Raw genomic sequence first — 66,016 nt, forward strand, 5'->3', positions numbered from 1 at the left:
GGACTTGGCCTTGTTTCCTGCTGTGTGTCCCGCACCAGATCAAGACCCTGCACCAGCCCACAGAGTGCGATCAATTAGTGGACGCTGAATGAATGATCGAACAGCAGCCCCGAGTGTAGAATTGAACGGTGTTCATATTCACAACTCTCAAGAATCCACGTCTGGTCCCTCTGAAGGAGGGGCTCTCTTACCTGGAGAAGAAGCAAGTCTCCCAGAGGGCAACAGGAGCCTGGCCCCATAGGGGGTGTGAGGGGCGAAGTGGGGGGCTGCGGAATGGGGGTAAGCCCTCCCTTCTTGCCCCTGTTTCCTCCAACACAAAATTCTCCTCCATGGACTGCTAGGAGAACTCCTCTTTATCCTGCAAAACCCTTCAGGGCACTGCTCTTTTTCTGAATAGCATTACCCATTATGAGTGGGATTCCCCTGGGTGACCTTGGAGGTTAGCTGGCCCACTCCCAAAGAGGGTTTGGAATGTGGACCAGAGTTGAAGGCGCAGCTGGTACTGAGGTTTTATTCCCTGATCTGCCTGCCATGTTGAAAGGGCTTTGAGACCTCTGCCAGAAGGGAGAGGGGTACTGCAGAGTGCTCCAAGGGGGACAGAAGTCCAGGCCCTGCCCTCAGGGAGCGTGCAGTGCAACAGGATCAGGAGAGTGAAAACTTATCTTGTGGAAGAGGAGGCAGTGTAGAGGTGGGGATAGTACCTGGGGCAGGCCATCTGCCATGTGGGCTCCAGCCTGTGGCTCAGTGTTGGTCCCAGGCCTGCCCATTGGCATAATCAAAGTAATGACTAACAATTGAGCACTTGCTATGTGCCAGACAAGGATCCAAGCACTTCATAAGGATTGATAATCCAGAGATGGGTGCCATTATTCTGATCCCCACTTTACAGATGAGTAAACTGAGCCCTGAAGAGGCCAAGAGCCTGGCTGAAGGTCACACACCTGGTGAGGAGTGGAACCAGGATTCAAACAATCCCCGAGTGGCACCAGAGATCACCTCCCTTAACCCCACCCGCGTGGATCCAAAATAGAAGGCTGGTTAGAAAGAATCTAGCAAGTTCTCCATAAATACTTTTTGATGAATGAATTCAATAAATCATGCCTGTCCAGAAATCCCTCTTCCACCTGCCTCAGTGCCCACAATTCTATCGCTAAGAAATGCTACAATTATGCTTCTAGAATCAGCGCCACCACCTCCCAGTGTACTTCCCGTCTCCAGGCTCAGTTAACGATTACAACCGCCAGTGCTGCAAGGCAGACATCATCACCTCATTTTACAGAGGAGAAAACTGAGCTAAGAGCAAGCTAGGAACCAGAACCCAGGTCTGACTGCACCACTCCAGGCTGCCTGCAGAGCCTTCTGCCTTTTGAAAATGCCAGCACTCCTGGGGAGGGTAGCACATAGAACATCATTGTCATTTACACCAGTTGGTAAGGGCATCTCCGAGCTGCTGAGCTAATGGGAAAGGATGGGTAGGAGGATAAAGAAGGGAAAGGGCGGGGGGTCCGGCCCGTGGCTCACTCGGGAGAGCTTCGTGCTGATAACACCAAGTCAAGTGTTAAGATCCCCTTACCGGTCATCTTTTTTTTAAAAAAAAAAAAAAAAAAAGAAGGGAAAGGGGGCCATGATTTTGGAACACTGGGGATTGGGGGCCAGCTGGGTGGGGTGGGTGCCAGGAGAGGGTGATGGGTGTGGAAAGGGAGGTGGGGAGGGGATGGAAGAGAGGCCTTCAGCACTTCCTAGATTTTTCTGCAGTGTCTGTAGCTCGAGAGGGAAGAGCTGGCTCTTCCCTAGAGCTGCTGTGTGACCTCTGGGAGCCTTTGCCCTTTCTGGAACCACTAGTGCCCGGAGCTCTCTGTGCTTGGACAGCTCCCCATCTATGCCCTTGATTCAGATGGAGAGAAGTTGCCGTCCCTGGCAGGACCAGGGCACCCTGTACCTGCAGTCCCCATATAATCTTTGTGCAGCCTTACATTGGGGGCTGGGGACAGGTGGATGCTAGTTGAACCCTTAAAAGGAGTCAGACGTTGAAGTCCCCTGGAACCCCCCTCGCCCACACACCAAGGTGCAGAGGCAGCAGCCCCATGCTCTCTCAGGCCAGACTGGTCACAGGGTCCCAGATGCTCAGGCCAGGTGACGGCTCTCCCACCTGCCGCCTCCCATCCTTCCTCAGCTCCTGTATGCCAATGAGAGAAGAGAACATCTATCTGGTCTCTGAGCCCCTACTGTGTGCCAGGCTCTTGTTGGGCCCCTTACACGCTTTCTCATCTAATCCTCACAACAAGCTGAGAAGGTAAAGTAGTGCTTTGCTGAGGGAGGTTCTGCTCCCGGCCTCACTGTCCCCTGGGGGCGGGGGCTGGTGGAGAAGGCGTGGCCATGCCAGGCCAGCTTGTGGGCCACTAGGGCCTCAGGCTCCTGCTTGGGGCTGCTGGCTCCTGGAAGCCTCTGTTCTCTGCAGGGACTTTTATTTGGTCTTTGTGTGTCCAGGCTGGAGGACAGGACAGGGAGAAGGAAGGGAGGGAAGGATCAAAGGTCAGATCAAGCCCAGGGGGACGTCCCCCTGCTGTCTTCCTCCAGCAGGACCGAGGCACAGAGGGAAACTGTGTCACTGGGCTCTGGGGGTGTGGGAGGGCAGAACCCTGTGGGACCCCGTCAGCTGTGGCTCAGGGGGCTGTTGGGCAACTGTGCGTTGGAGGCAATCATGGAAGAGTGTGGTGGGACCGGGCGAGGGGACGCTCACACAAACTGTGTGGGACTTTTGGCTGCTTTGTTCACTTCCACCAAGTCCTCCTTCAGGCCTGAGGGACCCGGTGGGCTTTTCAACAATGACTTCCTCCATGGTGCCCCGCCTCTCTGACTGGCTGTTTCCTGTGGCTCTTCCGCTGTCCTGGCGGGCCTGGGCTGTGCTGGACCCTCATGCGGGGCCTGTGCTGGGGGACTCCTCTGCCGGGGCACTGCTGGGGCTTTGTCCCTCAGAGGCAGCAGGCATGGCTGGGTTCTCAGGGGCTCCTGGAGTGGGATTTGACGATGGGGCAGGGGAGGCTTCATCACAGGGGCTGGGGGCTGAGCTGGCAGCAGGTCCAGGGCTCTGGGCCTTAGTGTTTGACTGGGGCTGGGCCACAGAATCTGACTGTGGCTGGGCTGGGGGGTTCAGCTGTGGCTGGGCCGCGGGTTCTGACTGTAGCTGGGCCGTGGGGTTCAGCCGAGGCTGGGCCACGGGTTCTGACTGTGGCTGGGCCGCGGGTTCTGACTGTAGCTGGGCCGCGGGTTCTGACTGTGGCTGGGCCGTGGGGTTCAGCTGGGGCTGGGCCTCAGCTATTAGCCCCGGCAGAATCAGATCCTCAGAGGCCACTTGGGTCTGTGGCTCGGCTGGCATGAGGCTGCCCGGCCGCTCCTCGCAGAGAGCTGCAGCAAAGGAGGAGAGCACCGTGTGCAGAAGGGCCCGGAGGTCAGCGCTGGCCATGACACAGAGGAAGGGACTGAGGCAGCTGTCGAGCAGGGTCAGGTAGTCGGAGTAGACCAGGGCCTCCCAGAGCAGGTAGCCAGGGTAGATGTCCCACAGGAAGGCCAGGTAGAGCAGCTGTGCCAGCTGATAGGGCAGCCGCAGGACCACATAGGCCGACAAAATGGTCTTGGCCACTCGGGCAAAGCCCTGGCGGGCCGTGGGCCGAGGCTGGTGGCGGCAGCAGGTGCAGGCCCGGCAGGCAGCGGCCTGGGTGAGCACGTGGCAGATGAGCAGCAGCAGGAAAGGCAGGAAGCCCCCCAGGATCTCGAGCATCCGCAGGGGCAGCTCCTCGCTGTCCCAGAAGTCCAGGCAGATGACCAGGTCATACCACCAGACAGCGGCCTCAGGGAAGACCAGCCACGGCACGCTGAAGAGCGTGGCCAGCACCCAGACCGCGGCGCAGACCCAGAGGGGCAGGCGGGCCGGGCGGCGCCCAGGGTACCAGTGCGGGCACAGCGTCAGCAGGCAGCGGTCCAGGCTGAGGGCGGCCAGCAGGAAGAGGCCAGAGGAGTAGGACACCCCCCAGAGGAAGTAGTAGAAGCGGCAGGCGGCCGTCCCCAGCGGCCAGTGCCCTCCATGCTGGATCTCCAGGATCTGGAAGGCCGCTGCTGACAGGAACAGAAAGTCTGAGAGGGCCAGGCTGAGCAGGAGCGGGGCCAGCCGCGTGCCCGCTCCGTGCCGGGCCTGCGAGCCAGCCAGCCACGCCATCAGCCCGTTGGCCGGCAGCCCCAGGAGCAGCAGGGCCACCAGGAAGACTGTGTCCCAGCCACCCTGGGGGTAGGAGTCCTCATCATCCAGGTCTGTGCGGGGCCCGCGGCCGGTGGCGCCCAGGCTGGCTTCCATAGCAGTGTCCATGTGGGGTCCCCCGTGTACTGCTGGACACAGCATGGGTGCCTGGTGAATGAATGAACGCGTGAATGACTGTGTAGGAGAGAGAGGGTGCTGCGCATCTCCAGGCGAGTCACTGTCACTGTCCCTCTCTGGGCCATCATCATCACCTTTTGGGTAGTTAGTCTATGCCAACCACTTTAAATAGATGATCTCATGTAATCCTCAAACAATCTGTTTTACAGGTGGGGAAAAGGAGGTTCAGAGAGTCAGTGACTTGCCAAAGGTCAGGTGGGAAGTGAGGTGCCAGGACTCAAACCTAGACTTAACTGTTCTGCCTCATGGGATCCTAGTGTGTCCAAGTAGACTAAACCAGAGGCTTTTAAGCATACTAGTAAAGCTGTTGAATCTTGTCTTTAAGTAAAGTATTATAATAGAACTCCTATATGTATTAAAAGGACACCCCCTTTTAAAGGAGGGGAAAGCACCCTTGGGGTTCCAGGGGACATAGTTTTTTTTCTTTTTTTAAAGATGACCGGTAAGGGGATCTTAACCCTTGGTGTTGTCAGCACCACGCTCACTCAGTGAGGCAACCGGCCATCCCTATATGGGATCCGAACCCGTTGCCTTGGTGTTATCAGCACCACATTCTCCTGAGTGAGCCACGGCCAGCCCTAGGGAACACAGTTTGAAAACCACTTGGTCAGCTCATCACAAAGCCCCTTTATGCCTGGTAACCTGGGGTTCAATTGTTTAAGATTCCAAGAGGAGAGGGCTCTGGGTCTCATGGGTCCATAGGAGTCCAGGGCAGACAGAGAGTCTGAGACAGTAGGAGGCCCCTACCCCCAGGAAGTGCCACTCATGAAAGCAGGTTGAGGTCTGAGCCTCCAGGCCCTGTCAGCTGGGCCTCTTCAGCATCCTCCAGCCCCACCCAAGTCTTCTCCCGCTTCCCACAATCAGGCAGAAGGTGGCCCCCATGTGTCCCCTGAGACTACTAAAAAGAGAAGGGGCAAAAGACTCCACAGTGTGATGAGGGTGAGGTAGCTGGGAGCACCCTGGCCTGTGATCCAAGAGGCCTGCTGTCCTCAACCCACAATCCCCAGCTGGCAGAGGGGAGGGAGTTTCCCTGCGAGGGTGGAAAAAGTCCTGGTGGCAGCACAGTTAGGGGACGGTCCAGATGCCCCAGAGGACCGGATCCTGCCTGCAGCCTTTAGCCTGGTGGCCTCCCCACCCTTAGGGCTCTTCTTCAAGCAGACCCTGCTCTGAAGCTCTAGTCCCTGTTGGATCAGAGCCCTGGGCACCCCTCTGGGCCCCCCTCCGGGCCCTGGCCGGTGTGGCCTGGCTTACCTGTGAGGCGCAGGCTGATGGCTGGAAGGAGCGGGGCGTGCCTGCCTGCCCCAGGTCCAGCTGTCCCCACAGCCCGACACCAGGGCCTGCTGCATGGTGGCCGGCGGCAGTAAGGCGGGCGGATAGGAAACCCAAGCTGAGAGGACATCAATCATTCATGGGGCTGCTCTCCGGGAAACCCTAACCCTGGTCCAGTAAGGCCAAGTGACCAGCCAGGCCCCCCATCCCTGATAGCTGAACCCCCCTCACCCCGGGCCTCTCCAGCCCAGGGCAGGCTCTAGGCCTCCCACGGATCCACCTCCTCTCATATCACCCCAGTGCCCCTCAGTCTGGCATTCGAGGCCTCTGTGATCTGGCCTCTCTTCCTCGATTTCACATACCCTCTGCTCCAGCCAGGATGTCACCCCACCAGGCATCCCCAGTGGGCAGCTCGTCCTATCCTTTCACACCTCCCAGACTTTGCCACACCCTCCCTCCTGGCTGCACTGCCTTCCCTGGGCCTCTACTCAGCTAAAGCCTGCCATGTGACACAGCTGGGCTGAGTCCTCAGCTCATCAGCAGTATTCCCCCATCTTATGGATGAGGAAACTGAGGCTCGGAGGGGCTGCTCATGGCAGCCACTCTGTCCTGGTACCCCTAGCTGCCAGCTGAAGACAGTTCTCTTGACTCATCTGGCTCTGCCCTGGCCACCCCCGGGGCAGAGGGCTGGGATTAGGGCCTGGGCTGCCTACCTCACTTACCCTAATCCCCCTCAGGGCCAGATCTCAGGCCATCGGCTCTAAGAGGGGAGGTGCGTAAGCAGCTTTATAGGGCCTGAGAGTCCAGGGTGCTCAGGGTGCTGCATCTCTGAGCCCTGTTGTCCTTCCCCACATGGCCACAGAGCAGGCAAGGGGGCAGCATGACCTGGACCCCAGTTGTCAGGAGCCTCCTGTGGGGGATGTGACTCCCAAGAGGGATGCTGGGGGCGCCCCCTTGACTAGGAAGAAGAGCAAGAGGGAGCGGGGCCTCCGAGGGTCCCAGAAGGGCCCTGGCAACTCTGGGGAGCAGGCCCCTGTCCAGGGCCCTGAGGCTTCAGGGAGCAGCAAGAACCCCTCTAGGACCAAAGAGGGGCAGGGAGAGCCACCCCCTACAGCCCCAGGGCCGGCCTCTCGTCGCCAGTCTCACCGGCATCATCCTGACCCCCAGCACGATGCCGCTCAGAGGACATACGGGCCCCTGCTGAACCGCGTCTTTGGAAAGGTCAGTCGGGGCCTGGGCAGGGCTGGGTCCTGGGCAGGAGTGCGGGGAGCCTCACGCCTCTCAGGCTCAGCCCACCCTGCGCGGAAGCACTCAGGCCTCCTGCCTCCGGGCTGAGGAGCAGGGTTTCTGCAGAGTGGGGAACGGTGGGTCTCAGGCCGGCCTGAGCAGTGGGCAGAGCTCACACCCAGGGCTCCGGGGGAGCTCGAGGCCCCAGGAGCACGAAGGGGGACATCCTCCTTCTGGAGCCCACGGGACTTCAGCTGCCTTCTCCTGCCCTGGTGGGGCTGGCCCTTCCCAGGCCAGTGTGGGCAGGGGTGGAGGAGGAAGGATGGACAGAGATGTGGCTGGCCCTGGGGACATGGCGGACTATCCCCCTGCAGGACCGTGAGCTGGGCCCGGAGGAGCTGGATGGTGAGTGGCTCGTGCTGCTGTTGGGGGGCGGTAGGTGTCCCTGAGCCTGGGCCCTTGGGCCTGACCTCCCTCCCCCGCAGAGCTTCAGGCTGCCTTCGAGGAATTTGACACTGACCGTGACGGCTACATCAGCTACCGGGACCTGGGCGACTGCATGCGGACCCTGGGCTACATGCCCACTGAGATGGAGCTCATCGAGGTGTCACAGCACGTCAAGCTGCGCTGTCAGTGACTGAGGGCCGTCTGCTGGGGTGGGGGTGGGGTGGGGGGAAACCTGGCCTTGCCCGGGGACTGGGTGGCCCTGGTCTTCTTGGAGCCTCAAGGTTCAGGGGAATGATGAGGGCGTGGTGGGAGGTGGCTTCTGGGAGTCCATCAGGGGTGATGTGGGAGTGGGGGAGGGTGACAGTTTCCAGTGGAGGAGGGGTAGGAGCACAGTGGCCCCATCAGAAGTGGGGACACTGGGCCCAAGCCCTTGCCCCTTGGTGTGACGAGGTGGGCAAGCAGGGCATCTTGGTGACCCAAGGGAGGCCCCTGGGGCTCAGGTTGGGGGACCTGGCCTTGGGACACTGTGTGGCTGCTCTGCACTTTCATCCTCCCACCCCAGCCCCTCCTGCCTCTCTGGCCCAGGTGCCTCTGGCTGGGTGGTAAAGTGCTCTCTGCTGGGACTAGCCACCTGGCGCCCTCTCTCTCTCTCTCTGTGACCCTGCCCCAGACCTGTGTCCTGGTGGCAGCCGCCTGAATCTGGGTCACCCTGGAAGGAGGAATACAGCCCCTCCGGAGGCTCTGTGAGGCCTGGCATGACAGAACCCAGCTGCTCCTTGTGAACAAGTGTCCAACAGGCGGGCACTTGTGTGTCATCCTTCGCTGGTTTGTCCTTGGGCAAATACATTCTCTCCATTCCAGGACACCTGCATTTTTTCCTTACAATTTCCAGAGCGGAGATGTGACCTAGAACCATGTGGGTATTTAGTGGCCCATTTCTTTCTTTCCCCCAAAGCTGCTGTTTTGACCACTGGTGCTTTATATGGTTGAAGGCATCTCAGAACGGGGGTCGAGTGCACGGGGCTGCTTCCGAAGTGGCATTTATTGCCACCGACTGGGCTCCAGCGCTTTATGGCCATGAACTCTACCCCCACAGCTCCCCGTGGAGGATTCTCCCAGCCCCACCCCAGGACGAGGACGGGAGGGTCAGTGAGCCGCCCGATGACTTGCACACAGTGGCAGAGCCAGGATTTGAGCCCAGGCTGTCCTGCCTCGTGGTCCTGAGCTGTGTGGGATGTCCCGGCCCCTCAGCACCCACGGAACCAGCCTCCTGCCCCCCACTGTGGACGGGGTGCTCCTTCCTGGATGCAGAGCCCGGGGGTGGGGGGCACCTGGCCCTCGGGACGTTCCTCCTTGGGCACCGGCCCTCACCGTTGTGACACTCTGCCTGGGTCCGCAGTGGGTGGCTGTGTGGACTTCGACGAGTTTGTGGAACTGATAGGCCCAAAGCTGAGGGAGGAGACGGCGCACATGCTGGGCGTGCGAGAGCTGCGCTGCGCCTTCCGCGAGGTGTGGAGCCTGATCGGGGGCCGTGGTGGCGGGCTGGACGGCGTCCTTGCTGGCCTGTCACTCAGGCCAGGGCAGACAGGGGCCAGAGCCCGGCAGGCAGTGGGATGAAGGCCCAGGGATGGGTCAAAGAGGGTTTGGCTCACTCCCAGCTGGGGGATCCATCCAGGGAGGCTTCCTGGAGCAGGAGGCACTCCATCTTGGCCTGGGAGGACGGCAGAGGTTTGGACGGGTGAAGACGATGGGTAGGGGAGCATCTTGTACCCAGGAAATGGCAAGAGTGGAGCCGGGTGCAGGCAGAGGCAGCTTTGGGTGGGAGCGGCTGAGCCCTGCCTGGACCCTAGTTTGACAGGGACAGGGATGGACGAATCACGATTGCTGAGCTGCGGCAGGCAGCACCGGCTCTGCTGGGGGAGCCATTGGAGGGTACTGAGCTGGATGAGATGCTCCGGGAAGTGGACCTCAACGGGGACGGCACCGTAGACTTTGATGGTGAGTCTCCCTCCAGACAAGCCTCCCGTCCCTCCAGCATCCAGGCTGAGCTGCGGCACCTCTGGGGATCCCCGACTTGGACCCTCCCAAGCCCTGCCCTTCTATCCCGCAGAGTTTGTGATGATGCTGTTCACCCCCTGAGGCTCCAGGAGGGAGAATCTGTTGCCCCTAGGACCCCAGACACCAGCGGGACCCAGGCTGCACACTCTCCCCCAAGATGGAAGAGACCCAACAGCCCTCAGACGTCTCCTACCCCTGATAACACCTGGCCTGAGAATCTGCTTGTTATGTCCCCCACCCACCCCCACCCTTACCCCCGCCTACTTGAGTCACCTGGAGAAAATCTGCTCTCAACTGCCCACAATTCCCCAATGTGAGCAAAGATTTGGATCTCTCCAGACTCTTGGGAGGAAGGGAGTTTACCAGCACTGGCAGCATTCAAAAATTGGTCAATGTTGGAGGAGATCCCTAGTGACGTGGTGAATTGAGAGGATGGCAGGACCCCTTCCACTGCTTATGTGTGTAAAATGTTGGGCGGGGAAGGGCTGGCCGGTTGCTCACTTGGTAGGAGGGTGGTGCTGATAACAACAATGCCCAGGTTTTGATCCCTGTACCAGCCAGCTGCCAAAAAAAAAAAAAAAGGGAACTTAAAGAAAGAAAGGGATGACCCCAACTACCAAAGACAAAGAATCGAAGCTGGGGCTGCAGGAGGGAGCTGACCCTGTGAGGGTTTCAGACCTGGATAGAGGCTTGGGAGCCTGGGCTGTAACACCCACGAGAGACAGAAAACCTGTATGAGTCTGTGGAGCAAGAAATGAACCTCTTGGGTATGTTCCAGGGTCTCAAAGAGCTACCATGGTCCTGAAAAAGGGACTAAAATATATCTCCACCGACTGGCCTGAGAAAGTGGCCTAAGATACAGAGGCTCAGTCAGGGCCTTGAGTGGAAACATGTTACTCTTGAGAACCTGGAACTCCAGGGCCTGCAGCTTAAGCAGGAGTGTGGTCTATCTCCAGAGTGTGAAAAGCTGAAAAAACTTAAAAAAATACTGCTGAGAAGGGGCTCTCTTTTCAATCCAGGGCACATGGAACTTCTAAAACCAAAACCAAAACCAAAAAACCCTGTTGCTCCAAAAGATGAACTCATGACAAAAATTACAGATTACATAAGGAAACAAACCACCACAAGGATTGACTAGGCAGGTTCAAAAATGGAGAATTAGTATCTCAAAGTGTGAATACTAGAACAATCTAAGAGACCATAATATAAATGGAGAAAAAAAGCAAAGGAGAGGTGCATATGCAGTAACAGGCTAGTACGTGAACAGAACAGGAAGATTTAAAAAATAACCCACCAGAACTTCTAGAAATGAAAAAATATTGGTGGTGGAATGAAAAAAATCAGTGAGTGAGCTAAACAACAGATGAGACATAACTTAAAATTAAATTAATGAACTGAAAGCTGTATCTGAGAAATCACCCATAATGTAGCACTGAGAGATAAAAAGATGAAAAATATTAAAGGGTAGTGGTAAGTCATTAGAAGTCTCAGACAGAGAAGGTATCGAGCACAGACCTGAGGCAATATTCAGAGGTGGTGGTCAAATGTTTTCCATAGAAACTTCCACAGACCTTAAGCCTCCAGATTGAAGGAGCAAATTGAAGCCAAAGCAGGATAAATAAAAATAAGTGTGTATTTAGATACATCCCAGCGTAACTGCAGAATACAAAAAGAAAATCTTACAAACAACTTGAGAGAAAAGTCAGCTTAACAAAGATTTTTCATTGGCAATAATAGATGCCAGAAAACAACAGAGTAAATTGTTCAGTTTATTCTGATATAGACCCACAGTACAGAGAACCACCACTTCCAGAATAACTTTCTGTTTAGTTAAAAAGTGTAGTAGTGACTCTCTGTGCTGCCTGTTTGCTCACTTTCAATGAATGGCATTTGTAATTGTCTTTTTTCTGGCTGGCATATGTAATTTTTCTTTTTTCCTGTTTTGATTATATTTATTGAAACGTAATTTTATGTCTGATTAATCTGATAATATAAACTGTGGGCTTGTATTCTATATGTCTGTTTTTTATTTCATTTTTCTAGTTTTTGTTTTTATTTTTGGCAGCTGGCCAGTTTGGGGATCCTAACCCTTGACCTTGGTGTTACCAACTCTGTATTCTAACCAAGTGAGCTAACCGGCCAGCTTTTATTTTATCTTACAAAAGTATTGGGTCACGATGGATTAGAAATGAAAACTGGTCCTTTACTGCAGCTAGTTTGGGAACCATTGGTTTAGGAGTTTCTGCATCCAACGGGTGCCCCCAAAAGTGCCTTGATGTGGGGCTGAGGGTGGGGGGTCCAGGTGGGCCCGGAGAGCAGGGGACACTTAACAGTCACAGAGCTCTAAAGGCACCCACCCTGCTGGCTGCGGCAGTCACAGTGGAAAGTCCCTTCTTAACGGCACTCATGTTCTTGTGGGGGAGACAGACCGTAAACATGTTAAGTATATGAACAGCCCACACTCATTTGGCTAGTCCCTGGGTTGGCTGGCAGGGGAACCACACCAGCTCAGTTCCCCTGTCTCTCAGTGTCCCGGAAAGGGGTGTGGGCCGGGGAGCCAGAGCCCTGGGTTATGTTCCTAACTTTGCCTACAACCCACTGGCTGTCCTTGGGCCAGTCAATCCTCATCTGTAAGATGGGGCTGAGGTAATGAGGATTACAAGACCTAACCTGGCTTAAGTGCTTAGCACAGGCCTGGCGCCTTACAAGTCTGGTGAATGGTAGCTATTATGATCTCAGATTTCAGGGTTCTCAAAGATTCTGTTTTTTAGTTCCTAAGATTCTGAGATACCCAGATTTTCCAAAATTCTGAGATGGTTTATTTGTAATGTTCTGTGATTCTGAGTGTCTCTGATCACTAAGGCTCTCTGTCATGCCAGCCCGACTTCTTAGGCCCTCTGCTCCCTGGTTCTCCCAACCCCTGGGCCTGGGAAGTAGGGCAGTGGGTGGGAGGGCTGGGCCGCTGCTTCGTCGTGGCCACATTCAGGGCTGGCTGTGGCAGCCTAGGGCCCCAGAGCCAGGCTGGAAGCAGGATAGCAGCTTCCAGGCCCCAGACCTGCATCATCTCTGAGTGCCCTTGGCCAGGGCCACCAAACAATGGGGGCAGGCCACATCTGCTAAGGGCTGCAGGTGGAGGAAACAGCCTCCTCCAGGCTCACAGGGCAAAACCGCCAAGGCCCAGCTCTGCTCCTAACATGCCTCTTGACATTGGGTGACTTTCAGAGCATTGGGGCTGTCATGTGTACCATGGGGACGGTCCTAGAGGCCCTTCAGCTCCAGGGTCAGTCCTTGTCACAGCCTTTGAGGGAGGGAGCTATGGTCAGGATGGTGGGCTGGACCAGGGGTGGCAGGACAGGAGAGAGCGATTATCTCTGTACTCTTTTATTAGTACAAAACACCACCCACCCAGCAGCCCCAGAGCCCGAGAATAAGTTAAGGCACAGAGGCAGAAAGGGGCGACTTTCCCAGGCCCAGGCCTGGGTGCCCCAAACTTCCTGAGCAAACTCCCGGCGGAGCTGGGGGTTTCGAGGGTCCTGCGATGAGGGCCCGGCCGTCGCGGCGGCAGCTCACTTCTCGAAGTAGGGCAGGTAGAAGAAGTGGAAGCCCCGGCGGCCCTTGACGGCGCAGTAGATGAAGATCACGTGGTAGACTGCGGGGCGGGGCCTGTTAGCGCCGAGGCCCCGCCCCCGCCCCGCCCCGCCCGCCCCGGCGCCCGCTCGCACCTCCCGGGACCAGCAACAGGAAGCCCGGCACGAAGAAGACGGCGCTGGAGACACCTGCGGGACGGAGGGAGGGAGGCTCAGGGGCGAGGGGGTCACGGCCCGGGCGAGCCTCACTCAGCTGTAAAAGGGGCCGTTTCCTGCTGGGAGGAGGATGGGCTGGCCAAGGACCCACCGGAACGAGAGGGGTGCCGCGGCCAGGCTAGGAGGGGCGCTCACCTGGAGAGGGGGCCACTTCCAGTCCCACGCCGACCAGGATCAGTACTGCACACAGATGGAGCCGCGGGGGTTGGGGGGGACTTCCACCCCCAACCCCCAACACGGCTCAGGCCGGAGGAATGGTGTTCCCACCTGAGCTGAAGGTCCCCTGGGCAGAGACCCTCCCCAGGAAGCTCTCCAAGCTCTGTGTTTTCAGAGCAGGGCACGTGGCAGGCCCTGGGAAATGTCTGTGAAAGGAGATTTTTGTCTGCTCCTTGGTGTGGCCCCTCAGTCATTCAACAAACATTTATGGAACACCTACTGCGTGCCTTGTAGTGGGAATCCGAGATAAAAGGCAGATAAGTTCCCTGCCCTCATGGCCCTTCCTTAGTGGAGAGACCCACAAGAACCTGACATCAGGATATGGGAGGGAAGAACAGGGCAGTGTGGGAGCCCAGGGAAGCTGCTGAATCGGCCCCGGGGACCAGGGAGGGGCTTCTTGGAGACAGTGACATCTCGCTGGGCAGGGGTAGCTGTAGCGGTAGCAATAGCAGTTAATATTTATTGACCACTTACCAGGTGCTGCCAGGCACTGGGCAAAGCGTGTTACATGCATTGCCTTATTTGTCACCTTAACCAAATGAGACAGGTATTATCATAGTCCCCACTTCACCGAAGATGAAACTGAGGCACAGAAAGGGAAAGGAACTTGCCCACGGCTGCAGTTGGAAAGTGGAGGCTATCTGACTAGTGGCTTTCCTTTGGGCATCGTGCAGGCAGAAAGAGAATTCCACACAGAGGGAACCCGGAGTCTGGAGGGAACTTGAGGCTTTCTAAGAGCTTCCAGCATTTGACAAGACCAGAGAGGCAAGTGCCCAGGCCGGAGGAGTTTGGTAGGGCCTGTAACCCCGGGAAGGGATGTGGACGTTGGCAGAGGACAGTGGGTGCTGGGGAAGGTGGAGAGGTCGTGGCTGAATCCACCTTTCAGATCCAGAGTCCTGGGTCCCCAGTTAGAGGGGGGAGGTGGGAAGCTGGACTTTAGGTTCTGTGGCAAGGGGGAAGTACAGCCTGGGGGCTGGAGGGGATACCATGGACTGTGTGTTTGTGCACGACACAGAATACTTCGAAAAGGGTATGATGGGGGCCAAAACTCATTCTCTGCACCCTGGCTTAGGGCTGCCAGCTCTGCAGTCTCAGAGGAGGCATCTTTTTTGAATTCCTACAAAGGCCCTTTATGGGCCTCTGGTGGCCCCCAGACCTGACAGATGTGGGTTTAAATCCCAGCTCATCTATTTCCCAGCTGCAACCTGAGCAAGTCCCTTCATCTGCCTGAGCATGCGTCCTTGTTTCTGAAACTGGGATGGGAACAATGCTTGCCTTGCTGGGTTACTGAGAGAGAGGATGAAATGAGACAAAGCTGGTGGCCAGCACCGCCAGCCCTAGCACGCAGTGGTGCTGGGAAGTGGTAGCTCCAACCTCTGCACACAAACACCCAGAGCTGAGGCTGGGCTTTCTGGCAGAAGGCCTGCCTGGCTGAGGGGCTCTGGCCTTCCTGAAGAAGGGAGGGAGGGGGAGCCAGAGCAGCAACCACAGTTGGTCGCTTACTATGGGCCCCTGTGGACCCCAACCCTGGATCCTTTCTGGGGACTCCTCAGCCCCATAGGAGGAGGAGCCTGGGAGTCAGAAAACATCTGGCTGTGAGATCTGCCTGCTCTGGGCCTCAGTTTCCCCATCTGAGCCATGGGGGTGGGATAGAGGTCCTCATCAGCTCTTCAACTTCAGAGAAGGGGAAGTGACAGGTGCCTTGTGGATCAGGCTAGCAGGGCACTCAGCACCCCTGGCCACAGGGACAGGCATAGCCCTGAGCTCTGCTCCTGCACACAGATTCTGGGTCCTACCTCTTACTTGCTTCGTGACCTCTGTAAGGTCGGGAAAATAAATCTGCCTGCACCTGGCCTGAAGTAGACACAGAATAAGTGGTAGCGGTTACTCTTCTGTCCCCTGGTGGATTAAACAGTCTAAGTTAAAAAAAGAGGGAAAATCTTTGGAGACTTGAGCCAGGTTCCATTTTCAGCTATGTGTGATTTCCTGACTGTGTGACCAGGAACCTGGGCCTCCCCTCTCAAGGCTTCAATTCTGTCACCTGTAAAATGGGGGAGGGGTGATGGCAGCCAGCTGCCTCCTCAGGATGCTGGGAGGCTAAGTGTGCCAAGGGGGATGCAGAGCTGCACAGAAGAAGGGCAGACCCACTCATGGGCGAAGGCGGGGGGCCCTTGGGAGCACTCACCCAGCCCCAGCAGCAGAAGCAGGAAGGAGGCCAGCACTACCCGGCAGTTCTTCTGGATCAAAGGGTGTTGGGTCCAGCTGGGTGGCAGGAGAGCAGGGTGAGCATGAAAGAGGTGAAGGGAGGGGGTGAAGGAAGGCTGCGGGGGGTTAGAGCCAGGGCTGATTGTGCTGGGGCAGGGGCCACAGGCAACGTGGAGGCTGGGGGCTCAAGCAGAGCAGGGGCTCACCTGCAACAGGCATTGTAGGAGCGCTGGGTGTTGCTGCTGATGGTGCTAAAGGACCACTGGGAGCTGCGCATGGATGTTCGGCTAGAATCTCTGCAGGACAGGTGGTCCAGTGAGGGGCAGTAGGGAGGCAAAAAGTCCCTTCCAGACAGGAGTCATGATGAAGTGCATGGAATGGTGCAGGGACGATGCCTGGCCCCTGCAGGATAGTGAGCCCTGAGAGGGGACTGGGGGTGAAGATGAATTCAAGGGCTGGGGGTTTCTGCAGGATGGGGAGTGGGGAAAGCCTGGGGATGAGAGTTGGGGTTCTTGAAGGACAGATGACCTGTGGGAAGGTGGGGGCAGACCAGGTTGGGGGTGGGGAGAGGCTGGGCACTAGGGTAGGGTGGCCTTGCAAAACAGGGGACCCCATGAGGTGAGCAGGGGTCAGGCTAGGACTCCTTACAGGACAGCACATGAGACAGCTGATGAAGCCAGGTGGGGGACTGGGCAGGGTCCGTTGGGACAGGAGCCAGAGGAATGGGGCTGGGGGTACAAGGGTGGGTCCCCACCTGGCCCTAACCTGGTGCTGACTCCCCCATCTGGTTCCGGAGAGGTCTGGGCTCCATCCTCATCGTTCTCCAGGTTCTGTTCCAGAACACAGAGCTCAGAGGGATTTCTGGGCTCAGGCCCTTCCTCATTTCCCGCTCTCGGGGACAGGAGAAAAGCAGGCCCACACACAGCTGTTGCCTGGCGCCTGGCAGCTGCTCACCTGGCCCTCCTCCCTTCCCGCAGAACGGGTTTGATGATTCACAGAAACCGAAACCCAAGTAGGAAGTGGGTGGATGCTGGGGACTTGGGAGGCAGGAGTGAGCACGGGTCCCAGGGCCAGGAGATGTCCCAAGTCTAGGAATCAGGGTGGAGCTCACAGGATATTTCAGGGGCCCAGCTTGGGGGCTGTGGATTTGGGGTACCAGGAAAGGACAGACGCGGGGTTCTCAGGTTTGGGGCATAGGAATGAGGTCCAGGTCTCCAAGAAAAGGAACCTACAGTTGGTGGCAGTTCTCTAGGAAAATGGGCATTTCCGGTTTAGTGGGAATCAAGGGGTGGGCAAGGACTAGTCATGTAAGTGGGGACTTCCAGGTCTAGGGGGGAGACTGGGGTGGGGACTTCCAGAACAGAGAAAGGGGCGCAGGTTCCCTTAAGATCGTCAGGCCTGGGGCTCCGGAGAGTGTTCCCGCGTATGGGCCAGGTCTGGTTCGGATACAGAAGAGCTCCCCAAACCCTGCGGGAGCGAGGGATCAGTGCTCAGGACGGGTGGGGACTCCAGGGGGGCTCTCCAGGCGGAGCTGAGGGATGAGCTCCCGGGTGCGGGCTCTGGGCTCTGCGGCGCCGGTTGGGGACCGACATCAGAGCTGGGAGGGTCTGGGCAGGGCTCTGGACCAGGGGTCACGCGCGGGGGGCAGTCTCCTGCTCCGGCTGGGGCCTCTAGGCAGATTCTCCCCGAACTTGGGGTTCTCCAGGGCCCGGACCGCGGTCCCGCCCGGACCGGGGTGAGGTGGACCGGACCGTTCACCTGGTAGCGCAGCCGGGACTGCTTGTCCTCGTCAGCCCCCTCGAACCGGGCCCGGCGCTCGAAGTGCAGCGGCCCGAAGCGGGCGACCCCGCTGGACTCCGGCCCAGGGCCCGCGTCTTCCAGGGACAGCTCGAAGGCGTCATCGATGCTGAACTGAGGCCGGGCGGCGCTCATGACCCCAGCCCGCTCCGGAGCCCAGCGCCGCCGCGACCCCGCCCCCGCGCTGTCGTCAGGGGAGCGCAACCCGCCCGCACCCCGGCCGAGGCCCCGCCCCCACGTAACGGCCACGCCCACAACAGGCCCGCGCTGCCGAGCGCCGAGCGCACTGCTGGGCGGGGCCTCTTCCCGCTCGGAGCGCGCCAGGCTCGTGGCGCCACCCAGCGGCCGCCTGGGCGAACGACAGCCGGGCCGCGCTCGGACGCAAGGCAGGGTGGGGTGTGTCCGCGGGCGTGCAGCGGCTTCCAAGCCCCACGCTCCCAGGCCCGAGATGGGCCTCCCTCGGCAGCCCGCTCCTCGAGTGCCAAGGCGACTCTGGGCATGGCCTGTTTCTACCCCTTCTTCACCACCGCTCGTCGTGGGAGGGTTATTCTCGACCATTTTGCAGATGTAGAAACTGAGGTTTACGTGGCTGCCCTTTCTTCCAATCCGGTCTCCACGCAGCACTGAGTTTTCAAACCTATCCTTTTCTCTGTATGTTATTCTTAAATAAAATGTTTTTTAGAAGTATGCTGTTAAATCTCTCCTGTGCTTAAACCCTTGCGTTGGTGTTGCATTGTAGTCAGAATAAAATCTGTACCCACGAAGCTCTGAATGCTCTGGTGCCTGTCTGCCTTTCCAACATCATCGGGTCCCTCTCTGCCCCTTTCTCACCCCGCTCAGCCACCTTCGCCTTCTTCCGGTCTTCACAGACCAAGCTCGTTACCACCTGAGGACTTTGCACATGCTGTTCCTTATGCCTGGAACGCACTTAACCTTGCTCCTCTCACAGCTGGCTCCTGTCGTCATCTGCGTCCCTGGTCAAATGTCACTTCTCAAAGAGGCCATCCCTGAGTCTGCAATCTAAAGCCAGTTTTGCATCAAACAGTATTTACCTGAAATTATCCTATTTTACACTATTTTTATTCACCACCGTTATCTACAGTGCTCAGAACAGTGTGTGGCACTAAGTAGATGATCAATAAATATTTGTGGCAGGAATGAAGGAGTGGTTTGCTACAGTCCCTAATGCTTGCAAGTGGTGGGATTTGCACCCAGGTCCACTCAGCTCCAGAGTACTGTCCTCCTCCACCCCCACCCCCTCCACACTTCATTTCATGACCTCATGTAGAGTTGAGTCGATTCTACTTCTCAGTTTGTGACACATCATCACGGTGAACAAGGCCCCTCTCGAGATATATTAATTCATTTTCCCTCCTTCACTTTCCATCTTCCCTCCTCTTCCCTCCCTTCCATCAGACCCCATGTCAGTGTGCTTAGCCGCTTTCCTTGAATCCTGCCTGGCCTTGTATCGCACATGGCATTGTCTCCTATGTGGATGTATTTGCAATTTACAAACATGATGTCATGTACAAACTTATTTTGTAGTTTACATTTTGACATTTTTCCATTTGACACTAATGTTCCCACAGCATCTCGTTTGTTGCTTCCACTGGCTACATGCATGTTTTAACACGTTGAGCTTCCAGCAGTTTTATTATCCACCTCACTCCAGTGATGCACACTCAGGTTGACCTCAGTGCCCCCAACACATACATCACTGCCGTGAACATCCTCCTTATGGACTGTGGAGAATCTTTCCTGGAGTAGGACTTCCAGGCTATAGAGCACGTGTACCTGTGGTCTTGCAAAGTACCACAGATGCTCTCCTGAGTGGCTGTAAGACTTGACATGCCCACCTCGGGGCTTCTGATTTTCTCTCAGCACGTGGTATCATCCAGCTTTCTAACAGCTTGCCAATCTGATGAATCTGAAGTGGTGCCTCATTTTCATCTGGGTTCTGTGATGACTGGAGAGTCTGAAAAGCTCTTCAGGCACTTTTCAGCCACTGGGGTTCCCTCTTCTGTGAATTGCTATGTTTATTAGTAAAATAGCTGTATACTTTTCTTACCTTGTGGTGTACTTATCTGGTTCAAAAATCAAGATTAAACTAGCCTCATGTTGGTCAGCTTTCCTTTTTTTTCTATTTTCTGGAACAATCTTTATAAGATACAGACTATTGTTGCTTCAAAATTTGGTAGAACTTGCCTGCAAACTTGCCTGTGTTGCTAAAAAACAAAAACAAACAAGCACCTTTCTCCTTAACTCAGAGGTCCTGTGCCTCTCAGAGGACTTCTTGTTGGAAAATTAACCAGAAGGGCCCGGCCCGTGGCTCACTTGGGAGAGTGTGGTGCTGATAACACCAAGGCCACGGGTTCGGATCCCATATAGGGATGGCCGGTTGGCTCACTTGGGAGACCGTGGGGCTGACAACACCAAGTCAAGGGTTAAGGTCCCCTTACCGGTCATCTTCTAAAAAAAAAGAAAAGAAAATTAACCAGAATAAATATGTGAAGCACTTGGCACCTGGGTCACGTGAGAAGGACAACAATCCTTCACAGTTACTAGGATGGGATCAGGACAATGCAGAGGTCCCATGAAACTTCCCTTACTGGAACCTTGAAAGTGGGAGAAGACTCTTAAAGCTGTAGTTTGCAGCTAGTTTCCAGAGGCGAAGAGAAAGGTTTTGGTCCCCAGAGTACCTCATTTGTAACAATCACCTACTTCCTAATATTAATTAGGAACCTACTGTGTGCCACACACCGTGTATTCGGTGGTGATGACAGGCTCATGCCCGACTCCACACGGGGTTCTCGGTCTCCTGGGGAGCTTATGGTTCCCACAGCGACACTGACACCCTCCCTCTCCTCCTCCTCCTCGGGACTCCTTTTTTTTAAGAGAAAAACCCAGGATACAAAAGTCCCTACAATTATACTAGATACGAAAAAGAAAGAAGCCAGAAGGGAATACAAAAAAAGAACAGTTTTGGGGTGTGGCACTGCGTGTGGGCTTTTTTTTACTCTCATTTTCCTAACTGTAATGCTGTTACATCTACAGCTTTTTTTAGTTTTTGGCGGCTGGCCAGTACGGGGATCCGACCCTTGACCTTGGTGTCACATCTACAACTTTAAGGGCCGCGGTCCGGATTACTTCAATGACAACTGCTGGGGACGGTCCCGCCCGCCTTCCTGGCAGACCCAGGCCCCGCCCCTCTGGCAGATTCGGGTCCCGCCCCCAGACGTCCTCAGACCCCGCCTCTCTGACAGGCTCGGGTCCCGCCCCCAGACATTCTCAGGCCCCGCCCCCGGGCAGACCTATGCGATGGGCCTTACGCAGAGAACCAATCACCATCCACTTCCACGTCCCGTCCCTTTTCGGCTTCTGCCCTCAGGCAAAATGGCGCTAGCTCGGAAGCGGCCGAGGCGCTAGGAGTTGCCGAAGCAGGTCCGGAAGCTACCGAGCGAGTCCGGAAGTTGCCGAAAGAGAGCAGCGGAGAAAGAGGATGGCGGATACCATCGCAAGACTACGGGAGGACGGGATCCAAAAGCGTGTGATACAGGAGGGCCGAGGAGAGCTCCCTGGCTTTCAGGATGGGACCAAGGTTCGTGTCCCCTCCTGCCCTTTCCCCTCCTGCGGCGTGGTGCGCATGCGAGGCGGGAGGAGGCCTTAGGCGAGAGGTTGCGCATGCCCAGGTCGCAGCGGCCAGTGACCCCACCGCTCCCATGCGGAGCTCGACGCTGATTGGTCTGAATTTAAGTGGGGGACATTTGGGTGCATCTGCCCCGCCTCCTGGGTTGACCTCCGGGTTGTCCCGAGCAGGTTGCGGGTGGGGTGGTGGTGTCTGAGCTCAGGGCTTGGGCGGACCTGGCGCTGGAGGAAATCTGGGACCCGGGAGTGGCCCCGCAGCACGTGGTTTTCAAGGTTCCTGATCTTTTATGGATGGAAAGGCCTTCTGAAGACTCTTAGGCCAACCCCGATCGTTTAGATGGGAAACTGAGGCCTCGGATCGCGCAAACCCAGAGAACTGACCCAGAGACCAGGTCTGCCAGACCAGAACACTTTGGCAGCTTTCCGACTGCTCTAGGCCTCGCTTGGGACAGATGAGGGCTGGGAAGTAAAGAACGTCCTGCCTTCCTCCTTTCCATATATCCATGTCCCCAGCTCCAGCCTCTCCGACCCCCTCCCTCAGACATCTCCAGGCTTCCCTGCTTCTGCTCCTGGAGTGCCTCTCCCAGTTGCCACTTGTCTGTAGAGTAGGGAGCTTCCCAGGGCCACCCCCCATGCCCAGTAGAGTAGTCAGGCAGAACAAGCATATTGAACGAATGAAGATCCTGGCTGGTGTCAGGGACACCGAAAGTAAGAGCTACTGTGAGTGAGCGCCTGCTCCGCGGCCAGCCCTGTGCCGAGTGTGAGAGCAGAGGGGAGCTGCATGGCTCTAGTGACCATTTGTAACACAGGAAGAGAGGGTGTGTGGTGTAGGTGCATGCCCCTTGGGCTGGGGGGTTGGTGGCCTTGGAAGAAGGGCCTTGCAAGGGAGATCCTGGACAAAACAGACACCAGAATGAGACAGTATCATAAATGTAGTGAAGATCTGTGAGCAATGGCACCCAAGGAACAGGAACAGGTAATGTTAAATAACCAATCACCGGCGTTGATTGAGTGCTTACTATGTGAGCATTGTACTACCTGCTTCACAAGTTCGTTTCCTTCATTTCCTACAACGTGAGATAGGTACTATTCTTGATTGCATTTTACTGATGTGGAAACCAAGCTCAGAGGATCAGCATAGTGCGGCAGTTAAGAGTGTGGGCTCCTCTAACCATATCCTGTTGAGGTGGAGTCTTAGGTCCTCTTCTCTCTGCACTTACCCCAAGATGATCTCATCCAATCTCATCTCTTTAAAACTCTCCATGCTGGGATTACTCCCAAATACATATCTCTGGCCTTTACCTCTCCCTTAACTTGGCATCCAGCTCCCTACTCCCCATCTCCACCTGGATGTCTGGCTGGCAAGTGAAACTCAACCTGTTCCACCCGAGCCTTCTCTATCTCAGTTAAGGGCACCTCCAATCTTCTGGTTGCTCAGTCCAAAAACCCTGGCGTGTTTGTGGTCCTGCCATTCTCTCACATCCCGCAGCAAATCCTCCAAATCCAGCCTGGAGCTGGACACTTCTACCATTTCTGCCATCACCATTCCGCTCCAGGCCACCCTCATCTGTGCCCTAGTTTTTTGCAGGAACCTCCTAACTCTGCTTCCTGTCTCTATCCTTGCCCCTGTATAATCTGTTCTCATCCCAGCAGCAGAACCCACATCAGAGCATGTCCCTCTTCTGGTTGGAGCCATCCAGAGGGTCCCATCTCAGTCCTCACCACAGCCTACAGGCCCTGCGAGGCCCATCCCTGCTGGCCCTGTGACCCCATAGCTCACCCTTCTGCCATGCTGGCCTTGCTGCTTCTTTAACATACCACATGCTGCCCCACTGCAATGCTTTTGCACTTGCTGTTCTTTTGGCCTAGAAAGTTCCTACCCCAGTATCTGCCTGGCTTGCTCTCTTCCTTAGTCACTTCCAATCTCTGCTTAAGTCTTGCCTCCTTAGAGAGTCCCCCTCACCACTGTTTAAACTAAGCCTCCTTAGCAAAGCACTCACCTGACAGCACATTGTTTTGTTTGAGGCCCATCTCCCTCCTCTGGAAGTTCCACATGAGCTCCACGGGGCCTGGGACTTTTGTCTGTTTTTGTTCACTCTGATGTCTAGCACAGAGCTTGGGCACAGTAGGTACTCAGTAAGTATTTGTTGAAGGAACGATTGGAGTCAGACTGCTTGGGCTCTTGTCCCTGCCTAGACACCCACTAGCCAGCCATGTGACTTAGACCCCTTACTTCCCACTGGGGTGGTAGGGTAAAGCCAGGTGTAAGATCAAGTGGTGACCCCTGCAGGAGCCCTGTCCCTTGTGCCAACTGTAGGCTGGGGGTTGGACTTGTCCTTGGGGGTCAGGTGACAGTATGAGCCCTTGTCTGATCTCACATGTGGCCTGCAGGCCACGTTCCACTACCGGACGCTGCACAGTGACGATGAGGGCACCGTGCTGGATGACAGCCGGGCACGCGGCAAGCCCATGGAGCTCATCATCGGCAAGAAGTTCAAGCTGCCTATTTGGGAGACCATCGTGTGCACCATGCGTGAAGGGGAGATCGCCCAATTCCTCTGTGACATCAAGGTCTCTGTCCTGCACCTGTTTGCAGTGTCTGTCCAACCATGCCTCATTACCCATCTCTAAGGCCCTTGCCCTGACTAGGCCACCACCAACTCCAGACCGCCACGTCAGTCTCCTGATTGGCGTCGTGGCCTCTGTTCCACCTTCTTCTGTCCATTAGCCAGATTGCAGACAGGGAGCTCATTCTTAAATGCGAATGACCTGACACCCGTTTGCTTCAGACCTCTGTGGCTCCACGGGCTGGCTGGGTAGCTCAGGTGGTCAGAGTGTGGTGTTATAACACCAAGGTCAAGGGTTCCAAAGCAAAACAAAACAAAAACCTCTATGGCTGCTGGTCACCATCAAGATAGAGCATAAGCAATGGCTGCTTGCTTCGCCCTTCAGCGTCTGGCCCCTGCTAGTCTCCCCTTCTCGTCAGCCTCTCTGTCTTTCCTTCCCATTCTCGTTTTTAGTCAAGATCCTTTCTCATGCTTCAAAGCTAATTCCTGGGTCCCCCCCCACCAGGAAGCTGTCCCTGACTGCTAGTGGTTGGCTTGAACCCCTCCTGTGGGTCCTCCAACCCTCATGCCCTGCATGGCCAGGATCTTGTTTTCTGCCTGGTCCTATCTACTGCAGAGCAGGGATCTGGCCTGTTGACCTCTAGCTTCAAAGTGCCCCCATGGGCCAGCCCAGAGCCAAGACTTAGGAAATGTGTGCCGGACGATGTTACCAGCAGTCAGCCCCCGTGCACACAACGGGAGAGTGGGAGGAGTTATAGACTGGGGTGGGAGTAGACTGATTCCCACCGTCCCAGAAGCTTTTCCAAGTGAAAGTTTAGACACTAGGTCCCCTATTCCCATCTCCCTTAAGGTTTTTTTTTTTTTTAAATTTATTTTTTAATTAATTAATTATTTATTTATTTTAAAAGGTGACCAGTAAGGGGATCTTAACCCTTGGCTTGGTGTTGTCAGCACCACGCTCAGCCAGTGAGCCAGCCGGCCATCCCTATATGGGATCCGAACCCATGGCCTTGGTGTTATCAGCACCGCACTCTCCCGAGTGAGCCACAGGCCGGCCCTCCCTTAAGGGTTTTGAAGTTGCTGCTGTGGGCCCAACTCTGAGATAGGCCCTGAATGGGGTGGGAGTGGGGAGCAGGAGAAGGAAGAGGTGCTGGGAATAGAATGTGGGAGGCCCCAGTAATGGTAAGGAGTCCAGCTTGTGGCCTGCATCCCTGGGAGGAGAGGAGGAGGCAGAAGTAAGAATTCCACTGGACCTGTAAGGACGGGGAGGACAGAGATTGATGGTAGGAGTGTGTGTGTGCGCGAGGTGGGAGGTGGGGTGGGGGCTTGGTCTGGTGGCCAGAGAGTATGGCAGAAGCTGGGGACTTCACTGGGAGAGAGGGCTGAGAGGCTGGAGTCCTCCTCCTGTGTTTCAATGGGCTGGGGGGCCCTGGGCCAGTTGCTGCCCCACTCTGGGCCTTGGTGTCGTTTCTCAGATGGTGGTGGGAGAGGGGGCTAGGCCTCTTGGACCCAGTGACCAGCCAGCCCACACTGATAGAGCCTCTGGCGCCCACTTGCCCTCCTGCAGCACGTGGTCCTGTATCCACTGGTGGCCAAGAGTCTCCGCAACATTGCTGCGGGAAAGGACCCCCTGGAGGGCCAGCGACACTGCTGCGGCATCGCACAGATGCATGAGCACAGCTCTCTGGGCCATGCCGACCTGGATGCGCTGCAGCAGAATCCCCAGCCTCTCATCTTCCACATTGAGATGCTTAAGGTGAGAGGCCGCTGAGCCCCGGGCACCTCCCCAGGCCACCACTGCCCAGCCTCAGAGCAGGTACCGGCTCTGCCTGCCTGCCTGCCCGGGGGTGGTGGTGTGATCATTGGCTGGACTGTTGGGGCATGGGGGACAGGTACAAGAACATCTCAGCGGGATCCTGGCAGTCCCCCTGGGTCTCCCTCCTGTGGCTCCTCTTCCTCCTCCAGGTCTCAAATACACCTCCTCCAAGAGGCCTACCCAGCCCAGCCCACCTCCTTTCTTCTCTGCCCCTGAGCTGACCATTTCCTTCCCAGCCCTGCCATGCTTTGAAGTCACCAAGGAGTTTATGTGTTGCCTCGTCCATCTGGGGCATCTTCCCATGGAACATGAGCTCTGTGAGGCAGGGATTTTCACCATCTTGTCCACTGTTCTGTTCTTAGTACCTGGCACAGTGCTGTGCATGTAGGAGGTGCCACAGAAATGTTTGCTGACTGGTCAGTGCATGAACTAGTGACTGCTTCTGGCATGTGATGTCTGGGGGCCCGGCCAGCCTGGATGCTGTCGGCCCTGCCCCGGGCCCGCTGTGATCTGGCCTGTGCCCCGGCAGGTGGAGAACCCTGGCACGTACCAGCAGGATCCGTGGGCAATGACGGATGAGGAGAAGGCAAAGGCAGTGCCGCTCATACACCAGGAGGGCAACCGTCTGTACCGTGAGGGGCATGTGAGGGAGGCTGCCAGCAAGTACTACGACGCCATCGCCTGCCTCAAGAACCTGCAGATGAAGGTGCTGCCCGCAGCTGGCGGTGGGCAGTAGAGGGGTGAGGTGGAGCCAGGGGTCTCGGTCTCAACCTCTTTTCCCCAGGAGCAGCCTGGGTCCCCTGACTGGATCCAGCTGGACCAGCAGATCACCCCGCTGCTGCTCAACTACTGTCAGTGCAAGCTGGTGGCCGAGGAGTATTACGAAGTGCTGGACCACTGCTCCTCCATCCTCAACAAGTATGACGGTGAGCGCCAGGTACTGGGCAGCCAGGACAGCGGCCTTCTCCCCCCCGTCACCACTGGGCTCTGGGGCTCAAGACCCAACCTTTGACATCACCCATTCTGAGCTCCCACAGGAGCCCAATCAAATGTCCCCCACCCAGGCAGGGCCATGCCTCTGTTGTGCCAGTGAGTGAAGCGTGAAGGGTATCATTGGGGTGGGGGCAGGTGGCATCCCCAGGTCAGGAAGACCTCTCCCCTGTGATGGGCCCATGGTGCCAGGAGATGAGGTGCTGGTTGACACCCCCTCATGCCCTTGCATGTCTGCTGTCCACTGCCCTCCCCTGCAGACAACGTCAAGGCCTACTTCAAGCGGGGCAAGGCCCACGCGGCGGTGTGGAATGCCCAGGAGGCCCAGGCTGACTTTGCCAAGGTGCTAGAACTGGATCCAGCTCTGGCACCCTTGGTGAGCCGAGAGCTGCGGGCCCTGGAGGCACGGATCCGGCAGAAGGATGAGGAGGACAAGGCCCGCTTCCGGGGCATCTTCTCCCACTGATATGGCCATGTGGCCCTGCCCTACCCCGCCAAGGCCACTGCTGCCGCTGCCCGCTTGGCTGCTCCTGCTGGCCTGTGCTTCTCTGTATATAAAGGCCTTATTTATCTCTTGGGTTTGCCGAGCTGGTCTCTTTGGAGTGCCAGGTCATCACCTGCATTTCCTGGCACTTGGGTGACCCTTGGGAGGAAAACGGTCAGGGTTCTCATCCTTGCCCCCCTTCACCAGCTCTGAGACCTGTGGGCCTTGGCATCCCTGATGGAGAAATGAGGATGACGAGCTGTCACAAAGGAAGTGTCTCTCGCCAGTAGGGCTGGGGTGCCCCATGAACCTCTCATCTTAAGCGGGACATAAAACGGGTACAAGCCAGGTAGCTTTGTGCCTAAGTGAGGGGGTCCCCCAGTGCAGCCCTTCCCCTCTAGCCGCTGGCCCCATGGTCCCTCAGTGAGAAGCTGTCTGGGCTGAGGGTGGCTCCTGCCAACTCAAAGCCTGGCTGAGGCGGGAGGGGTCGGGATGGGGTGGGCAGACAATCTGGGAAGAGGCCTTGGGAAGAGCAAAGGACAGAGCCCCCACCCTGGCCCTGCCCCGACCTGCTGCATGACTCTAGGCAGGTCCTGGCCCATCCCTGCACTTGTGTCCCTGGCTGCCCTGTGACACCAGGCAGTAAGCAGTCGGGTGGGATGCCGGTGGTGTTTATTTTCATGGGTTTACACATACTGGAAAAGCCTCTGGGCCCTTGCCCGTGCCATCCTCCCTTTGCCGGGCTGGTCCCCCACATGAAAGAAGTAACGCTTCAAAAGGCAGAGCGTGGGGACGGAGCCAAAGACCCCAGCCTCCCACACGCTGCTGCCTGGGCCCCCAGGTGTGTCAATAAATAACCCAGGTCCAGCCACAGTGTGGGCCTCACTCTTCGCTGTCCAACTTGAGGCTGACGCTGCGGGCCTTGCCCCGTGCCAGGGTGGTGGGCGGCGTCCCCGGGGCCTCACGCTCCACCTGGCTGGGGCCCCTTGAGCGAAGCAGCTGGCTCTGTTTGCGGAGGAAGTCCACAGGGGCCGCCACGCCATAGCTGCTCTTGGCCAAGGCAGCCCTTGCAGGTCCTGAGGGGGCATGAGAGTGGGAGCCCGCCTCCAGCTGGCCCAGGTGGGCCACGTAGCCATCTGACAGGAACTGTGGGCAGAGGTGGGCAGGGCTGAGGGGACAGCTGGCCTAAGGCCTACGTGCTACCCTCTCCTGCCTTCCTGAGGCAGGGCGGGGGAACTGGGTAGTGCTGGCTGGATGACAGGCCAGCTGCAGCCCAGCCTGAAGCCTTCTCAATAGATAGGAACCCCAGGCTGGAGCCCCTTGGCTCTACTACCCCCACCCATCTGAACCTCAATCTCCTCATCTGTAAAGTGGGATCTTGGAGGGAAGATAGCAGCTAACATTTACCTAGCACTTGCTTTGTACCCAGCCCTGTGCCTGTTGATGTGTAGTAAATGATGTGATCTTCGTGATAATCTGATGAGGTCAGTGCCATTATCATTTCTATCTTACAGACAGGAAACTGAGCCTCAGAAAGGTCAAGGCCATGGTGGAGTGGAACCAGCACTGGAGGTCTCGAACACACTCCAGCCTGGCTTATCACCTCTGGTTTGCTGGGCGGCCCAGCAGTTCCAAGCTGCTCATGACTCCTGTCCTAGGAGGAGCCCCGCTTCCCTGAGGCCGGTGAGGCCTCCTCACATCTGCCCCTGCCCCCCGTTAACCCCCGGGGCGTCTTAACACATGGCTGGTCCTCATGGCCTCAGACCCAGGCTCCTGCTCCCTGGTGGGTCCTGGCACTTGGCCCTCACCTGGCACTGTGCCTGCAGCTTCCGCACAGCGCGGCCCACGATGTAGGTCTGGCTTGGGGACAGGCCCAGCGCCGCGTATACAGCCACGTCTTTGGGGGACCCATAGCCGGCCACGATGTTCAGTTCTACCTGTGGCGGGAGAGGCCACTCAGCCGCCCCGGGGGGCGGAGCATTGCGGCGGGGGGCGGGGTCTGCTGGGCTTCCCCAGTCAGATTGTTTTAGGGGCGGGGCTGGCCAGACGGAGGCGGGGACAGAAGGTCTAGTCACTGACCAGGGCGGGACCAAGCGAATCTCCTCAGGAGGGACCCAAGGATAAGGGGCCCCTCGGGCTACAAGGGCAGGACCATAGGGGACTTTACAGTCAGAAAAGGTCCGGGGATGGGGGAGCAGATGGGCTGTCGTACGGCCCGGGGCGAGAGCAAAGTGGGGACCCTCCCCAGCCGCCACACCTCCTGCACCAAGCTCTGCAGAAACATCGCCTTCTGGCGCAGCGGGTCGTGGGTGAGTCCGTCGCAGAAGGAGACGACGCCGTGAGGGAAGTTGTGCTGGGACAGCCAGGCCACCACGCGGTGCTTCTGCATATCAGGCCGGCCCGTTACATACACGATCAGGTAGCCCGCGTCCTGCCAGTGCCTGCGAGGTGGGGACGGTGGTCAGCTCCACCGGTGGGCGATGGGGCCGGTCACCGCGCCGAGCTGCGTGGTGGCGGCTCCTACCTGACCACGTCCACGGCGCCAGCGCGCACCTTGGGGTCGCTGCCCATGATGGAGACGCTGGCAGTGAAGGAGCCGTCGATGCTGAAAACCACGGCCTCCGTGCCACGGGCCACCACCGTCAGGCAGCACTCGGCGTAGGTGTGGTCGCCCCTGCGGCCCATGGGAGGCGTGACTGGTGCGGGGCCAAGCCAGATGCAGCCCCGCCCCGCCCCGCGGAGGCCCGGGTGCCCGTGCTCACCTGACCACCATGCGCACCGGGTAGACGCCGATGCCCAGGGCGCGCTCCGGGGGCACCGGGAACGTGAGGCGGCCGGAGCTGTTGGTGACCTCGGTGCCGAAGTGGATCCACTTGCCTGACAGTGGCTGAGTCATGACGTAGACGTCCACCTGGCGGGAAGAGGGGGCAGGAAGGCCCGTGGGGGCGGAGCCCTGGGGCACCCCCTAACCCTGCAGGACAGCAGAGGTGGGGCGGGGGGCGGGGGCGGCCGGGGACGCAACGCGCTAGACAGGAGGGGCCGGGAAGACCAGGGGCCGGGCCTCCGGGTCCTGACCTTCTCTCCGGTGAGAGTGACCACGTCCAAGGGCCCGTACATGAAGCGCGCGCTCAGCACCTGGGGGCGGCCCTCGCACACCACCGTGTCGCTCGCCCGGTGGTTGGAAGTGACGTTCTGGCGGGAGGAGAAAGCGTGAGCCCAAGGCCAGGAAAGATGGGGATGCTGCGGGAGCTGGGGGCGGGCACGGGCTTTCACGCCCGGGGCGGCGCCTGGAGGAGGCCCTGGGCCGTGCGCCTCTGCGGCCCCCCGGGGCGGGGAGCGGCTGGGTGCGGACTGCGGCTCTGGGGGACAGAGGCAGAGGAGGCGGGTGGGGGTGAGCGCAGAGCCAGCCCGACTTGAGCGGAGGTCGGGGGGCCGGGGAGGAGACCCGCGGTCCCGGACACAGGGCTGGGGCGGGGTGCGAGAAACTGCGGGCCGGGTGGAGGCGCGGCCCGGCCGCATCGCGCGGGGCGCCTACCCGGATCTTGACCTGCGTGCGTTTGCGCTGCCACTTCTCCCTGGGGAAGGCCGGGCTGTACATGGACGGCTCCTCGCACTCGGCCAGCTGGGGCCGCTCCTTCTCGATCACCTGCGCAGGACACGGGGCGTGAATGGGGCGGCGGGGACGGGAGTGGGGCTGCCCTCCCCCGACCCACTAGTCCTCGTCCGGTTCCCATTTCCCATCCCACGTCCACGGCGCACCTGGCGCAGGATGAAGGCCACCACGTCCGCCGACTCCCAGTAGCTGGCGTGGAAGAGGTGGGGCAGCGTGACGGTGGGAAAGGCGGTGAGCGCCTCGGGGCAGTACAGCGAGTAGTCGATCCTCTTGGTCCCCCACCAGCGCTCCAGGACTGCACGGCCACGGCAGGCAGTGAGTCAGGGTGGCCTCCTGCCCGTGCCCATCTGCCCAGCCCTTGGGTGCGCTTCCCTCCCTCCTTTCTGCCAAGCCTGCTTTTTGCCAAGTCCAGGCTGGGTGCTGGGGGAGGGGGGGTCCCCAGTAAATGCTGGGGAAGGGGCCTTTCAGCTGGGCTTTGGCAGTGGAATAGGGCCACCCATCCTGCCCCCATAAGCACCCCCCCACCCCCTGGACTGCCCAGGCCAGTGGCTGGCCGACTCACTCTTAACCACCTCACTGGTGCTGCTGGGGGCAGCTGGCTGGGCCGGTGGCTCCGTGCCTAACTCACTGCCCTTCCAGAAGGCACCGCTGGCCGAGGTGGGCGTTGAGGGCACCAGCATCTCCAGCTCCTCCAGAAAGAGGCCTGAGTGGGTCTGCAGAGTGTCGGCTGGGGAGGAGGGGCAACCTCAGCAGCAGGCTGGGCCAGGTTGCCCTTCTGTCTTCTCACCCGGGGTCCAGGACAGCTCAGCCACCATCGTCCTGCCAGCCCACCCTGGTCAGGTCTTGGCTGTGGCTGCAGTGCCCCACATCTGGGTGCAAGTGAAATGTGGGGGACATTCTCTTTTCTTAGCTCACTCCTGCAGCCAGCTGCATTCCTGCCAGAATGCCTGTCACCACCTCCCCAAATGCATGCACACCCATGCCCAACACAGGCCCGCTTGTCTCACGGGGCCACTGCGTACCGGCTGCATGCTTCCCGGATACGTGGCCCATATCACTGCCCCATTCTGCCTCCTCTCTCTAGTTTAGTCACCACCACTGCCCCCTACTCCTGGGCACAGAAGGTCAGAAGGTCCTGGGGATCCAAACCCCCCAGGGAAGGACTCCCTGGTCCTGGGAGTGGTGACATGAGAGGTTAGCCGTGATGTGGGAACTACCACGTATCTTCTGCTACCTCCTTCCTCCCTGGCGGTGCCCTCCTCCTCCTTCCCTTTATCTTGCTTGGGGGTGTACCCAGAAGCAGGGATGAGCCATCTCCCAGGGGGAACTTCTGATAGCGGGGTACAGCCAGTGGGGCGATGGCCTGGAACTTGGGGGCCAGCAGAGGCTCGAGGCGGGAGGCACAGGGGTCGGCCGCGTGGAAGAGGTTGTAGATCTGCTCGCAGGCTGGGCGCATCTGGGCCACTGGGTACCCAGGAGACAGAGAAAGGTGGGAAGGGGTTCAGCTGGGCATTCTGGAAGGCAGGGGGTATGGAAGCAGCACCTTGACATGCTGTGTGACCCTGAGTCAGCACTTCCCAAACTGCACTCCCTGGGAGGTCACTAGGGTCCTGCTTCACATGACACAGGTCCCTTGGCTAAGAGATCAGAGCCTTCAGTTGGCTGCTGTGGTTCAGGGTGAAGCATTTCCTGCACAAATGGACCTCTTCTCATGCAGAACATCTCGTGTGAAGTTCCTCCCAGTGCACTTTGGGAAACTTGGCCGAGGCAAGTCACTTCCTTCTGGGCCTCAGGTTCCCTTTCTCTAGCCAGGCCACTTAACTTGTACCGTGGGGAATAGCAATAATAATGCAGAGTCTTAGGTGAGATGAAAGGCCAGAGGAGAGAAGAGACGCAGACAAAAGACCGGCAGTGCCCCCCGCCCCCGAGGGCTCACCCTCCAAGGCAGGCATCACGGTTTTGCGCAGAGCCAGCACCAAGCCCAGTGGGGAGCCGAAGAGGAAGAAGCCGGAGACCTTGAAGTCGAGGCGGGCAGCACTGGTGGGGCCATCGGGAGCCTCGGAACTGGCAGCGGGAGGGCAGGAGGCTGTGCTTGCCCGCCGGGGCTCCCCGGAGGAAGCAGTTGCAGCGGCTGCCTGCAGGCTGGGGGGGAGGGGAGTGCTCAGCGCTGGTGCCTCCGATGTCCAGCACCTGCCCAGGGCAGGGGTGGTGGTGCAGGGATGTCACCTGTTCTGAGAGCCCTCAGGCTCAGGACCGGCCAAGTCGCTGGAGGTGCGCTGGGCAGGCAGGGCTGTGGGTTCTGGGCTGGCCCGACCCAGCCCCTCCACCCCATCTGCCAGTGGGTCCCGCACCGGGCCTACCTCCGGGGAGAGCAGCTCATTGTTCTAGATGGAGCAGAGAACAGAAACATCCTTAGGCCTGGAGACCATTCAATTTCTACTTATCTGGAAGTGAAGAGAGGCTTGGGGGATGAGCAGGGCAGAGTCCCAGAGGAGACAAGAACTAAGGAGGCAGCAGAGGTCACATTTCAGGGGGCAGAGGCACAGAGGTGGAGAGAGAAAATCCCCCTCCTGAGGAGGCTGGGTTTGGTCACACTGACCATGCTCCCACGGCGGCTGCTGCCCCGACTCCCGGTGCCCATGCTGGTGCTGTGGCAGAGTGCGTCAAAACCCAGGATGCCACCAACGCCATCTCCAATCAGCACCACCTGGGAGAGAGGGTGGGCATCACGGAAAGAGGCCTTGGCACTACACTGGCGAGGCCACAGCTGGGGCTGCAGTGGAGGGCAGCTGAAGCATCGCTTCCCAGAAATGTCCCTGACCCCTGACCTGCCCGCAGAAGCCGGTGCCCTCAGAGGAGCGCAGAAAGGCCGCGTACGTCTGGTTGGTGCGGGCGATGACAGTGGCCACCGCACCCTGGTAGCGGGAGGATGAGGTGGCCAATAGTGGCAGGGCAGCCAGTGGAATGTGGTCCTGGGAGCGGGACAGGCTGTCACCGTCGTGGCTGTAGGGGCTCAGGCTGCAGGAGGAAGGGGTATGGTGGGTGGGTGAGGGGCCTCCAGCCTCAGTACTGCCACCCATGTCCCCTTGGCTGGCAGGCAAGCCCTGGCACCATGGGTCCTTTGTGGGGAGTGTCAGCACCCAAGAGGCACTGGAGGTGGAGCCATTGACCAGAAACAGGTCCAGCCATGTCAGTGATTGACCCAGGTGTCTGGCTTCCTGACCCTGACCCCTCCCCACATGGCATCTCCCTGATCTGAGAAGTCAGCGCCTTGGGGACCCTGTGTGTCCCCCGCCTCTCCACCCCTGGTCAGTACTTGGAGACAAGGGCATAGGCGGCAGCGCAGATGGGTGGGCAGGGCACCAGTCGCAGTGCCACATGGCCCAGGGCCTCAGGGAAATGGATGCGGGTGATGGCCTCGAAGGCTGAGCTCAGCGTCTGCACGTCCGCCTGCTTGGAGTTGGCGTCTCCAGGACCCAAGTCCAGGATGTTGCCGCTGTGCAGGATGAGGAAGAGGGCGTGGACTGCGCATGCCTCGGCCCCCAGCTCCACGGCTCCATCCGGGCCCTGTGGGGTGCAATGGGGTGCTGGGGTGTCAGAGCAGTGGCTGCAAGGGCAAGTGGGCAGAACGTCTACGTGGGGTGGCCTGACCCTACTTGCCTCCGAGTCCCTGGGTGCTCGGGCCCCGTCCTCCATGCCTTTAGCTGCCTCAGTTCCACAGTCTGTAAGGCAGGGGAAAGCCAGTGAGGGGACCGAGGTGACCAGTGGGATCCCCTTATCTGGCACAGCCCCAGCCGCCCCATCTCCCCCCCACCTTCTCCCCGCTCCAGCTCTTACAGGTCATCCCGCATTTCCAGGCCTTTGCCCGAGCTGCTCCTGCATGGTCAGGACTGCCTCTCACACAATGCCTATGGCAAACTTCCAGTCCTGCCCTGTCCTATGTGGTGGCCACCAGCTGCATGTGGCTATTTACATTTAAATGAATTATAATACAATAAAAAATGCAGTTCCTCACCACACCAGCCACATTTCAAGCGCTTGAGAGCCTCGTGTGGCTAGTGGCTACTGTATCGGGCAGCACAGATCGGGAACATTTCCATCATTACAGAAAGCTGGACAGTGCTGGTCCAATCCTTCAAAACCCAGTGTAGACAACACCTCCCACAGGAAGCTTCCTGGACTCCAAATTAATTCCTCCCTTCTTTGTGCTACGTCTGAACCTCGACTACACTCTAATCATCCACCCGTCCATTATCCACTCGTTATTCATCTGTGTACTTAATGAGCACCCTCTCCAGACTGACATCATCTTAATGGACCACATTAAACTTATGACTGAGTTGTTCTGAGTCCCAGCTGCATATGGGGTCTTTACCTGGCACCCCCTCTGCCTCTGTTGGGGAGGCAAAGGCGTCAATGAAGTCATTGGAGTTCCACTTGGTCATCTCTTTGGGGAAGACTTCATCACTGTCCGAGAAGCCTTCTGAGGGGACAGGGGGCTGTATTTAGGGGTGGGAGGAGCTGCTCAGGCCCCCTCCCCACAAACAGGGCCTTGGTGCTGACCGTGGGCATCAAAGAACTCCTCTTCGGAGCTGTTCTCAGAGTCCCGGGCAATGTTCTGCATGCGCCACTCGGACAGGCTCTGGGGAGACACACCCCCTGCAGGGCAGGCTCAGCCTTAGCCTGGAAGCCCAGCCTGGGGAGGGACGCTCCCTCCCATCCCTGTGCCCTGCCTCACCTCCGTGTTGGGATGAGTAGGAGGAACGAGAGGATGAGGACCATTGCTTCCCAAAGCTGGTGTCCGGGGAGGCATCGGGGTCAGGGGGCGCCTCGGGACCATCGGGGGTGCCAGTGTTGCTGGCCCCAGATCGGGCCTCAGTGCTTGGTTTCCTGGGGGGCTGGGCCTCGGGCCCTTCACTGCTCGAGTTGCACTTGGCCATGCGCTGGGCCAGCATGCGGGCGGTCTCCTCCTCCAGTGCCCGGATGTCAGCCATGCTCAGCTCTGTCCACTCGTCCTGCCAGCACCAGGCCTGGCGATGGGCCCGCAGCATCACTCGACGCAGACCTGCAGATGCCCGGGCATCATAACCATGCCCCCCTTCTCCCTGCCACCGCAGCCGGCCCTCAAGGTTGGGTAATGGCTCCCCTGGGCACACCACCCACCCAGAGCCACAAAGTAGGGCAGGGCCAGCGCTACCCAGGGGATGGGAGTGGAAACAGGGCATTTGTTTTCTTGCCCCTCTTCTCTCCCTACCGACTGTCTCTCCTAACTGTTTGGACACCCTGACTCGGAGCACAGACCCCACCCCATCACTGCAGAAGCTGGAACCACTGCTAGTTCTTGCTTGCTTTCAGCTGGCTTCCTGCTGACTTCTGAGAAGTTAACAATTAATTAAGGCATTAACAGTTAATGAAATTGTTGATGGTTAATGAAGGTGTTAATGGAAGTGTTGGCACTCAATGGAGGTTGAAGAGAAACATGATACCCATTTTGGGATATTTTCATCTTAATCAGAGGAATAAAGCTAGAAACTCTTAAATTTCTAGGAAATAAAGTAATAATGGTTGAATTATAAACTTCTGGAAGGAAATATATCAGAATCTTAATAGTTGTTATGTGTGGGTGATTTTAATTTTCTTATTTGTGCTTTTTGGTATTTTTCCAAATGCAAGACAAGGAATGTGTATTACTCTCTAACCTAAATTTTCTCATCTGTAAAATGGGAATAATAATAGTCCTTACCTCATGGGGTGTTGTGGGAGTTAAAGATCTTGCACAAAAAGTGATTAGCAAAGGATCTGGTATGTTGTGATCACTCAGTCAATATTAGCTCTTACTATCTGGCCCAACCTCTTCATTTATAGAAGGGAAAATTAAGGTGCAGAGAGGGCCAGGGGCTTGCTGGCAGTGCCATGGGGGGGGGGGGTCAGAGGTGGAGCAGAACCCAAGCTGCTAAACTCCCCCACCTGGGGATCGTGCTTCTACGTAGAGGTGGCCCACCCTTAGACCTGTGAGGTGAGGCAGGGCTGAGCTGCAGGAGCCATTGGGTTAGGTTTAGGGGAGGTGTGGAACAGGGGCTCCTGCACACCACAGCCAGAGGCTGGGACCCTGGGAGCTGGGGGCAGGAGGGTACCCCAGAGAGAATATCAGAGTCATGGCCTCTAAGCCTGCACTCCTTAGCATGTTGCCTGTTAAAGCTGGCCACCCTCCTGAGATGCTCTAAGTGTGGCTCGACTCTGGAGGATGGAGAATCTTAGAATCTTGAAGGGGCTTCTCAATGTCAGAGCCAGCATGGACCTCAGAGATCACGTTGTCAGCTTCTTGCCCTCTTGGCTCATACCTGCACCTCAAGGTGAGGTTCCCCCAATCCCTGCTAGGCTGTGCTGTGCCCCCCACCTCCCTCCCCGCCTCAGTGCTCCCCACCTCAACTGGTAACAATGGCTTTATGCTTCTGTGTCCCCAGTAGACGGGGAGCAGCCCTGGCTCCCGTGTAAGGCCCGGTGCACACTGAGAGGAACCTCCCACGGCTGGGTGCTCACCGACGTCGTGGATGAACTGCTCGATCTTGGCCTGCATGCCCCAGTAGCGGAACTCCACCTTGCACAGCTTATAGGCGCACATGAGGGGCCCCGTCTGGGCTGCTGTCCGCGCCCAGTCATCTGCCAGCGGCCCTCGGCCTGTCTTGACCGAGCGGTACAGCCGGGGGTCCTCTTCTGCTTTGTACTCGCCTGGGGCCACTGCATCCCGCACGATGTCAATGGTGTCTGAGAGGGTTCCAGCAAGCACTGAGCAACACCAGCCCGTCAAGCCTGTCCCCCATCCCCCCTGCCACCCCTAAGGATTGGGAGAACAGCCCTACACAGACAGGAAGCTGAGGCCGGGAGAGAACTGGGACCTGTCAGAGGCCACCCGTTGAGGCAGTGGGGAGCCCGGGGGAGGCCTCACCCAGGATGCGCTGTCTCCTCTCTGCCCCACTCAAATTGAAGACGTTCGGCTGCTGCCCTCCATCAGGTAGGTAATAAGTCTCTATTTCAATAGAGAATTTCTCTACAAAGGGGCAGGTGTACCTAGGCAGAGGCCAGGAGTGAGGGTCACGACAGTGCCCACGAGGGCTGTTCCCCTCACAGCCCCAGGCCCGAGCCCACCGCACCCACTCACCGGGTGCGGGTGTAGGGGTAAGCGTTCCAGGATTCCTCCTCTACCTGCAGTGCGGCCTTGGGCAGCAGTGCCCGGAACCAGCCTGGGATGTGGGAGCCCACGTGGTACACCTTGTGTGTGTACTGCCCGCTGCCTCCGGGCCCATCTGTGTAGGGCCGGTTGGCCAGGATCTCCACGCCGCTGCCCTCGCCACTGGACTCCTCCCGGCTCTTTTTCTGCAGCCCAGGGCAGAACAGAACTGAGAGCTCAGCCCCACTCTGCTACTGAGACCCCCAGCTTGGCCTGGTTCCCCGCACAGCTCTGGAGTCCTAGTCCCAGCCTTTTCATTTCCCTGAAACCTGACCCTGGCCCCCATCAGCTCCTTGGGATCAGGATCACAGGGGCCGCCCAGTTCCCCATGTACTGGGTTCTGCACTCAGTACAGTCATTCGAGCATTTACTGCTGGCTCCATTGCAGGCATTGTTTAGGATTATATTAATCGGGATCTATTGATAGCAGAACAAAGACCCCTGCCCTTGTGGAATTTATATTCTAGTGAAGGGAGACACATAACAGGAAAAAGCAAATTGTGTGGTATGTTAGAAAGCAATAGTGCTACAGGAAGAAGGCACAGAGAGGTCAAGAGTTGGGAACAGCAATTTTGCTATGATGGTTGGGGAGGGCCTCGTTGAATCAGTGACATGACCGTGGCTTGAACGTGACTTGAAGAAGGGGAGGGAAGATGTGGGTTGGGGGGAGTATTCAAAGCAAAGGGGAGGCCAGTGCCAGCCCCTGAGGCAGCAGCATGCTGGATGTGCTCAAGGAACAGCAAGGAGTCCACGGTGGCTGGCACAGAAGAATGGAAAGGGGCCTTCACCTTTTGGAGTACCTGACCCTGGTACCTTCCCTTTCTGGCACCCCAAATCCCAGGTCCTGTCACACCCCTCATAGCTTGAAAACACCAGATCCTGGTCTTTTATAGCTCTGGAGCCTGAACTTGGCCAACTCACCCCTCTGAGGCCAGATCCTCTCCCGCTTGCCTCCTCAGATCTGATCCTACAGTTCTGGGGAACGATCTGGAGCAGACCTCCCTGAGGCCCTGCCCCAACCCTCTCACCTCCCCGGGAGGCTGCCCTGGCTGGCTCTTCTCACAGCCCAAGCCTAGACCACCTCCCGCATCTTCGGGTCCCTGCCTGTCCCATCCCTGTCACAGTTTTGGGACCGGATCGTCATCCCATCTCTCTGATCTCGGGCTGCGGGGACCCTGCACCCTCTCCACACCCCCTCCAGCCTTCTCTACCACCCAGCCCCCCTCCCCACTCCTGCCTCCTCCTGGGCTCCTTTCCCTGCCCCCCATGGGATTACAGATTCTCAGGAGAATTAAAGGAGCTCATACGTGGGCTGAGCATCCAGCTCAGGCTGGGCACTCGGGGTGGGGGGCACCACTCAGCCCTTCTGCCCCTTTCCCCACAGCCCTCACCCCCTCCCCACCCTTGCATCCCAAGAGGGGCCTCTCTCTGGGCTCCGGAGCAGGACCGGCGGGGTCCACCCTCGTCCCCGGTGCGGCCTGCGCGCTCCCGGACACCCCCAGACGTCCCCCTCCCCGCGGCCCTCACCTGGATCATGTAGAGCTGGGCCACCTGGTACTCGTCCAGGCTCATGGGCAGCAGGATGTGGTACTCCTTGACGAGCATCCTGACGGCGCTCGGGCCGCGCGGCCTCCACTCCGCCTGGCGCAGGGCACGGCGCGGCCGTCAGTGCGGGGCGGCGGCGCGCGGCCCCGAGCCCTGCACGCCGGCCGCGAGGCTGCGGCCGCGGGACCCCATGCCCGGGCCCGCCACGGGGGCGCCGGCGAGCCCCGCGCCGCTGCTCGCGCCGCCGGGCCCGGAGCCGCAGCGAGGCGGGGCGCTGACCTCCTTTCCGCGCGGCCCCCGCCCCCCGCCCGCCCGTCGCCATGGCAACCGCGCGCTGACGCGGGCCCCCCGGAGCGGTGCGGCGCGCGCGGGCCGGCTGCGCCTCTCCCGCCGCGACCCGGGCCCCCCTTCCACGACCGGCCCCTCGGGGGCCCGCCCCCTGCATCCTTCCCCACTCGGCGGGAGCCCGTGTCCCTCACTCCCAACGTCCACCTGGAACCTTGTCCCTCGGGTTGTCACTCCGCGGGGCGGCCCCGTGCGCCCCAGCATCTCTGCCGGTGCTCCCCAACCCTGGCACCCGAGCCCAGCACCGATACCCCTCCGCCCCCCAGACCCGCCCTCCCCACCCTGGCGGGCAGCCGGGTCCTCGACTTGCCCTCCCCGACATCCTTCCTGGAGCCCCGGTCCCCGATGACGCTCCCCTAGTCTATGCGGCCACCCCATCATCCTTGCCCGGGTTTAACCTCTCCTCGGGCTAAGGCAAGAGTGGCTCCGCTTGGTGTCCCACGGCCGCCGCCCTGGGGGAACCGCTCCGCCACCCTGTGCCCCGGCCCGGCACCGCGGTTCCGGGGCAGGCACCCCCTTCCCCTTCTCCAGCTCGCACCCAGTGAGTAGGCGAGAGGCCCCGTCGTCGCCACTTCCCTCTGCCCCGGCGTCCCCGTCCCTCTCCGTGCTCTTGGCCCGCCCGCCGACGTCCCGGCTCACCTCTGCTCACCCGGCCCGGGCGGGGGAGGCCGGCACGTGGGTCGAAGCACCGGGCGTCCCTAGCCCCGGCCTCGGGTGCCAGCAGCAGCTGGACCCTCCGGAGGCGCAGCGCGGGCCCATGGCCCCAACCTTCCTCCGGGTCCACCCGCCGGCTCCCCTGCCGTCCCTCCCCGCCGCCGGCCGCGTCACTGCGGCCGCCCCGCCCCCTTCCTGGGCCCGGTTGGCCCTCCCCACCCGCCGGGGTCCAGGCAGCTCCGCCCGCGGCGGCAGAGGGCAGGCCCCTGCCTTCCTTCCCCAGGGCACCGGGGGAAGACGCCGTTCCCCAGATGCTGGCGCCTTTTACTCCTTCTGTGCCGTTTGGGGTTCCAAAGACTCTAGGCTCCTATCCCCACCCTGGCCCAGCCCTCCTGTGTGCAATGAAGGGGTGGAGTTTGATATGGCTGGGTCCTAGGCCTATCCTCCCCAGCTCCTCACCCTCTGCAGCTCCGGGAACCTGGGACTCAGGGTAGGTGAAGTTTAGCCAGAAGTTGGTGGCTCTGACCTGCCTCCACCGAGGGCCGCGGTTCCAGGGCCCTAGGCCTCTAGGGTCACTCGGCTGCACAACCAGGTAGAAGTCTGCTGTCACGCCATCCTTGAGCAGGCCCCTGCGTGGCGTCCCAAGGCCTTCCCCACCTATGCCTTCCGGGTCCACAAGGGTGGCCACCCAGCCACCCAAGTCCCGGGCAAAGGCCAAGACACCAAAGGCTGGGCTCATGGGGCCACGCCCAGCCTGCTAGATGGTGCTGGGAGAGGGGACTGCAGCACGGAGCTGGGTCTCGCCCATGGTGGAAGCCAGGCCTGTTCCCTTGACTCTGCTGCCCAGGTGCTGGGGGAGGGAAGCAGCAGTGTCCCCTCTCTGAGGAGTCAGACATGGGGTGTATTTAGAAACTTCCAGGACCAGTTCAGAGTTTAGGGCATTGTTAGAGCATGAAGGCGTGTTAGGGAGTGGCTTAAGTGAACCGGCATTTCCATCCTGCCAGGCACCACCGCCAATCCAGAGGAAGAGCCCTCTAGGATCAGCCTGGCTGACAAGTACCTCCAGCTATGGGGGACAAGGCCCTGTGCTGCCCCCTGGTGGCACCATGTGAAGTGTGCAGGGCTCCCAGCAGCCAGAACTCACCCCTTTCTAGTACTCACAGCTGGAAGACTGGGGGCCTGGGAGGGGCAGGGTCCTACCCAAGGTCAAAGGACAGCAGAGGCAGGGCAAATCCAGATTCAGTCAGCCTCCCCTTTCTCTGCATCTCTTCTTCTTTCTGCCTGGCCCAGCCAGGGCTAGCAGAAAAACCAGACCCAGAAAGGCTCAGAGATGAGAGAACAACTCCAAATCATCTTTTATTTATATAAAAAGGGCATATTTAGCAAAAGACACTGAGAAAAGAGTCACTATGGTCCATGAGACCAGGCAGGAAAGTACAGGCCTTCTAAGCCCCTGCTAGGCGAGAAGGAGGCCTGTGACAGTGGCGAGAAGTGCTGGGGAAGTGCTGAATGGTGGGGGCCGCAGGAGGGAGAAGGCTCCAGCTGGATCAACACTCTTGGCAGGTCATGGGTGGGACTCACAGTGACCTCACTGCTAACTCTTATAGGGGGCAGTCAGTGTTGACGACTGGAGTGAGATCCGCCCCCTGGTTCCTGGAGGGCACCCAGCAAGGGACACAGGACAGGAAGCCCAGGATGGTTAGTGCAACTCAGGGCGAAGGCCAGGGAGAAGCAGGTGCTCTGCAGTGGCCCAGAAAGGTCCAGACGCTGAAGCTGAGGCGCTTCCTGTTACGTGCGGGCGTTCCGCTCTGTCTCTGCCAGGCACTCTCTGACTAGGGCCCGGGCATGGATGATGCCTGGGGTGAGGGTGAGATGAGGATGGGGAAATAACATACAGGGTCTCAGCGACCTCCACAGCTCCACCCTTACCCTCCAGGGGAAGAAACTTCCCTCCCCACTCGCTTTCCTTTCAGCAAGAACAACTCAAATCTAATGAGGGGCTATGTGAGATCAGAAGTTTGGCTAATGAACTCAAATTTGCCCTGTTGAAATACAAATTCACAGGTTCTTCCCTGGAAATCGATGCAATTCAATTCAAAGCACCTCTCTGGGCAATGATGCTGGCCCTAGTCTAGGCTTGGCATCAGGCCTGCAGAAGGCCTTCCTTCCCTAATGAAGGACTTCCCAGTTCCAGTATCCTGAGCAGGGCGGGCCTGGACTCACTTACCTCTCTTTAGACGCTCCATGGCGCTCTTGCTGCCAGCATAGGTGGGCCGGATCTCTTTGCCCATCTCCTCTATGACCGACAGCAGGTCTGTGTAGGTGCTCTGGGAGCCCTGGGCGCCAGGTGGCTTCATTGCCTATGTCAAAAGAGAACAGGCAGTGAGCTCAGGCCTCGGGGGAGCGGGGCATCTAGTCCCCATCCATAAGCAAGCCCTTGGCCCCACTCACCTGCACATAGCCCATGGAGGGCGGTCCGAAGTCGTTAAACAGTGGCCTGAAAGGGGCAGCAGCCCCTGGCACCGAGCCTGACGGCGATGGAACACTTCCGGCTGCAACAGGCGCGAGTAAGAGGTCAGCGCGGGGCAGGGACGCCTCCTCCCAGCTTTCCAAGCCCGGGACGGGTTCGCCCGATTCCCTCCAAAGGGAAGCTTCATTCCATGCCGATCAACTTCAGGGACAAACCCCTCCCCCTGCGCTCCACCTACACACCCTTACGTGACCACGCCCACTTCACAGGCCAGCAAACTGAGGCTCAGGGAGGGTAGGCGGCAGGCCCAGTACTGCAGAACTCAGGCCGTCTTCTCTGCGCGACCTCGAACCGCCCGGGCAGGCGAGCAGGGGTGGAGCTGGATCCTCACCTGTAGGGACCGGGGTGCCCGGCCCAGGAGTGCTGGAGCCCGGGGTGCTGCTGGGGGCGGGGGCGATGGGTTTGTAGGACATCCCCAACTCCTGGGTGCGGCGGACGCCAGGCGGCCGCTCCTCGGGGGTTGGCTGCCGGGCCTCCCAGCCGCGCTCTGATTGGCAAGCGGGCAGCACGCCCCTGGTAAATAGATCTCTGGCCGGAAGGGCGGGCGGGCACGACGCTCCCTCACTCCCGATTGGCGCGCACAGCTGTCACTCGAGCCTCCTTATTGGCTGAGACCTGCCCCAACAGGTCGCAACCGCTGCCGATTGGCCTCCGCCTTCCGGACCTCGCACCTGTCTGCTCCGGATTGGGCGGTGGCCGCTGCCCTCGGCAATTGGCGAGTTCGCGGCCCGGGCCGGCGCGCTCTCAATCCGATTAGTCCCAAGACCGAGAGGCGGGGCTCGGAGCCTGGAGCTGGTCTGGGCTGCCGCGGGTCGTGCCGACGGGGTCTTCCCTGTGGCGGGCGCCGCAGTCACGCCTCCCTCGCGCTGCTTCGCGGGTCAGCTCCACGACGCCCAGTCTCGGTCCAGCATGGGCTGCTGCAGCTGTCGCCGCCGCCGCGCGCGCCTTCACTTCGGCTCCGGATGCTGAGGACGCGGGGCTTTGACGTTCGCGGCCCCGCGCTTCACCCCCTGCGCTTTTACGTCACCTTTCACCGGTTCAACACCCTTTCCCCGAACTGCGCATGCGCCCGCCTAAGGCCTCCGCTGTTCCCATGGCAACGGGTCCCTCAAAACGTCATCGCCCGCGGCTCTTCCTCCAGATGGGCTCCTCCTCAGGTCCAGGCTGGCGTTAGGTCCAAGGACGACTTCAAAGACCCCTCAACCCGCACCCCCAAGGCCCCCCGACCCCGCCTCAGATGACAGTAGCCGGAAGGGCTAACCTTCCTTGAATACCTACTGTGTGCCCTGGGCCAAGCGGTGCGGACAAGGGCACCGGCTGGGTCAACTGACTGGGATCAACCCTCAGCACCCCACTAGCGATTTTCTTCTGGCCAAATGGCTCCTCTCAACATGCCTCAGTTTCCCCATCTGCGAAATAGGGAAAGTAACAGTAACCCGCTCATAAGGTTGTTTTGAGTTACATGAACATTCATAAAGTGCTTATTGTTTCACCCCACTCTTTCCTATCCCGCTCCGGTGCTCCAAAGCCTTTCCTTTCCACCACCCAGTCCCCCCCAACCCTCATTTCTCACAAACTTAGATCTCAGACCCTCCTCCACCCCTACTAATCTTTTCTCCCAGGCTCTTCCCCCAAACCTTTCTGCCCTTGTGTCCCCTTCGCTCTGTAGGTTTTATTCATCTTCAGGACATTCGTTCATTCATTCACTCATCCAACAGGCATTTTCTGACTCCTTCCTCCACCGCAGGCCTCGTGCTGAAGGCGAGGATATGTAAATGAACTGCCGTGACCTCTGTCCTCAAGGGGCTCCTAGTCTCTGGAGACAGGAAAGCAAAGGCATACGTAGCAGTAAGACAGTGGCCACAGTGGAGACCGGGTCAGGTGCATTGGAACTTTGAGGAGGGGGCCTGCCTGGGGACATCATAGACATCTTCCCAGTGGCATTTGAGAAGGTGGGGATGGGGTGGAAGAAAAGATGGAGGGTGGCACTGCAGGTGGAGGGACTGGCATGTGCAAAAGCGTGGACGTGTGAGAGAAGAGCACGTGTGTTTGGAGAACGAGTCATTTTTTCTCAGGAGGGTTCATTGGGAAGCAGGGCAGATCAGCAGAGACAACAGCAGGGGCAGGAGGGGAACCTCAGGAGCCCAGATGTGAGGAAGCTGAGCTGATCACTGTTTCCAGCGTTTCCCTGACTTCAGCCTTTCGGGAAGCTCTTTCATGAGTCTTGCCATCTATTTCATATTTCCTTTAAATCATCTCAAATAAAACCTCAAATATTTAAAAACCTCAAATAAAAACGAAAAGCAATAATGTCCATTTACTCCTGTGCTCAATATACTCTGTTGTTTTTTTTAACACATATTCAAATTATACTACTGTTTTTGTTTGTTTTGGTGGTTGGCTGGTGTGGGGTATACTACTGTTAAAAATAAAAAGAGTTGATCTAGTCACCCAAGATCTTCCACTCCCTACCAGTGGCACTGAGGCTGCACACTGGAGACGTCTGCTGTGGAGACGGGGTGAAGAGATACTGGGGCTACTCCTCTGTAGGGAACCCCCAAGTTCCCCCCCCGCCACTCCTCCTTCCAAACTTTAGACCTTTTTACTGTCTCTGTTGCCTGTTGTATTAGTCTGCCCTGGTGGACTAATACACAGACTGGGTGGCTTAAACAACAAAAATGTATTTTCTCACAGTCTGAAATCAGGGTGCCAGCGTGGTTGGTTTCTGGTGAGGGCTCTCTTCCTGGCTTGTAGGTGGCTGCCTTCTGGCTGTACCCTCTTGTGGCTTTTTTCCTAGTTTCATGGAGAGAGAGAGAGAGCTCTCTGGTGTCTCTTCTTATAAGGACACTAATCTATCAGATCAGGGCCCCACCCTTATGACCTCATTTAACTTTAAGTACTTCCTTGGAGGCCCAGCTGCAAATACCAACTGGAGGTTAGGGCTTTGGCATATGAATTTGGGGGGATGCAAACATTCAGTCCATAACACCTATGTTGGAGGAAGATGTATGCTTGGGAGGTGACCATGGGGCTGGACTAAAGCACTTTTAGGTGTTTTCCTCCTTCTTGGAGCAGTGGGGCTGTGGCAGGTGGAGCATAGAGTTCTCTGAGGGAGACTGAAAGTGACAACTGTGCCTATCCCACAGAGAGGACCCTGCCCTCTCAGCGGGGGTAAGATAAGAACAGTCCTCTGATGGAATGCTTCAGGGGCTCCCCTCTTCTCTCAGCCCTAGGGCTTGAAGCTCACCCCCCGGATTTTGGAGCCTTTCAGCATTACAGCCTCCATATCAGAAGTTGAAAAGTGGGTTCCACAGGCTCAATTCAGCCCACAGATGGTCTTGTTGGCCTGTCCAATGATTTAAATTAAAATTTTGTATTAGTGGCCAACTTTGTATTTCTGTACAATTCTTTCAACTTTGCCATATGATTGAAAAGTTTTATAATAAAATGTTGAAAAATAAATGCATGAACACCAACGAGCTACCACTATACACTTGTTAGAATGGCTAAAATCCCAAAACTGGCAATACCAGCTACTAACAAGGTTGCAGAGCAACAGGAGCTCTCATCCACTGCTGCTGGGAATGCAGAATGGTACAGCCACATCGGAAGACAGTTCGGCGACTTCTTCCAAAAGTAAATAAACTCTTACCCTAGGAGCCAGCAGTTGTGTTCCTGGGCATTGACCCAACTGATTTGAAAACTTATGTCCCCACGAAAACATGTGCATATGAATGCTTATAGCAGTATTAGAACCTCCGAAACTGGAAGCAACTGAGATGCCCTTCAATAGGGGAATGGTGTATCCATGCAATGGAATGTTATTGAGCAATAAAGAAGGGAAATCACCTAACCAGCCATGAGAAGACACAGGTAAATCTTAAAGGCCAAGTGAAAGAAGCCAGTCTGAAAAGACGCATACTGTACAATTCCAATTGTATGACATTCTGGAAAAGGGAAAATCATATGGACATTTAACAGATTACTGGTGGCCAGGAGTAGTGGGGAGGGGGTAGGATTGAATACGTGAAGCCTAGGGCATCTTTTTTAGGGGAGTGAAACTATTGTATATGATACAGTAATAGTGAATAGAGAACATTAAGCATTTGTCAACACGTAAACTTTATTGATTTATTTTTATTTTTGGCAGCTGGCAGTCTTGGGGAACCAACACTTTTTTTTTTTCTTTTTTCTTTTCTATCTTTTTTGGCTTTGTGTGTGTGTGTATGGCTGGCTGGTATGGGTAACTGAACCTGTGACCTTAGTGTTACAAGGCTGTTCTCTACCAACTGAACTAACTGGCCAACCCCTAAACCCTTGGCCTTGGTGTTACAAGGCCTCTAACCAACTGAGCTATCTGGCCAGCCCTGCGAGTAAACTTTAATTATGCAAAAGAATAATAATAATAATTTAGAAGGTTGGTTGACCCCAGGATGGAAGGAACAATGTGACCAAGGTATGTGTAGAGCTAGGGCTGGGTCTGGAGCTCACAGACCCCTCAAGCCTGTTCACAAACCCTTCACATGCAGGTCTACGAGCTAGGTAACAGGAAAAGGTCCTTGGAGCCTTGGTTGAAGAAAGAATAGTCTTTACTCAGCACCCACACGTCTAAGAGCTAGGCAGTCCAAAGAGAACTGAGCAGCTGCCAGCAAAGTAAATATGCTCTGTTTTTATTTTTCATTTTTATTTATTTATTTTTTTTAAAAGATGACCGATAAGGGGATCTCAACCCTTGGCTTGGTGTTGTGAGCACCACACTCAGCCAGTGAGCCAACCAGCCATCCCTATATAGGATCTGAACCCGTGGCCTTGGAAACATGCTCTATTTTTAGACATGAGCTCTGCCAAGCCTCTGCTTCACACACTGAAGAACACATGAATAGCAATAAACTAAAAAGATACAGGGACGTGCATGTGCACTAACTGCACCCCCACGCAACTTGTTTACAAAGAATGTGCTGCAACACCCCCAACTGGATGGAGGCGAGGGGGCCTGACCAAACTACACCATTTTCCTCACAGTATGTGGCTGTCTTACAAATGTACAAAACAACCTTACCATAGGGGACGGGGGAGTAGGTGCTGACCTGGAAAGGAGTGGAGTCTGGAGGACTAAAGGCAGAAGAAGCTGTACACGAGCACTGTGCTCTAGGTGATAGGGTGGCTTCCCACAGGAGTGTGGGCTGACAATTCTGAAACCACTACACACGTACACTGGAGCTGGACAATTGGGCAAATGGAGGGTGAATGGTGGAGTCGGGCTTCTCAAAGCTGGAATGAGAAGATATAGACAAGCAAGGAGAGAGGCTGGAATGATCCGCGTGGTACTGGATTGGAGTTGGAGCCTCCAGTATGAACTCATGTGTAGCTTAATACACATCCGGTTGCTTACATACAGAAATGTTTACAAATGTATATACGCACAGGTACATACATAAAGCTCCTTGCTCTGCTGGCTGAGAGGGACTAGAAGCAAACTCCCTCCGCCCCTTCCAGTAGCAACAAGCAACCTAGTACCCAGATCTGGGTTTCTAATACCGTTCTCAAGTAAAATGGAGTAGGGCTTCTTGGAGAAATGGCTGATTCTAGGACCGGGTCAGGAAATATTCAAGGTGATCCACTTGCAGGCAGTGCTATGGGTTGAATGTGTCCCCCCCAAAATTCATGTGTTGGAAACTTTTTTTTATTGAAATATAATTAATTGCACATACCTCCGGGATACAGCGTTGAGTAATAATACCTGTGTGCAATAAGTGATGCTCAAATCAGGATAATTAGAATCTTCAGTATTACGCAATGTAATCATTTTTTGTGGCCCTTTAACTGATTTCTCGCCATCTCCCCCCGCCCCCAACCCTTTTCCACTTCTAGTAGCCTCAGTTCTGTTCTCTCTTTTTGAAAGTTCCATGTGTTGGAAACTTGATCACAGGGTGGGAAATCCGATTATGGCATTTGAAAGGTGGAAACTTGGGCTGGCCAGTTAGCTCAGTTGGTTAGAATGTGGTGTTATAATACCAAGGTCAAGGATTCAGATCCCTGTACTGGCCAGCCACCAAAAAATAAATAAATCGATAAAGTGAACCTTTAAGAGGTGATTGGATTGTGAGGACTATGCTCTCCTGAATGGGTTAGTCCATTTATGGCGTAATGGCTAATGGTTTAAAGGGTTATCAGGGAGTAGACTGGTGGCTTTATAAGGAGAGCGAGTGTAGAGCTAGGGCTGGGTCATGTTTAGCATCTCCTCGTAACACAGGCTTTAAGGTCCATATCTGCAGCCTAAACTCTCCAACTGTTGTTTGCAGGTGCAAACCATAAAGTACATCCATGCCCAAGATGTACTCAGCTACTGGGGACATATATACAGTATATACACGAGGGGGTAATCTTCCTATGCCCAATGGCAATGACGCAGCTTTGACCTCAGTAGTGTGTCCTCCATAGCCATCTATACGAACTGTGGCCCCTGGAAACTTACCTGGATTGCCATATATCAGGCTACATTCTGTGCCTGTATTCACCAACGCCAAAACACGCTGCACATTAGTCCTTGACCAGTTTATTGCCAATTCAACATGAGGCCTCCGGTCCTCATCTGCCCCCAAAAGACGAGCACCTTGGCCTGCTCCCTAGTCAAAATGGAACATTTCATCCGCCTCCTCGGGAGCAACCAAGAAATACTTTAAGACCACTGAGCGCACTTTGCTACCTGTTTCTGGACGTTTAGTGAAACGTTGTTCAGGGCACAATTGCTGCCACAAGGAAAACAGGAACGCATTTGGCTGCTGGTCAATATTCTTGCTATCAACCCCTGCTGCAAGCAAGTCAAGCCACATCTGCTTACGGCTAGTCTTGCTTGGTCCCCTCAGGATAAGATCCTGAGCATTTCTTGGGGGTTGGGTCATAGCCACCTTTTGGACCCCTTTTGCTTGTCTTTTCTCCTCTACTTCACCCAGGCTAGCTATCATGGTCATTACCTCATGTATAGGATCATCAATGTATGGGGCCAGTATGGCCATCAGTGACCCAAAGGACATTGACGAGGCATTTTGCAGCACTATGTCTCTCATGCTGCCTGTAAAACTTTCATCATCTGGGCCACGAGTGTTCACATTAAACCTGGACTGCTGCATCCCCAGTTCTCAAATGATTTGGACCAACTCAGCATATGTTTGCCATTTACTCACAGTCTTGGGCAGTTCTCCAGCACTTGCCCACCCAGTTCGAGTAGCTGCACTCACCCATTCCATTAAGGAGTGATTACCTGGGCCTTGTGCATATCTACGGCTATTCTGTAGCTGCTGCCTCAGGGACAGGTGCATGGTGATGGAGGCTAACTTCTCCATCTCCTCACCAGAGCACATCACACTACCCACCCCTAGGTCCCATAACCGCAGCAGCCAAGCAGCCAGGGGCTCCCCCTGTTTTTGCCGAAACTGTCTCCCCAAGTCAACTAATTCAACCTGGGTATACAGGACATAGGTGGTAAATTGGGTCACCTGTGGACGGCCAACTGATTGTCCGCCCGGTCCCATAGGCTGCTCGTGCTTCATTTTCTGATGCACAACAGGTACTGGCTGGAGACACACGGTCTCCCCCAACTCACCACTGGTTTTTCATCCTCCCTGGTGTGAGAGGCAGGAGTGGCCAGTCGCTGCATGTCATCCTCCAGGACAATCATCAGCGCTTCCAACAACTCTGCTTTCCACTTCAAATCTCGATCAGCTTGCAGCATAGTGAGCAGTAGCCAGGCCCTGATCAGCAGAAAAGTGGCCACCGGGCACCACACGCTCAACGACAGCCACCCTTCCTCCCCCTCCCAAGGGGCTCTCTGCGGTGGTGCCTGGTCTATGCTGCCTTGCAGTACGGCGAGCAGCAACCAGATCCCGGTCAACAGGAAAGAGGCCATAGGGCAGAGCATATTCAAGAGTAGCCACATTTCCTCCTTCTTCCAGTGGCTTTTGGCTCCTGTACTTGCTCATAATCCTGCCGACTATGCCAATTGTAGAGCTAAGGCTGGGTCTGGAGCTCACAGACCCCTCAAGCCCATTGTCCAGACTGGGTCACAAACCCTTCACACGCAGGTCTATGAGCTAGGTAACCAGAAAAAAGGTCCTTAGAGCCTTGGTTGAAGAAAGAGCAGTCTGTATTGAACACAAACGTCTAAGAGCTAAGCAGTCTAAAAAGAAACTCAGAAACTCAACTGCTACCAGCAAAGTCCAAAGAAAAACTAAGCAGCTGCCAGCAAAGTAAACATGCTCTATTTTCAGAGGCAAGCTCTCTGCCAGCCAGCTGCTGCTTCACAAACTGAAGAACACACAAGAGTAGCAACAAAACTGAAAAGATACATGGGCACACATGCGCACTAACTCCACCCACACACAACTTGTTTACAAAGAATGTGCTGCACCACCCCCAACCAGACCTGAGGTGAGGGGGCCTGACTAAACTACTCTATTTTCCTCACAGAGAGTGAGCACATTAAAATGCTCTTGCCATGTTCGCCATGTGACACTCTGCATCACCATGGGACTCTGCAGAGACTCCCCACGAAGAAGAAGGCCCTTACCTGATGTGCCCCTTGACCTTGGACTTCCCAACCTCCAACACTGTAAGAAATAAATTTTATTTCTTTATACATTACCCAACTTCACGTATTCTGTTTTAAGCAACAGAAAACAGACTAATACAGCCAGAAAGTAGGAAAGTGCTAAAAAATAAAACAAACACAATGATGGGGGTATGTCAAAGTGTTGCTGGTCTAACTGAAAGACTTTCCAATGGACATCTATCTGTTTATCTGTCCATCTGTCTATCTACAGATATAGAATCCGTTTGTCTGGAGAACCCTGACTAACACATAAGGAAAGCTGGGTATGGGGCATATGGGAATTATCTGCACTATTTTCACAATAATTCTGTAAACCGAAAACTATTCTAAAATGAAATAAGTGGATGTAATACTTCGACCTGGGTGTATTACATGTAAAAATTTATTAAGCTGTACACTTAAGGTGTATAAACCTTACTGAATGCAGATTATAATCAACATATATACATTTTTGGAGGTGGGAGAGTGTACACAAGATTTGGGGAAGCTGTGGGCACTTCTGGTTTTAACAGACATACCTACAGCTGCTTAAGACCATCCCACCAGCTGCCCTCAGTGCCCAACTGCAGCCTGCCAGGCTGAGGACTGGGGAGGTGAATGAGGCTGACCCTGAGCGGGGTTCTGGTTTCCTCTGGCTCATGTCTATCCCTCACCCCCAGGCCCTGCAGAGGGGACAGACAGCCTCTCTTAGGTTCTGTGCTGCTCTGAGGGTGGTGGGAAGGAGAGTGGGCCGTGGCTGCCAGAGAAGCCACTGGGGCTGGGCCACTCATCCTCATCCCCAGGCCTGCCAGATTGGCAGGAGAGATCACCTAATTGGGGATCAAGGATTAATTGGGATCTGCCGGGCGAGTGGTGCTGAGGTTGCTGCAGCCAGACCTGGCACCTCTGCATCTGGGATCTGGGCTGGGCAGGGTACTGGTGGCTGCCTGCCTGCTCTGTCCCAGGGCCACCTTGTTGGCAGGAGTGATGTGAGGACTGGACGCTGAGAGCTCCCACCCCTTCTTGACCAGGAAGGTCAGGGCTTGTCCTCCCTCCCAGCTGTAGATCAGGCCCTTGCCATGAACCTGCCATGGCAGGAGCTGTAGATCAGGCCCTTGCCATGGTTAGAAGAGGCTGAGACCCGCCCCAGGTCCACCCTGATCCTGGGGCGCCCACCCTGGTTGACACTGTTGTTTCAGAGTCCCCAGGCCTGGGTGCAAGTCCCACGTTACTTCATACTAATTGTGTGTGACTTGATGCCAGTCCCTCCTCCTCTTGGAGCCTTCTGGTGCTAGGCAAAGGGGCTGGACTAAGCTGGGGGCAATAGGGAATCACGGCCCGTTCCTGAACAGGAGTGTGACAAAATGCAGGTGGCATTTTAAAGAGAACAGTCTGACAGTGTGTGGGGAGAGAGGGCAGTGGGGCTGCATGACCCCTAGCAGGTATGGATGTTTGTGTCCCTTCCAAAATTCACATTGAAACTTAGTCCTCAATGCAACAGTGTTACAAGCTGGGGCCTTAAGGAGATGATTTGGCCATGGGGGCTCCACTCTTACGGACAGGATTAGTGCCTTATAAGAGGGCCAGAGGGAACTAGCTAGGCTCTTTTGCTCTTTCTGCTCTCCCACCAGGTGTGGACACAGCGTTCAACCCCTCTGGAGGCTCTGAAGGAAGCAGTGCTCCAGACACCACCTCAGAAGCAGACCAGGCCCTCACCAGACACTGAACCTGCCTGCACCTTGATCTTGGACTTCCCAGCCTCCATAACTGTAAGCAATAAATTTATGCTGTTTATAAATTACCCAGCCTAAGGTATTTTGTTATAGCATCAGGGACGGCCTAAGACACTTGGCCTCTTGGTTTCCTCATTCTGGAGAATGGGGCTGGGGCAGGCTTGGCATGGGGAGACGTGTCACATGGGTCCTCCAGGTTGCAGACACTGAGACGAAGTTAGGAATGCAAAAGGGACAAAGGGGGAGAAGCAAGACTGTGCAGGAGAACCTCTGATTCGAGGCACCTCTGACCACACCTTGTCTGACCCAAAGGGAACTCAGGGCAAAGACTGCCCATTAATGGAGCTTCGTGTTTGGCAGAAATGTCCAGGTTCTAGTCCCCGCGGCTGTGCTCAGTCAGTGGCTGGGGGCTCCCGGGAGGAGGGAGTGTCAGCCCGAAAGCTGAGGAATGTCCTGAAGAGCCGACAGCAGAGCCATTCAGCTGTCTAACTCACTCCTCAAAGCTGGACAGCAAGTTCTGGAAGGGAGCTGTGAGCAGCACAGCTCCGAGGCTGCTGCAGGAGCCAGCGAGGTCAGCCCAGGGAAAGCCCTCGGTGGACGGGCTCTCTCCAGCCTCCAGTGCAATCACTGAGCTGGCAGGAGCCATTCCCAGCACGAGCGGCAGGGACAGCAGAGGCCAACACACGCTGGAGCTGGGGAGAGCAGGCTGGGCTTGCTCATCGGGGGTGTCTCCTGACACTTGCTCTGGGCTGGCCCCAGGATCCAGACAGGAAGAAGAGAGGGTCCCCACTCACCTGGACCTCACAATCGAGGGGGCTTGTGGTCCATGAGGACAGCCCCAGGACTTGACTTTTGGGGGCCAAATACTGGTGCCTCCAGGATAAGCAAGTGAGCTGCAAAAGCCATCTCCCCAGGCTCAAAGATACTTTATTGTCAGAGAAACAGAGATGGGGCAGAGGGTCTTATTGGAGGGCGGGGAGAAGGCAGGTGAGGACACTGTACACAGGCAGGATGGAGAGCAGAGAGGGAGGGGCCAGCCGGAGGTGACGGGCCTCAGGGAACGCTCTGGTGGGCAGAGGCTGTGGTTCTCGAGTCCCGTCTGCTGCCTCCAGCTTCTGCACCGGCTCAGCGAGACATCATTCGCACAAACTCTGCCAGGACAAAGCCAAGGTTTTGGGTCTGCTCTTCGGACTGCACTAGGGATGGGGCCAGCTTGCGGGCTTTGGGGTGGGTGGGAGTGTGGCTGAGGGGAGGGCTTTCGAGGGCATCCCCTGGATCTGGTAGGGAATGGGCCTCAGGGCCGGGAAGAGGGGGCTTTGTCTTGTGGACAAAATACCCTTGTAACTGAACCTGTTTTCCTCTTTGCTCTGGCCAGTAGGAAGCTCAGAAGCAACGTTGAGGCCTTCTTCGGGGGATGCATGTTTACATACTGACTTTATCGTGTTTTCCCTTTAGGGGAATGCAGCACGGAGGAGCGGGGCTCGCGTTCAGGTCGCCCACACTCAAATCTTGCTCCATCTGCTTCCTTTTCCTAAGCACCTAAGCTTTCCTGAGAACTGACTTTCTCGTCCCTTCCTCCTGGGCTCTCGGCGATGATTAAGCAGGGAACACTGGCCGGCACGGGGATCCAAGCCCTTGACCTTGGTGTTCCCGGGCTGCATTCTAACTCTAACCAACTGAGCTAACGGTGCTGTTTCTTTATCTGCGGGGAGGGCGGTACCTTCGAAGTCGACCAGGCCGTCGCCATTGAGGTCGATGTCGTGGAGGATCTCGTCCACCTCCCGCTGGCTCAGGCGCTCCCCCAGGAGGGCCTTGAGCGCCGCCCGGAGCTCGCCCACGCTGATGCAGCCGTCCTGGTTGGTGTCGAACTGTGGCGGCGTTGGCCGTGGCGCTGGGTCACCGACCGGGCCACCCAGCTCAGCCCCACTCGCTGCAGACTCGCCGCCCCCTCCCGCCCCTGCCCGCGGCCGCACCTCCCGGAAGGCGTCCCGCAGCTCCCGGACGCCGATCATGTCCGCAGTCTCTGCCAGCAGCTTGGGGCCCATCAGTTCCACGAAGTCTTCAAAGTCCACCTTCCCGCCACCTGGGAAGAGACCCAGGGCACCAGACAGCCCTGCCCAGCCCCTGTCCCTCCCTCCGCTGCCCTCCCCTCTGCCCCAGGCCAGCTCCCCTCTTGCCTCACCAAATGCACCCTTCTCTCCCTCTGTCACCAAAGGCTGGGTCATCTGTATTTCCTGCTGGGAATCACCCTCCAAACAAGGCACAGATTTGGCCAAAGGTGAAAGGAAAATCACTCTCAAAACTTCTTGGAGCTTTCCTTAATTTTCCTGTGGAGTTCGGTTGGATTCAAGGTCTGGCTCAAGGGCCAGCCCGTGGCTCACTCGGGAGAGTGTGGTGCTGATAACACCAAGGCCATAGGTTTGGATCCCATATAGGGATGGCCGGTTCGCTCACTGGCTGAGCGTGGTGCTGACAACACCAAGTCAAGGGTTAAGATACCCTTAGCAGTCATCTTTAAAAAAAAAAAAAAAAAGTTCTGGCTCCAATGAACTTGCTGTGTGACCTTAGACAAGTGAGTCAACTGTTCAGAGACTCAATTTTCTCATCTGTAAAATGGGAATCATGGTGCTTGCCCCACCCACCTCATAGAGGATGGGGAGACTCTCCAGAGGCAGAGATCTTGCCTTGAGAATGACCAAGGTCCTGGGCTCTGGACCAGTTACCTCTGTGCCTGGGCTGCCCGGCTCTCCTGGCCCTGACTAGGGCATCTGGAGAACTGGGGGTCGGGGTGGGTCTGAGGCACATACTGATTTGCTGGGAGATCTCGATGAGCTCCATTTCGGTGGGCATGTAGCCCAGTGTCCGCATGCAGGCGCCCAGCTCCCGGTAGCTGATGTAACCGTCCCGGTCTCGGTCAAACTCCTGGAAGGCGACCTGTAGCTCTGCCGGGCAGGGTGGGGTCAGTCCTTCCCCCGCATCCCCCTGGATCCTGGCCTGGACCAGCCCACCCTTCTCCCCTGGGTTCAATCATTCCCTCCTTATGAACATCCATTTCCCTTTGCTGCCTCTGAGCCAGTGCACGTGTTCTTCTTTTATTTATTCTTTCAGCAAATATTTAAGGAGCATCTACTATGTGCCAAGCTCTGCTCTAGGCACTGGGTTTACGGCAGTGAACTTTAAAAAAGAAAAAGAAAGAGGGAGAAGCAAATCCCTGACCTCACATTCTGGAATACTCACTCTCCCCTCCTCTTTGGTCCTACGTCACCTACTCAAGGAAGTCTTCCCTTTAAATTTGTTTTCTTCCAAAATAAATAAATAAATAATAAATAAATAGCTTTGTTCTCTGACAGCCCGTTTGTTCATTTCCTTCAGAGCACTTGACACCGTTTATACTTGTAGCTGACATTGACATCTGTCTGCAGAGCGCGTGAGCCATATCTACCTAGTTTCCCGGTGCTCAGCACAGGGCCAGGCACACAGTGGGCACCCAAGAAGCATCAGCTGAATGAACAAATATAAAAAGGACCCTGTGACCCACCTGGTGATTGGTGGTGGCAGTGAGGAATGTCTGTCAGTTCCTCCCTGCTCAGTCTGGTCCCCACCTCCCCAAACCCTGCAGCCTTCCTCTTGCACTTCGTTCCTCCTAGAGACTGCCCAGGCCCCTACTCGATGTCCCACACCCTGTGTCCCCTACTCCATGCCCACCCCTCCAGGGAAGTAGTTCCTTCTCAAACACTTTACCTTCAATTTCCTCAGGCCGCAGCTCCCGGTCCTGAAGGGGCACAGAAGGGTTAGGAATTCTCTGGATCACCCAGGCACCTGCCCCCTTCCTTCTTGTTCCTTGGGGCTCCCACCCAGCCCTGCACCCCACGTGCACGCACAGGGCCTGTGTCTGTCTGACACTGCTTGGACCTGATTCCCACCCAGTCCTGCTCACTGGCCTGGCCATCTTGGGTGCCCCCTTCCCCGCTGCCTGCCCGGGTCTCTTCTAGGGCAGGGAGCTCCTTTTGCCAGAGGTTGATCTGGGGGTTGGGCAGAACCTCAGACGTGATCCTGCTGGCCTCAATGTCACTGTATGTCTCTCTGGGTGTCTCTCTGCTCCTTTCCTGGGGGCCCTGCTGCCTCCCTGGCCCATCCCCTTGGTGGCTGTTTCTGATGTTTCTCTGGTCTGCCCCTGTGGCTCTTTCCTGGCATGTCTCCCTATTGCTCCCTGCCCCTTTCTGCCCTCACCCCTGCATCTGTGTGCCTTTGCTCTGAAGTCCCCACTCAATCCTCTCCCCCCTATTCAAGAAGAGGCAAAGTGAAGGGACAAGGGCTGGTGGGCTGCAGGTGGGTGGCCGTACATACGAGTTGGGTGGCGGCAATGCTGGGCCGCAGGAAGATGCAGGCTGGCCCCACCAGGCTGCTGAGCACTGAGTAGCCCTGGACGCCCTGCCCGGGGCCCTCCTGATCCTTGGGGCTGGGGCTGGGGTTGCGGCTGTGGCGGGAGCCCCCTGGGGGGGAGCCAGGCCAGTGCCAGGGGTCCTGCAGCAGAGCCAGCTGTGAGCTGGGCAGTGCCGCTGAGCACTGGGCCTGACTGCCCCCGCCCCCAACTCATCAGCCGCTTCTCTCTTTGGAACCCAGCACAGGACAGTGGGAAAGGAGCTCAGGGTGTACGGGACCTTCACCCGTTAACACTTTAGGCTGGAAGGGTTCATCCCCTAACTGTTCAGTTGGGCAAACCGAGGCCAAGAAAAGGCAAGGGACTTGGCCAAAGTCACTGAGAAAGCCAGTGGCAGAGCAAGACCTCCTGCTCCGCTCTGTGTCTCCCATGTCAGGGCTGGCTGGCAGGGAGCAGGGCCTCTGTAGTAGGGACGGGGCGGGCAGATGGGTAGCCAGGGGGCTGGTGAGCTTGGCACAGGAGACCCAGTCTCTATGCGCCAAGACCAGGACAGATCAGAGTCTGAGGGTTTCTAGGAAAAGATCTCGTTTGGGGCAGTGAGCAACCAGCCCTTCCGCCCCACTTCCCCCCTGCAACCCCACCCGGCCCTCACAGGACTCTACCCACCCACCTGGCCCTTCAGGACCTAGTCCAGCCGCCTGCCTTGGCTTCTCCCCCAGCCCTCATACCTTAGGCCCCCGGCGTCGGGGCCGCTTGGCACAGTTCCCCATGGGCCCCCGAACCATGCCAGGCCCGGAGGCCCCCGGGGTGGCCCGGGGCGGGGCCTCAGCAGATGCTGTTGGCTTCTGCCAGCCCCCAGCTGCTCCCAGTGAGAGCCTGGGAGTACTGCAGGGATTTTCCTAGGGTTTTGCGGGCAGAACTGTGGGCGGGTGGGCAGGCGGGGGGCCCTGGGCCCAGGGGCTTGGGTCCTAATCCGAGATTATCTCTGAGCATCTCCACTGGTGAGGGGGGCCACTAGGGGCCCAAGGCCCCCTGGAAGGCATAGCCTCCCCACGCCTCCTCCCAAGGGTCTTCCAGACACCCGCTCTCCAGCACACTTCTCCCCCCACCCCTGCCCCTAATCTCTGCCAATCAGGAGATTTCATGATTTCATGTCTTCACAGCAGGGCCTGGGTCCTGGGAGGAGGAAGTGGTGCCAGTGTGCCAGGGCAAGCTGGGTCTCTGTCCCCTCAGAACAGCAGCCAATGCCAGGTGATCTGAACATGGCAGACCCTCCCCCACTGTCTTGCAGGGAGAGGAGGTGACCTCAGCCTAGCCCAGAAAGCCCCTGCTCCTCCCTGTCAGGACCCCAGCTCGGCCCAGGGCACCCCACCTCAGAGCACTGCCCAGCCTGCTTGTCCTTGGCATCCCCGGCCTGGACCAGCCCCTGGTTCTTGTACAGGAGCTAAAGGGTGCCAAATCTGGGTGCTGTGGGTGGCAGCAGGGTGCAGCAAGGACTGAGGTGGGGACGGAGCACCTCTCTGGCCTCCACTGACCATCTGGATGACCCCTCCATCAACATACATGTCCTGGATCCCCCCACTGGACCGGGCCCTAGGTCTGCACTGCAGAGGCCCCCAATTGGGGTGTGGCATCCTGGCTGTTCCCTCATGGTCCCCTCACTTGAGGATGGCCCCACACCCTGGCCTCTTTTACCTGTCCATAGGCCGCTTGCACCTGGGCCTCAAGCTCCTGGAGGAGTGCCTGCCGCCTGGTGGCTGCTGGGCTGGTGGGGGCCTGGCTGGTTCCTGGAGTGCCCTCAGAGGGGTTGGGGTCCCCCGAGAGGAGATTGCCATCTGCTGGGCTCTGGGGCAGGGCCATGGTGTGGCACCTCGTGGCCCCACTCCAGCTGCCCTGGTCCTGTGGGAGGGTGGCTTAGTGGGAAGCTGTGGACGTGACCCCCTGGCTCCCTGCTGCTCTATTCCCTGTCCCTCCCAAAGTCCACATCTAGTCGAGCCCCCAAAGTCCACATCTTTCCTAGCTACCACTGCCCCTTGCACAGCCTACCAGTCTAGCAAAGCCCCCCTCTGAAATCCTCTCCTTCCCACACGCTGCCAGCCTCCAGCCCTCCTGTGGCCACAGACTGCTCCCCAGGGCTCCACCTGAATGTCCTTGCCCTCCACCTGGCTTTGGCCTCCGTCCCCTCTCTGCTCCCCTCTCCCCACTTCCTGCCTGTACCTCCCACCTGGTCCTGGGGGCATTCGACCTCTTGCTTCTCAAGGAAAAAGGATGGAGTGGGCCAGGCAGCCCGCACCAGCCTCCCGTGCCCCCTGCCATGCCCCCAGCCCACTCACCTCCCAGCGGCCTGCTCCTCACCTCCCAGAATGAGGTCAGTTGCTGCCCCAGCCCCACTCCACGCCCCTCATGATTTATTCACCTGCTCCAAGGGCTGGCCTTTGTCCGAGGGAACCAGATCCTACTAGATGCCTGCCACTTGAGCTGGCTGCTCTGGCCTCTCTCGGCCGTGAATGGTCGTCCATTCATGTACTCCCTTGGCAAATATCCTGGGCCAGCCTGGGACCAGCTGCTGGGCCCACATCGCAGACCCCACCTGCCCTAAGGACCCTGCTCTCAGGGACATCTAACCTGGAAAAGGGCCACCAGACTATTTCCAAGTGCATGGGGGCACTGACCCTGAGGCATCAGGGAGGCTTCCTAGAGGAGGCGAGGGAATGGGGCAACACTTCAGGCATTGCCCAACAATGTTTAACCTGGGCCTGGCTGTGGGCGAGTGCTGGGGTCCCCACAAGGATCAGCCATGAACTTGGAGTATCCCAAGCTCTGGAACCCAGCAGGGTATGTTGGGGGAAGGCCCCCGGGAAGGAGAGAGGGGTTAATAGCCTCTGGAGAGGGTATGGGTGGCAAAAGGTTGGAGAAAATTCCAGAGGGGCTTCAGCAAATGTTTGTTGAACACCCGATCTGTGCTTTCCTGGGTGCTGGGAACAAGTTCCAGCCTCCTGGAACCTTCCACCTGGTGGGAGATGTGCATCCACACACCGGAATTATGATGAATGGTCAAGTGCAGGGAAGGGCCCAACAGGCTGTCAAAAAGACCTTGCTGAGACTGGGGGGCTGAGGAGCTGACACATCAGCCAAGACCAGAAGATGGTGGGAATGGCTGAGTACAGGGAGGGGGCGGCCATGCAAGCAGAGGGAACATCCTCCACCCAGCGTGGAGATGGGCCAGGACTGAGAGGTGAGTGGACGCTGGCCAGGTGGCCGCGGGTGGGAAGGGCTTGTTGTGATCATTCACAGCCCTCAGCACCCTTCAGCTCCCCTGCACCTGGAGCCCAGGAGTACACTCCTCTCCCAGGCAGTAACACCCCTGAAAATGTTCCTCAGAGACAGGAATTCTCCTGTTTTCTGCAAGGTCATAGAAAGGGCCTGCACGCCTGAGTTCCTCCATGCATTTGTTGTGTGACCCTGGGAAAGGCATTTCACCTCTGAGCCTCAGTTTCCTTACCTGAAAGTGGGGGTTTATCTAGTATCTGCCTCACAATGCCATTGTGAAAATTAAATGACAATGGATCCAGCAGGTTCCTGGCACATAGGGAAGGCTCAAAAAATGGTGGGCGCTACATGCGAGGAATAAATCCATGTCCAAATAGTCCTCTAAGAAGATGGAAAGTGCTGAGAAAAGTATGTCCCAAAGTACAACCCAAAGCATTGGGGGCTGTAACTGGTCAGGGTATAGTGGGTAAAAGAGGTTTCAGTCAGGGAGCAAAGGCTTTGTGTCTAGGGGGAGGAGAAAGCCTGGCTTGGAAGTCACTCCTGGCTTCTGTTCAATAAGCAGCATCCCAGAGCATTCATCTGGGTGCCCTCGGCTTGCCCAGACTGACTTAGGCAAGCTGGAGTCCCAGCTTCTGCGTCCAGGATAGATGGATCAGTGGTTTAACTGATGGGTAGATAGATGGATGGATGGATGGATGGAAGGATGGTTGGCTGGTTGGATGAATGGGTGAATGATTCGCTGGACTGATGTTTTAATGGTCGGTGGTTGGAAGGATGGACGATTGGGTAGATGGATGGATAGATGGGCAGATGGACGGAAGGATGAATGGGTGGACAGGTGGTTAGATGAATAGACAGATGAGTGGATGGGTGGTCGAATGAATAGATGGACAGGTGAGTGGCTAACTGGATGGATGGATGGGTAGATCATTTGATGGGCTGATGGTTAAATGGTTGGTAGATGGATGGATGGATGGATGGATGGATGGATGGATGGATGGATGGATGGACGGGCACATGGAGTATGATTAGTGAGCAAATGGGTAGTTGGATGGATGGGTAGACAAATGGGTAGGTGAGTGTTTTGGTGGACTGATGGTTAAATGTTTGTTAGATGGATAGGCGATGGAGTAGATGGGTGTATAGATGGACAGAGAGATGGATGGAAGTGGATAGATGGCTGGATAGATGGCTGGGTGGCTGGACTACTGGTGAAGGCTTCATATTCTTCATTAAAAGAGTCCATTATGGTGGAGACCACATGTTACCTATTTCAATGTCTCCCATGGTGTCTAGCCCATTCGTTGCCTGATACATACTAATTGATGTATGATGAAGACTTGCGTCTATCTCTCTCCCCCCATTCTGAACTGTGACTCCTCTTTTTTTTATTGGTTATGAATATGCATGGGGTACAAAGATGACTGTCACCATTGGTGCCCAAGATGTGATGGCCAGATCCATACTGGCAGCATACCCATTACCACTAACTGTGATTATATTCCAGGTCCCCCACCCAATTATCTCCAACCTCCCTCCCCATCCCCCTTTCCCCCAGTCCACTTTGTATCCCTAGGTGTGCTCTCTCCCTCTGCAAGTGAACTGTGACTCCTCTTACGGCAAAGATGCTGGTTCCCTTTCCCTTGTGTTCTCCACAAGCCAAACCCAGAGGTTGGCACCTGGTAAGCACCATAGACAGAGCCATGTTGAGCTATTACTTCATACCCACTACAATAGCTAAAGTAAAAAAGACAGACAATAACAATTGTTGGTGAGGATGTAGCGAAACTGGAACTCTCATATGCTGCTGGTGGAATTAAAAAATTGTGCAACCACTTAGAAAAAGGGTTTGGCAGTTCCTCAAAACGAGTTACAATATGACCCAGCAATTCCGCTCCTAGGTATATATTTCAGGGCATTAAAAACATAAATTCACACAAAAGTTCTACAGTAATGTTCATAGAAGCATTATTCATAATAGAAACAACCCAAATGTCCATCAACTGATGAATGAGTAAACAAAAGCGGTACATCCATACAATGGAATATTACACAGCCATGAAAAGAAATGAAGTACCAACACATGCTACCATGTGGATGAACCTTGGAAATGTTATGTTGAGTGAAAAAAGCCAGATACAAAAGGACAGGTACTGTATGATTCTATTCAAATGACACGTCCAAAATAGGCAAATCCATAGAGACAGAAAGTAGATTAGTGGTTGCCAGGGGATGGAGGAGGGGACTGCTAATGGGTAACGGTTTCTTTTTTGGCCTGATAAAAATGTTATTGAATTGGGGCTGGCTGGTTAGCTCATTTGGTTAGAGCATGGTGTTGGTAACACCAAGGTCCAGGGTTCAGATTCCTGTACCAGCCCGCAGCCAAAAAAAAAAAAAAATTTTTTTTTAAATTAGTGTCAATGATTACACAGTACTGAATATACTAAAAACCACAGAATGTACAGTTTATAAGGGTGAATTTTAGGTAACAATAAAGCTGTTTATATATATTTTAAAAACCACCAAAGACAGGTGGAAATGTGTATATGGACTTGATGTTGGGAAGGGACAAAGGAAGGGGCCTGGCCCTTCGAGCTAGGAAAGTGAGTTTGGGTCTCTCCACTCTGCTTTCTCGTGTGTGCTCTCTTTTGCCCTTCCACCTTCTGCCATGGGATCACACAGTGAGAGGGCCCTCACAGGATGTGACTTCGGACTTCCCAGCACCCAGAACTATAAGCAATGAATCTCCATTCTTTATAAATATCCCAATCTGTGGTATTATGTTATAACAACACAAAATGAACTACGATGGAAAATTGGTACCAAGAGTGGGGTGTTGATATAACAAATACCTGGAAATGTGGAAGCAGCTTTGAAACTGGGTAATGGGTAGAGAGAGGCTTGAAGGTAATGGGTAGAAAGGTTTTGAAGTGAATGCTGGAAAAAAACTATAGTGCCATTAACAGAGCTTTAAGGGTGATTCTGATGAAGGCTCAGAAGAAGAGAAGAAATATAGGAAAAGCCTGAATCTTCTTAGAGATTACTTAAACGCTCATGGTTAGAATGTTGGTAGAGTCATGCAGGATGTAATAAAAACAAGAATGTTGGTAGAAATATGGACAGTAAAGGCCATTTCAATGAGGTCTCAGACAGAAATAAGAAACAAGGTATTGTAGTAAAGGCCATCCTTGTTATACAGTTGCAAAGAACTTGGTGGAACTGTGTCCATTTTCGAGGGCTCCATGGAAGGCAGACCTAGTGATGGATTAGGATATCTGGCAGAGAAATTTCTAAGCAAAATATTGAAGCAGCTGCATGGCTACTTTTTTTTTTTTTTTTTTGGTGGCCGGCTGGTGCAGGGATCAAACTCTGGACCTTGGTGTTATCAGCACCATGCTACAACCAACTGGATAATGGCTAGGAGATTATTCTCCAGCTTCAAGACTTAATATTGCTGTCCCTGTTGTGTTTTGGATGAGCTTAGGGCCCGTTCCTCCTTTCTTCTGGCCTGTCTTTCCCTGTGGAAATGAGAATCTCTATCCTATGCCTGTCTCACAATTTTTTGGAAGTAGATAACTTGTTTTATTTCACAGGCTCACAGCTAGAAGGAATTTGATTCAGGATGAATTGTGCCTTGAGTCTCACCCATGTCTGATTTGGATGAGACTTTGGACTTTTGAGTTGATGCTGAAATGAGTTAAGACTTTTGGGGCTATTGGTATGGAATGGATGTATTTAGCATGTGAGAAGTACATCAACTTTTGGGGGACCAGGGCTGGAATGCTATGGTTTGACTGTCCCCTCCAACACTCATTTCGATTTTTAAATTTTATATATATATATATATACACATATTTGGCTGGTACAGGGATTGAACCCTGGATCTTGGTGTTAGCACCATGCTCTAACCAACTGTGCTAACCAGCCTGCCCTTTCATGTTGATATTTAATTGCCATTGTGTAGGTGTTAAAAGCTGGGCCATTATCAGGATTAGGCCATGAGGGCTCTGCCCTCATAAATGGATTAATGCTGTTACCGTGGGAGCAGTTTCCTGATAATGAGTGAGTTCAGGCCTCTGTTTTGCTCACTTGTGTGTGGTCTTTTGCCCTGCTGCCTTTCACCATGGATGATGTAGCAAGAAGGCCGTCACCAGATGTGGGCACCATGACCTTAGACTTTCCAGCCTCCAGAGCTGTGAGAAATAAGTCACCATTCTTTACAAATTACCCGGTCTGTGGTATTCTCTTACAGCAGCGCAAAATGGACTAGCACAGCCAGTCGCCAAGGCCCGTGATGCTTCTCCACAAAAGGAAGGCGTGTGTGCCCCAGGCCAGAGCAGGTGAATGAACCTCTCTGAACCTTGGTGTCCTCATCTGTATAATGGGAACAAGACTCCCTCCCTCCCAGGGTTGTCATGGAGATAAAATGAGACCATTTCTATGAAAGCTCTCTGTAAGCTGCTATGAGCTGGACAGATGTTCCTCCAGCTGTGAGTCAGGGATGAGAACCCAGCTCTGGTGCCAACCCCACCTCCCACCCCCTCCCAGCCCCAGGCAGCTCTGGGCTCAAATGAATCAAAGGAGTGGAGAGCACTCCCCGGCCCTGAGCCCTCACTGCGGGGGTGCTCCTGATTAGGGCGGTGGTTCAGTGTCTCCCCATGCTTTGCGAGGGTAGGTAGTTCTGCTCCTGGGAAGGACGCCTTCCTCTTTCCTTATGGACCTGACAGGACACCCACTGAGAGTCCACCTGGGGAGGGGGCAGCCAGGAGAACTGGGCTGCGGGTGCCAGGCAGGCCTGCAGGGAGGCAGCCCTGGGCTCCTCTGGAGGGACTCAGCCCTCCCAGGCCCTGGAGGTCCTGCCCATCCCCATCTGTGGGTCTTTCCATCCACTGTGTCCCCAGGCCCAGCCGGTATCCGAAGGGCGTAGAGCAGCCAGACTCAGTCAAGAAACGATTTGGAGTCCATGTAGGGGAGGGAAAACCATTTTCCCCTCAACCTGCGAGAGTTCTTAGTTGGGACGGACCCTATAATGAAAGACAACAAGAGAAAAACAAACACATGGGAGAAACTTCAGTGAAAAGGAATTCCAAGCAGTGGCTTTGAACTCCACTTAAATAGCATCTTCAACAAAGAACAATAAACTTGTAGAGAAATAATAGGACAAAGGAAAGCGCTTA

General features: G+C 56.4%; 7 protein-coding genes across 14 annotated transcripts; 2 read left to right on the top strand and 5 right to left on the bottom strand.

Moving 5' to 3' along the window:
• Window positions 1-2,914: 2,914 nt before the first annotated feature.
• GPR152 (G protein-coupled receptor 152) lies at window positions 2,915-4,360 on the bottom strand. The gene has a single exon (XM_063095183.1). It carries the CDS (start codon window positions 4,358-4,360, stop codon window positions 2,915-2,917), a length of 1,446 nt encoding a protein of 481 aa, XP_062951253.1.
• Window positions 4,361-6,550: 2,190 nt separating this feature from the next.
• Window positions 6,551-9,511, top strand: CABP4 (calcium binding protein 4). The gene is made up of 6 exons (XM_063095184.1): window positions 6,551-6,919; window positions 7,300-7,330; window positions 7,411-7,554; window positions 8,772-8,881; window positions 9,223-9,370; window positions 9,483-9,511. Exons 1-6 carry the CDS (start codon window positions 6,551-6,553, stop codon window positions 9,509-9,511), a joined length of 831 nt encoding a protein of 276 aa, XP_062951254.1.
• A 3,293-nt stretch (window positions 9,512-12,804) lies between these two features.
• Window positions 12,805-17,652, bottom strand: TMEM134 (transmembrane protein 134). Of its 6 annotated transcripts, XM_063094213.1 has the most exons (7): window positions 17,413-17,652; window positions 16,420-16,484; window positions 15,861-15,950; window positions 15,635-15,711; window positions 13,369-13,413; window positions 13,153-13,206; window positions 12,900-13,079 (listed from the first exon to the last, which is right to left on the bottom strand). In XM_063094213.1, exons 1-7 carry the CDS (start codon window positions 17,584-17,586, stop codon window positions 12,997-12,999), a joined length of 588 nt encoding a protein of 195 aa, XP_062950283.1. In that variant the 5' UTR covers window positions 17,587-17,652; the 3' UTR covers window positions 12,900-12,996. The 6 variants fall into 6 exon arrangements, with proteins under 6 accessions (XP_062950280.1, XP_062950282.1, XP_062950283.1 ...); XM_063094210.1 differs by lacking the exon at window positions 15,635-15,711 and having other exon boundaries at window positions 12,805-13,079; XM_063094214.1 differs by lacking the exon at window positions 13,369-13,413.
• A 3,191-nt stretch (window positions 17,653-20,843) lies between these two features.
• AIP (aryl hydrocarbon receptor interacting protein) lies at window positions 20,844-27,043 on the top strand. Of its 2 annotated transcripts, none has more exons than XM_063092934.1 (6): window positions 20,844-21,049; window positions 23,488-23,667; window positions 25,231-25,419; window positions 26,009-26,185; window positions 26,264-26,405; window positions 26,730-27,043. In XM_063092934.1, exons 1-6 carry the CDS (start codon window positions 20,951-20,953, stop codon window positions 26,933-26,935), a joined length of 993 nt encoding a protein of 330 aa, XP_062949004.1. In that variant the 5' UTR covers window positions 20,844-20,950; the 3' UTR covers window positions 26,936-27,043. The 2 variants fall into 2 exon arrangements, with proteins under 2 accessions (XP_062949004.1, XP_062949005.1); XM_063092935.1 differs by having other exon boundaries at window positions 26,264-26,397; window positions 26,730-26,802.
• Window positions 27,044-27,624: 581 nt separating this feature from the next.
• Window positions 27,625-39,399, bottom strand: PITPNM1 (phosphatidylinositol transfer protein membrane associated 1). Its single transcript, XM_063092933.1, has 23 exons — window positions 39,322-39,399; window positions 37,726-37,940; window positions 37,513-37,634; window positions 37,107-37,331; window positions 35,305-35,631; window positions 35,130-35,225; window positions 34,942-35,049; window positions 34,227-34,288; window positions 33,883-34,133; window positions 33,395-33,584; window positions 33,166-33,273; window positions 32,793-32,950; window positions 32,503-32,708; window positions 31,860-32,030; window positions 31,129-31,293; window positions 30,713-30,861; window positions 30,489-30,599; window positions 30,029-30,145; window positions 29,716-29,864; window positions 29,478-29,627; window positions 29,211-29,394; window positions 28,762-28,890; window positions 27,625-28,099 (listed from the first exon to the last, which is right to left on the bottom strand). Exons 1-23 carry the CDS (start codon window positions 39,397-39,399, stop codon window positions 27,836-27,838), a joined length of 3,735 nt encoding a protein of 1,244 aa, XP_062949003.1. The 3' UTR covers window positions 27,625-27,835.
• Window positions 39,400-41,696: 2,297 nt separating this feature from the next.
• On the bottom strand, window positions 41,697-43,341 carry CDK2AP2 (cyclin dependent kinase 2 associated protein 2). Of its 2 annotated transcripts, none has more exons than XM_063095331.1 (4): window positions 43,200-43,341; window positions 42,790-42,890; window positions 42,566-42,698; window positions 41,697-42,194 (listed from the first exon to the last, which is right to left on the bottom strand). In XM_063095331.1, the coding sequence occupies exons 1-4, from the start codon at window positions 43,279-43,281 to the stop codon at window positions 42,127-42,129; spliced, it is 384 nt and encodes a 127-aa protein (XP_062951401.1). In that variant the 5' UTR covers window positions 43,282-43,341; the 3' UTR covers window positions 41,697-42,126. The 2 variants fall into 2 exon arrangements, with proteins under 2 accessions (XP_062951401.1, XP_062951402.1); XM_063095332.1 differs by having other exon boundaries at window positions 43,051-43,280.
• A 10,857-nt stretch (window positions 43,342-54,198) lies between these two features.
• Window positions 54,199-58,371, bottom strand: CABP2 (calcium binding protein 2). The gene is made up of 7 exons (XM_063095372.1): window positions 58,298-58,371; window positions 57,536-57,712; window positions 56,930-56,960; window positions 55,996-56,130; window positions 55,162-55,271; window positions 54,909-55,056; window positions 54,199-54,339 (listed from the first exon to the last, which is right to left on the bottom strand). The coding sequence occupies exons 1-7, from the start codon at window positions 58,352-58,354 to the stop codon at window positions 54,314-54,316; spliced, it is 684 nt and encodes a 227-aa protein (XP_062951442.1). The 5' UTR covers window positions 58,355-58,371; the 3' UTR covers window positions 54,199-54,313.
• Window positions 58,372-66,016: the final 7,645 nt, after the last annotated feature.

Source organism: Cynocephalus volans, chromosome 4 (assembly GCF_027409185.1).
Source record: "Cynocephalus volans isolate mCynVol1 chromosome 4, mCynVol1.pri, whole genome shotgun sequence".
In the NCBI taxonomy this organism is placed as follows: Eukaryota; Metazoa; Chordata; class Mammalia; order Dermoptera; family Cynocephalidae; genus Cynocephalus; species Cynocephalus volans.

Excerpts from the sequence above, each read along its gene's own strand:
- GPR152 (XM_063095183.1), bottom strand. The coding sequence starts at position 4,360 with ATGGACACTGCTATGGAAGCCAGCCTGGGCGCCACCGGCCGCGGGCCC.
- CABP4 (XM_063095184.1), top strand. The coding sequence starts at position 6,551 with ATGGCCACAGAGCAGGCAAGGGGGCAGCATGACCTGGACCCCAGTTGT. Across the intron at positions 6,920-7,299 it reads TGAACCGCGTCTTTGGAAAG|GACCGTGAGCTGGGCCCGGA; the intron begins GTCAGTCGGGGC and ends ATCCCCCTGCAG. Across the intron at positions 8,882-9,222 it reads TGCGCTGCGCCTTCCGCGAG|TTTGACAGGGACAGGGATGG; the intron begins GTGTGGAGCCTG and ends CCTGGACCCTAG.
- TMEM134 (XM_063094210.1), bottom strand. The coding sequence starts at position 17,586 with ATGAGCGCCGCCCGGCCTCAGTTCAGCATCGATGACGCCTTCGAGCTG. Across the intron at positions 16,485-17,412 it reads AGTCCCGGCTGCGCTACCAG|AACCTGGAGAACGATGAGGA; the intron begins GTGAACGGTCCG and ends GTTCTGGAACAG. Across the intron at positions 13,207-13,368 it reads GGAAGTGGCCCCCTCTCCAG|GTGTCTCCAGCGCCGTCTTC; the intron begins GTGAGCGCCCCT and ends TCCGTCCCGCAG.
- AIP (XM_063092934.1), top strand. The coding sequence starts at position 20,951 with ATGGCGGATACCATCGCAAGACTACGGGAGGACGGGATCCAAAAGCGT. Across the intron at positions 21,050-23,487 it reads GCTTTCAGGATGGGACCAAG|GCCACGTTCCACTACCGGAC; the intron begins GTTCGTGTCCCC and ends TGTGGCCTGCAG. Across the intron at positions 26,406-26,729 it reads CATCCTCAACAAGTATGACG|ACAACGTCAAGGCCTACTTC; the intron begins GTGAGCGCCAGG and ends CCTCCCCTGCAG.
- PITPNM1 (XM_063092933.1), bottom strand. The coding sequence starts at position 39,399 with ATGCTCGTCAAGGAGTACCACATCCTGCTGCCCATGAGCCTGGACGAG. Across the intron at positions 34,289-34,941 it reads AGAGGCAGAGGGGGTGCCAG|ACTGTGGAACTGAGGCAGCT; the intron begins GTAAAGACCCCA and ends CCTGCCTTACAG. Across the intron at positions 29,865-30,028 it reads TCACTCTCACCGGAGAGAAG|GTGGACGTCTACGTCATGAC; the intron begins GTCAGGACCCGG and ends TCTTCCCGCCAG.
- CDK2AP2 (XM_063095331.1), bottom strand. The coding sequence starts at position 43,281 with ATGTCCTACAAACCCATCGCCCCCGCCCCCAGCAGCACCCCGGGCTCC. Across the intron at positions 42,699-42,789 it reads CCTCCATGGGCTATGTGCAG|GCAATGAAGCCACCTGGCGC; the intron begins GTGAGTGGGGCC and ends CTTTTGACATAG. Across the intron at positions 42,195-42,565 it reads CATGGAGCGTCTAAAGAGAG|GCATCATCCATGCCCGGGCC; the intron begins GTAAGTGAGTCC and ends CCCTCACCCCAG.
- CABP2 (XM_063095372.1), bottom strand. The coding sequence starts at position 58,354 with ATGGTTCGGGGGCCCATGGGGAACTGTGCCAAGCGGCCCCGACGCCGG. Across the intron at positions 57,713-58,297 it reads CCCGACGCCGGGGGCCTAAG|GACCCCTGGCACTGGCCTGG; the intron begins GTATGAGGGCTG and ends GCTCTGCTGCAG. Across the intron at positions 55,272-55,995 it reads CGAGATCTCCCAGCAAATCA|GTGGCGGGAAGGTGGACTTT; the intron begins GTATGTGCCTCA and ends GTCTCTTCCCAG.